Raw genomic sequence first — 72089 nt, forward strand, 5'->3', positions numbered from 1 at the left:
ATATTGAATTTAACTCACAGTAATTTTGACAAAGATTGGTCCTATCAGTATGATAGTACTTTTTGTAATCTAAAGAACAAATGGGTTTTTTTTCTTATAACCTTTTAATGACATTCTTTTATCACTAATTAAATATGACTCATTAAAAATCATGTTCTTCCACTCTTTCAGACTTTCTAGGGCAAGTTTTTTTTTTTTTGAGGTAAAATACATTGCCTGAATTTTAAAAAGTGAAGAACCATCCTATCTGGTTTATAAATACCAATCTTTGTTGCTAGTAAGGTGCTTTTGAATGCAAAGGCACTGAAAATCATTGATGTAAACAAAGCAACACAACAATATGGTAGCAGTGTAGATGAAACAAGAAAGAAGCACTATCTACTCAGCCTTATTATTTTTTCCTTCTATGGTCCTATACCACCTATATATTTTTTGAGTATACATCATTCTTATGTTTTATTTCTACCCCATAGTTTCATGTAGTACCTTGTGCAACAGAAGGTTCTGGCCCTTGCCCTTGTTCCCTGAAAGTTAAACTTCTAGTCTTTGGAATGTCCTGCCTCAGGAGTCTTTGCTTTGCCTGGAACCTTGGACCATATCAGGTAATATGTGCAAATACTGTGATTTACAATGGAAGCCTTGTGTCATGTTATAGGAGCCTGACCTCTGGAGCAGTGAGAGACTAAGGTCAGCCATGCTCTTGTGACCAATAATCAGTAAAATCCCTGTGCACTAAGACTCTGATGGACGTGCTCCATGTGTGCTGTCACACACTGTTACTTGGAGAAATAAGTGAGGAGTCCCTCTCTTTGTGAAAAACCTATGTGTGATTTTTAAAAGCCTGACCATAGACCATTCTGAACTATTTACCAACCTAAGGCACAGCCAGTGTGCAGCAGTCACAGAAGGGAGTTGCAGCCAGCTGCTCAGTTCCCCCTGGCTGGCTATGCTGTTTCATACCTACACTGCCCTAGCCATAGGGTCTCCACGACTATGTCTCTTTATCTGAAATTTTCTGCCAAGGTCCATTTCAGGTGCCTCTGCTAACACCTCCTTATGAAGAGGGAAGGGGAGAGACTGAACATATTTTACACCACTTTGGGTTCTTAAGTGCTTGTCCACTCAAAGTTTTCACTGTCACCTGACCTATGACCACAGAAATCTATAAAATCCTTGTCTGAGCTTTTTCTTTGAGGGATTCCTCAACATTAGATTGACAGAATCTACCTGACCCTGAACCTACACACCTTCCATAGGAAAATGGAATAAGAGGAGTTTGTCCTTTTGTGAGTTTCAGCCAATTACTCACAACATCTCAGCAAGCAGTTAAGGCTCTTTCCTTCTGGTTTGTTGCTTTAATTGGTCACTCTAACATGTTCCATTTCAATTCTCCTTCTCCCCCCATCAGCTGAGTTTCTTACAGCTCCATTCACATGATTCTTCTTGTGAACGACAACTGGAAGCGCTACATGTGTTTTTTTTTCTGGACCACGTAATACGTTCCTTTTCTTACAGCTGATTTTAATATATTTCTGCTCACTATAATAAATTGCCCTGGGAGTGCAAGAGCTTTGCTGAGTTCTGTGAGTCCTTGTCGTGAATTATTGAACCTGATGGTGGTATTGGGAACCTCCAGAGCCTGAATGTGTTTAAAATTATATCATTAAGAAAACAGTTCACTTAATACACGTCTATATTTTCTCAACTCTAATATAAGAAATTTGAAAAAAACTCAGAAATGTGTTTATATTTTATGTATTGCCATCATAACATGTACATGTATTTACTTCCATAAAAAGAACTGAGAAACTCTTGGCAAGTGACTTTCAGTTTTACAATCACAGGATTAAATAGGCTGGGTGTATTGAGGTACAACTATAGTGAAATGTAAAAATAAAATATTTGCTTTAAAATCTATTTTTAATAAGAAAATGATTTCTGCTACCATCAGATCTTTTGTAGCATTAAAAAAATCAAAGTTGCTATTTCAGAGTTGAAATTGATATGGTAAACCAGTAATTGAATTACAAATTTTATATGAAAAAAATAGCTCAGAGAATGTATAAGATATGAACAAGATCACAGATTAAATTGGTGGGTGAGAGAAAATTTCCATCTAGATCAGGCATCGCCTTAGGGATTCTTAATATTTCACTGGACTATATCTTCAAAAAATTATAAATAATTCCACAACATTTACCAAAATTTAATTTCCAACTTTTCCCATCACTTTTTATACATACTTTAGGGAGAAAGGAGATGAAGAGTCAACTGCAACCATTAACGTGAAATCATTCTCTTATGTACAAATGCTGAAGGATGAATAAAGCATTTGTATTTAGTGTTTTAAAGACTGCATATTTCACACAGAAATCATGAGAGGGGTGAATAAATAGTGAGGCTAAATTTATATCCTTGCAAATACATAATATAGTGTATAACTCCTGATAAGGAAGATTTTAGAAATGGTACTTTGGATTAGTATGTTTAATCTAGGCAGAAACTTATAAAATGACTCTGCTATTTTCCACCTTCATCATTTGAGAAGTATAGCTTTCAGTTCTGTTCCGAAGATAACATAAAAGAGCCAGATACAAGAATACACAAAGACCTGGGAAGCCATCTGTAATCCTGTGAGGATGGGAAAAAACAAGAATTAAGAAAATGAATTTGCCTTCACAGTGTGGCACTGACATGAGCAGTTGGAAAAGTAACATGCTTAAATTTAAGGAACATGGGTGAGGTTAGAGCTCAGTGATAAAGTGCTTGCCTTGCATGTGTTAGGCCCTGGGTTCAATCCTCAGCACCACACAAAAATAAATAAATAAAAATAAAGATATCATGTCCATCTACAGCTAAAAAATAATTTTTTTTAAAAAAAATTTAGGGAAAAAAATCGCTGAGGGGATTATACTATAGCAAAATGTGGTAGATTACAATGTCAGAATCCTCTTCTGCAGGGAGAATATGGATCAAAATAGGAGCTAAGTTCCATGAAAGGATAATGCAAAACTTCCTGGAAATAATAATTCATAGTACTGGAAAATATCAAGCAAGAACAAGAAACAAAAATTTAGGAAAGAAGAAAAAAAGAAAAGCTAGGGAGTGATAGTCTGCATGACTTTAAGGAGTATAGTAGTGATGGGAGGAAATGTAAAGTAGCTTAGCTCTATATGCATTTTTAAAATAGTCAAAGGTATCAAAGAAATCATTTAATGACTTCAATATCAACCTACTGACCCCACATCTTTGGCTCACACCATTTCAAAAATGGGTCTATCATCAATTGATATTAGGGACACTTAGGAGGAGAAAGTTTGAGAATTAGGAGTTTAGTTGTAGACTTGCTAAGGTAACTGTTCACTACCCATGTATAGATGAACAGAACTGAACAGTGTACATAAATAAAAGAATGAGAAAAGACTGGATTGGAAATACAGCCATAAGTTATTAGCATACAGTCAGATTTAAAGATACAAACTAGTGAATTCATCAATGGAGTGAATATAGATAGAGAGGAAAAAAAATTGTGAGGGCTATCCTCTAACATTAAGACATTCATGGTTCATGGAAGGAGGTACAGAATATGCAGAAAGACAGAGAAGGAATATAGAAAGAAAAACAAGAGATAATGGATCTCTTGAAAGTCATTTAGAGAAAATGTTAACCAAGAAAAAAAATTAAAAGAGGATAGGATCAATAATATCACATACTACTGACTAGTACACCAAACGAGAATTGAGAGCCAACTATTGGGTTTCATATCATGGAAGTCATGAATAACCTTGATAATAGTAAGCTGATAATGTGTTGAGAGCCAACCTTATTGACATGGGTTTAAGGAAGCCCAAGAGAAATTGAGGGTAGACAGTATCAACAAGACTTTTGTGTAATTTTGCTATAAATGGGAGAAAAAAATCTAGTGGGAGATGGAGAAGGAATTGGGATTAATAGCATGTATTTTTCAAAAATTAGAAATAATGGTGAGATTGCAAGCAGGTCCAGGAGAGAAGTGAAGTTTTATGATGCAGATGAGAATTGCTAGAGCAACTTCCTTGTGTCAAAGAGAGGGGACGTATTCCATTGCACACGTCTTAGTCAAGAGTGTGTAATTTATGCATTCTTATGTGAGAAAGACAATGTGGAGGGGAGCTTCTCTGACTAACTGGTGAGGTGATGGTAAGTGTTGTATCTAATTTTTCAGCAAAAGGGAGCATACTCATCATTGAGAGTAAAGATCAGGGAAAGTGGGCAGATGATTTAATAGAAGAAAACACATAAAATAAAATAGCCATGGGTTGGGATGGAGGACAGAATAGACTGTAGAAACATATTATAATACGTGGACTACAATTTTAAAACAAGAGCATGGTTGCTTTTATTTCTAGGAATGTTCAGCTGTACAGGTGCTTTGTCTAAAGATTCATCAAATATATGGAACAAATAGGATTTTATCAAAAGGAGTGGATTGTGGACAAAAGGCTACAATAAATGTGATGGTGAGGGGAAACATAATGATTTTAAGGACACACCATGGAATTTACACTTTGAGTGAGAACCCAAGGAGGGGGATGAAACCTAGATAATTGGTATGTTAGTGAGTCAAGGTTTCTGGTGGAATCAAATGATTTTGGACTCAAAGATACAAGAAAGAGTTACCTAGAAAGTTAGGGTTGATAACAGGCGAGTAATGTGTTTGTCATTACCATGAGCAGCAGAGGCTGATGCGATTTGGATGCCAAGATCTTTACTGGAGATGAGAAAGAGAAGGGGTCGTGGATTTGAGAGCGGGAAATGAGGGGTAACAGGAGAGCTGAATCTTGATCCTTTTACTGGGTAACAAATGTTTCCTTAAGTTCCCCTAAACAAAGATGAACCTTTGACATAGGTAAACCATATTTATCTGGCTTTCTCCATGCCTGCATTAGTTTCCTGAAACTACCACAAAGTCAGTGACTTAGGACGAAATTGTTTTCTCTTATGGTTCTGGAGGTTAGGAGTCCAAAATCAAACTTTTAGCAGTGCCATTCTCTCTGTGTAAGCCTTAGGGGAGACAAGAGGTGCTCCTTTTCTCTTCTAGTGTCTGGTGACTCAGCCATTCTTGCCTATAGCTGCCTTTCCCCCATCTGTCTCTGTGGTCACAATTCTTTCTCCTCTTCTGTCTGTGTTCTCTTCTGACTCTCTGAGGACACTTGCCATAGCATTTAGGGCCCACCCAGACAATACAGAATGATGGTATCTCAAGGTCCTTAACCCAATCACATCTGCTAAACCCCTCTTCTAAATAAGGTATCATTTTAAGAATTAGAATAGGGACATGTCTTTCTTTCTTTTTTTTTTTTTTTTTTTTTTTTTTGGTGGATAGAGGGCATCATTCAAGGCACTACAACATCCAATTTTAGAATTCCAGGCTTCCTTAATCTGTCAAAAACACCTCTAAGATTTCCTAGGGGTACCTGATAAGTATTCATGTGTTGGTGAACTCAGTCTTAACATTTTCTTTTTTTTTTTTTTTTTTTTTTTTTAAGAGAGAGAGAGAGGAGAGAGAGAGAGAGAGAGAGAGAGAGAGAGAGAGAGAGAGAATTTTTAATATTTATTTTTTAGTTCTCGGCGGACACAACATCTCTGTTTGTATGTGATGCTGAGGATCGAACCCGGGCCGCAAGCATGCCAGGCGAGCGCGCTACCGCTTGAGCCACATCCCCAGCCCACATTTTCTTGATTCTGGTCTCTTCTGGACACATTTAGTGAGCTCTTCTTTGTCTTTGGCCAACTTCTCTGTTGTCTATAAAACCTTTTGAAGCTCTTCATCAAGAAGGCCCAATAAGAACTGTACTATCCCTGCCAAAGTGCCATTTGAGAGAAACTTAACTAGCTTTAACTTCAGTGCTATTCTGCCTTCTCAGGTACCGCAACTCTCCCAATCCCTACTATTGCCTCTGAGCTCTGTCACTGTTCATGAATTGCCAGGAGGTTCTGATGTTCCAGAACAGTTGTTCATTCCTATGAGATCATTGCTGCCTGAATGTTAAAGAAGAGCAAGGCTGTGTCTGTGAGGCTCTCTAAGTATTTGGCAGTGTTGTATGGATGCTGATGGGCTATCATGAGAGGCAGAAGTTTGGTGGCCTTGAAGACCATATGCTGGTTGCTTCATAGAGTTGCCCATGAGTAAACCTAACTCCCAATTATCCGTTATTGGAAAATCAGCAAGGCTTAGGAAAGCATGAAGGTTGTAGAAAGGTCTCGATGGAGTCATAAATACTACAAAGGCAGAAAAGGGTAAAGAAAACAACTTCCACCTCAATAAAAATCTACAACAAAAATCAATACTGAAGTATGATCACAAGTAGGGTCACCAACATTCTAACAGCAGAAAATTCCAGCATGACAATGAAGATTGGAAGGATACAAAGGAAGAAGAGAAGATTAACCAGACAAGGAAGAGAAACTAAAAGCAATTGCCTGTAAGAAAAATTGCTTGTGGAAAGATCACTAGACTGGGGAAGGGTGAGGGCTAGTATTGTTGCCAGTATCAGAGCCTAGACCCTAGCCCTGTGATGCTGATCAGGTGACCTTGCCACTTGGGCAATTGAGCTCCCTTTTTAGAAAAATAAGGTTTGGACTGAGTGCCCCTCTTTTCTGGGTTCTACTGACTATAGAATTTGATGAAAAAGGAATTTGGAATGTCTTCTGAGGGGTGGCATAAGGCACACAAGAAGTTTATTTAAACTGGAAAGAAGAATGAGGGGTGACATACAAATCATCTTCCAGTATATAAAGATCAGAAAATACCTTTTAAAAAAGTGTGATTATGTCAAAATCAATTATACTTTTATTATAAAAGTATATGAATTATACTTTTATGTATAATACTAAACAAAAAAAATAAATTAATAGGAAGCTGACCAATAGATTAGAGAAAGGGCATTAGGGGGAGGGAAGAGAAGAGGGGAAAAAGTGATACTGGGGATTGAAATGGATCAAATTTGTTATATGCATTCACAGACATGTCAAAATGAACCCTCCAATTGTGTAAAATTGTAATTCATAAAAACATTTAAAAACAAAAATGCTAAAGTACACTCATAAAGAGAAATTTCCCCTCATCCATAGTTTATTTGCCCAAATACTAGTCATACAGAAAGGTAGGATACATACAAGATTCTTGCTGTTCATCAGGTTTCACTTCAGGATGCTCCAAAGGTGAAACAAGTGGACTTGTGGTGTAGTATCACTATGAAATCTTAAGTTAAAATATATTTTTATATAGTTCAGTCTATTGAACTATATAACAATATGTTACATATGCTATTGCATATGTAACAATACATTCTGAAAACCATACCGTAGTAGTCCCTAAAGGTATTCCTCATTCCTCTTTTGTGCCTGCATCATATTGTCTTTCATTTATATATACCATATTTTATTTATACAACCTCCTATTCATGAACCTTTGAATCATTTCTAGTCAAAAGCTATATCTGATAAATTCTCCTTAATACCTTTGAAAGTTAGATTATTCATTTCTTTCAGGATGATTTTTCTCCCAAGAGGACATTTGTTGTTTCATATGAATACATTTTTGTTTGAACTAGGTCTCCTATTATAATTACAATGCTTTCATAATTTTAATTTTTGTAATTTAAAAATATATTAAATGAATCATTGGACAAGGCATTTTGTAAAGAAAATGCTTTGTCTAACACTATTTGGAATATATCCAAAGTTGATTCATTTTGACAACAAACTATTGGATGATTAATATGCTGAGGATTTCAATTGAAAATAAATCAACTCACTTCTAAACGTAGGTTTAAATAATTTATATCTTTGTGGAAATCAGGATAGAAAAAAGTTGGTTTATATATTATTTGCAGCAAGAATAATATATGATTGTAAAGTTAAGAAGTCACCATTCCATGTCTCTTTACATTTTTTAAAGGTTTTATTTGAAAAATTATTTATAGTTGCAATCACAAACACATATTTAGGAATTAGTAGAAAAAAGGCTAAAATTATGGATAGTTGTTCATTCCTGAGATCATTGCTGCCTGAATGTTAAAGAAAAGATTTTAAATGATGAAGGTAATTTTTATCCCTGCCTGTCCATAATAGAGGTTTCCCTTCAGTATTAAACAAAATAACTATTTTCTTTCTTTTGATAAATACTTACTCTTAATATATTTTGAGTTTGGTATAACTTCTCTTTCTAAATTTTACTTTTGCAAAAATAAGAAACTAAATTGCATTTTGTTATAAAACCCTGAGACACTAATCTCATTAAAAAGTTAAAACTTTGATGAGCCTCCTTTTACGTTTTTGTATATTTTAATTTATTAATTTTTTCTAATTTGTTATACATGTCAGGAGAATGCATTTCAATTCATAGTATACTTACAGAGCACAATTGTTCATGGCTCTGGTTGTATACAAAGTAGAGTCACACCATTTGTGTTTTCACGCATGCACTTAAGGTAATGATGCCCATCTCATTCTACCATCTTTCCTACACCATGCACCCTCCCTTCCCCTCCCTCCCCTTTTCCCTATATAAAGTTTTTTCCATTCCTCCCATGCTTCCCCCCACCCCCATTATGGATCAACATTCACATATTAGAGAAAGAATTCAGCCTTTGGATTTTGGGGATTGGCTTACTTCACTTAGCATGATATTCTCCAACTCCATTCATTTACCTGCAAATGCTATGATTTTATTCTTTTTTAATTCCGAGTAATATTCCACTGTGTGTGTGTGTGTGTGTGTGTGTGTGTGTATATATATATATATATATATATATATATATATCAGTTTCTTTATCCATTTATCTATTGAAGGGTATCTAGGTTGGTTCCACAATTTAGATATTGTGAATTATGCTGCTATAAACATTGATGTTGTTGTGTCACCATAGTATGCTATTTTTAAGTCTTTGGGTTATAAATCGAGGATTGGGATAGCTGAGTTAAATGGTGGTTCCAGTCCCAGTTTTCCAAGGATTTAATTGCAGATACTGCTTTCCAGATTCTTTGCACCAATTTGCAGTCCTAGCAGCAATGTATGAGTGTGTCTTTGTATATAAGGTATGTTGACACCTAATTCAAGTCTTCATACATGTTTGTATTCTTAATAGCTGCTATTCTGACTGCAATGAGATGTAGTCTTAGAGCAGTTTTGATTAGCATTTCTTTAATTGCTAGAGATGTTGAACATTTTTTCATATATATATGTTGTGTGATTGTGTATCACCTTCTGAGAGGTGTCTGTTCAGATCCTTGGCCCGTTTATTGATTGGGTTATTTATTTATTTTTTGGTGCTAAATTTTTTAAGCTCTTTATATATCCTCGAGATTAGTGTTGTATCTGATGTGTATGTGGTAAAAATTTGCTCCCATTCTGTAGGCTCTCTCTTCACAACGCTGATTGTTTCTTTTGCTTCTCAATAGATGCAGAAAACCATTAAACAAAATATAGCACTCCTTCATATTCAAAACACTAGAAAAACTAGGGATAATAGGAACATATCTCAACATTGTAAAAACTATCTATTCTAAGCCACAGGGCAACGTTATTCTAAATGGAGAAAAATTGAAAGCATTCCCTCTAAAAATGGGAACAAGACAGTGATGTCCTCTTTTACCACTTCTATTTAACATAATTCTTGAAACTCTAGCCAGAGCAATGAGACAGATGGAAGAAATTAAAGGGATGTGGATAGGAAAAGAAGAACTTAAATTATCACTATTTGCTGATGACATGATTCTATTCTGAGAGGATCCAAAAAATTCCACCAGAAAACTTCTAGAAATAAAAACTGAATTCAGCAAAGTAGCAGGATATAAAATCAACACTCATAAATCAAAGGCATTTCTGTACATCAGTGACAAATCCTCTGAAAAAGAAACAAGGAAAACTACCCCATTTACAATAGCCTCAAAAAGAAATACTTGGGAATCAACAAAAGAGGTGAAAGATCTCTACAATGAAAACTACAGAACACTAAATAAAAGAAAGAAATTAAAGAAGACCTTAGAAGATGGGAAGATCTCCCTTGTTTTTGGATAGGCAGAAATAATATTGTAAAATGACCATACTACCAAAAGCCCTATACAGATTTAATGCAATTCCAATCAAAATCTTAATGATATTCCTCATAGAAATAAGAAAAGCAATTATGAAATTGATTTGGAAAAATAGGTATAGCCAAAGCAAACCTTAGCAAGAAGGGTGAAGCAGGGGGCATCACAATATCAAGACCTTAAACTATACTTCAGAGCAATAGTAACAAAAATGGCATGGTATTGGCACCAAAATAGACTTGTAGACCAAAGGTACAGAATAAAGAGACAGAGACAAACCCACATAAATACAGTTACCTAACATTAGACAAAGGCGCCAAAAACATATATTTGGAAAAAAGATAACCTCTTCAACAAATGGTGCTGGGAAAACTGGAAATCCATATGCAGCAAAATGAAATTAAGCCCCTATCTCTCAACATGCACAAAACTCAAAGTGGATCAAGGACCTAGAAATTAGTCCAGAGATCTGTGCCTAATAGAAGAAAAAGTAGGCCCAAATCTTCTACATGTCAGATTAGTCCCCAACTTCTAACAAGACTCCTATAGTGCAAGACATAAAATCAAGAATCAGTAAATGGGATGGATTCAAACTAAAAAGCTTCTTCTCAGCAAAGGAAACAATCAGTGATGAGCTTCCTTTTACAGGACATAAAATTCATTCACTAGTTGTCTCAAAATGCTACCAGCAGCTTTTAGTAGCCATTCTAAAACAACATTCAGATAGCAAGAATTTTATTTGAAGGCTTCCAAAATAATACCCAGCAATTAATTTCTATGAGATTCTCTATGAACCAATTTCTATTCAATGTGCTCATTTTCTTGAGTCTCAGAATGTCTCTAGATAATATGTTGTCAGAATCAGGGAGCAGTGGTTCCTAAAACAAAATATCTCCTATTTTTCACAAGAAGGTGGATGTTTGGAGGAACACAATCAATCAGTGTCTCAAGAGGTTCTAATAATTGCTGGTTCATTTTTAGAAACCTCTAGTAAGTAAAATCAACTTTTAAAAGTTTGCTAAGCTTGTATTTTCATTGCTTCGATGAGTTCTTAGTTGATGAAATCTGTACAAAATGCTGCATTTTGTGTATTGATTTCTTTATGAGATAAATAGGATTAAAAAGAGACTAAAATAAACACCGCTTCTGCCTCCCTCCCTCCTTTTTTTCCTTTTCCCCTCTTCTCCACTTCCTTTTAACTTTCCTTATTCTCATTTCGCTTCATTTTTTACTTTTCCTTTTCTCCTGCTCTTCCTCTCTTCCTTCATTCGCTTCTTTTTTAATCTGTCATGTCCTACTCAGTTCTCTCTCTTTCCTTGCCTTTTTCCTTAGCTGCTCTTCCCTCCCCCCACCTCATTCTTTACTTTGCTCAAATTCCTCAACCTCCATCACTAAAATTTTCTTTCTCATTTGTATAGTGAAAAATGGTGTAGCAAGCATGACTTAAAGAAGTTCTCAATGGATAAGTTTCTCCTGGTGTGAAGGAAAAGACTGATGGACAGAAAAGACCCCCAGCTGCTTTGGGTTTCATTCTATCAAGCACATCAATGATCCTTGTCACTCCTATGTCTTCAAATATCTTTAAGCCTTTTCCCTTCTCTGCAATGCAATGAAAGTTGTTCTTAACAAGAGCACTAACTGAGTTCAGTTGGTCAATTTAGTTTTAGTTTGATATTAACAAATCTCTGGCACGTTGTATTCTTTTATAACAACTTGAAACACATTCTTTCTAATTTTCAGGACCCTATGCTTCTTTCTAACCTAAATAAAAATTTCCCTTATGGAAAAACCATATCACAGTAACTGGCAGTGATATTCAATTGACATTTATGCACTTATATTTGTGTTGTCACTTTTCGTTTCATATTTAGCATCTCCTGAAAGAAAAGGATCTATGTTATAAATGCTTGGATCTCAGCAGTTGGCATAGATTTTTACATAAAATTTTTGTAAGTTTCTAATGGACTTACTAATCTCTTTCCACCACTATAATGAATTATTATAGATGATTAATTATAGGGGAAATGGGAACATATGTAAGGAAATTAATACTTACAGTATCAGGTTTATGGCAGCAAACAACAAAATAATTACTTTTTCATCAATTCCATGAAATGAGATCCAAAGTTTGATGATGATTTCACCAATCTGTATTCAGAACACATTTACCAAGCATCTATTCTATAGCATCTGAATCAAGCATGCAGTTAGGACTCTGGTTAGCAAGGGATGGGAGTACAGGATTTACAGTGAGGCAACTTGGGCTCATCTTCTTGACCTAACACTTTTCACTATGACTTTTAGAAAATTGCTTAAGCTCTCTTTGTATTGAATTTTCAAGGATTTAGGAGAGACTTAAGTGTAATAGAGTACATGCAACAAGTATTCTACCCTGAAGAACTTCCTGATGTTGATATCCATCCTGGTGAGTTGGTCGAGCATCTCTTACACCTTTCCACTGTGTAGGTTTGGCTGTGAAACAGGAGTGGGGAGTTACGTCACCATGATATACAGAGAGTAGAAAACCCCTAACTCACACCTTCTGTTACTTAGATAAATACAAAGAAATGTGCAAAAAAATGTGATTTCATAGGGTTATAGGAAAGAAGATAAAATGAACAGAAGGCAAGATATTGAGCCTGAATGAACCTAGAGATAAATTGAAGAATAGAGTGAAAATGGGATAGAAGTATTTCATCAACTCATGTTTGAAACCTAAGGACAAGTTTATCCATTTATCCTATACATCTGGTGTGTGTGTGTGTGTGTGTGTGTGTTTTGAGGGGTGTTACTTGACTTATATATGTGGCAATAAATATGTACATTTATTTATTTTTACAGAGACAAACTTACATGAACTTTCACCCTCCAAATTTACTGCCCAGTGGCATGAATTGGACAAGAAATTTGGGGCTACCCTTCATAAAAGTACTCAGTACTGAGCATGTACGGGAGGTCAGTTTTGAGGCTAGTGAAAATTTGGACCAGATAATTTTATTTGTTTGCTATAGATAGACAGTTTGGGGAGCCTTGGTAAGAACATGTAGATTTGTTACCAAAGTGAAAGCAGAAAGGAATTAGCACGAACAGGCAACTAAATCCTAATTCAGCTGAAACGTTTGATTCTAATCTTATAATACTTGCAGCTAAATTTTACAAGCCACCACAAGGACATGCAATGTACAGGTATTTCAACAACATAATCAAAGGAGCCAATAAACAATGACTATGTCTGAGAATCTCTTCTTCTGCATTGCCATGAAGATCCAGTAATGCCATTATTCACTGGAATGAAGATAAGAAAATTAGAGGGACTAATGTATTAGTTTGTGCTGCTATAACAAAATACCTGAGACTGGGAAATTTATAAAGAAGAGATATTTATTTCTCACAGTTCTGGAGGCTGAAAATCCAGGATCAAAGCACTGGCATGTTCAGTACCTACTTCCAGGATGGTACCTTGTTGCTCTGTCCTCTAGTGGAAGAGAATGAATATCTTCCCAAAGCAGATGGCAGAAGGGTTAAAGTTGTTAGCTAGTTCCCTGGAGTCCTTTCATAAGGTAACAACCCCATCCAGGAGAGTGCTTCCCCAGGACTTTATCACCTTCCAAGGGTCACATCTTTCAATAGCATTGATTGGAGATTAAGTTTCAGTTTGAACTTTTGGAGGAACACAATTATTCAACCCATATAACACCGAGTTACCCAAAGAGCAGTGTTTCAAAGCATCCCAAACAGTAGAGATTTGAAAAGACTGGATATTTTAACTGAGAGTTTACTGTAGTACAAACTGTCATTTTAATAAGTGACAAGACTCAAAATGAATTTTTTTGATAGTCAATGCAGTTTAATTTGGGAGGGGTTACTTTCAGGGGAATTATGGTGAAAAATAAAAGTCAAATAAGGAAGTCAAGTTAAGTATGCATAATCAATCAAGTTACTACTTTGTGCAAGTGGGACATAATCTTGCCAGGATTTTCTGAAGAGTTGTATATAGTGTGTATGTGAACTGACCCCAGAAGAGATGGAAGATGGGAATATCTATCCATCTTCAGCTCCCATTTTGCCTTAAACATGTATGAAGTTGCTCAGACTTTCAGGTTTGCATGGGCATGTTTGCCCATTGGGTTACTGTAGGCATTCCACAGTACAGCACCAAAGAAGCACAGAGAAAGCAAATGAAAAATTCCACACACAATTTAGACAAAGGGCTGCCAGGTTATACCTGTGTGGAGCAGGTAATTATAAAATAGCTGAAGTGAAAGGTGAGCAGATAGGCTATAAGTGAAGCACAAGAAATACCAAGGACCTAGCCTCCCTACACCCATAAATATCCTAACAGAATTTCTGAAGCAGAGTAAGTGCTTAATAAATGAGTTATTTTTAATAACTGACACAGTTCCTGTGAATTATATGCACCCTTACATCTCCTTAGATAAAACAGTGCCAGACATAATAGGAAATAGTGTCTTAAGAAATGACTTTAGATGAATGAATAAATACAAACAAATGAGATCTAAATCATGGCCTTCAAAAAGTTCATCGTGTTATAGAAAATGAAACTTAGAAAGTAATTATAATGGTGCCTTTTGAGTTACCATAAAAACTATTCTTTATTGGTTTATATCTTTATGCCATATCTTGTTCCAAAGATTTACACTAGATAATGAAAGTATATGCAATATACAGAAAAGAAAGTAAAGAGAGACATACACAAGAATTATTTTCCACACAAAAAAATACATAACTAGGACTTTTTTCTATGGAGCCAACAAATAAAAAATATGCTGTCTACAAAGGCAAAATATGAGATCCAGCTATACTCAAGTCATTAGTAGGCAGTTTAAAAAGTCATTACACATTCAAGTTCTGGAGTCAGACTGCTTAGAGTAGAACTCAAATCGCCACTTAATAACTTTGCACCTGTTAACAAATTACTTAATCTTACTGTACCATTGTTCTTCCTCCTCCTCCTCCTCCTCCTCCTCCTCCCCCTTCTCCTCCTCCTCCCCCTATATAAAAAAGATCTCATATGTTTTGTTTTAGATGTTTGTTATAGCTCTTATGTTTAGGTCAATAATATATTTATAAAATGTTAAAAATTTTGAAAGATTCTAAATAATTCCTTAAAAGATAGAAATATATTTACTAATAAGAAGAATCTATTTCATACAGCTATTTTTCCTAATGGCTCTCTATATAAAGTCTAATCCTATAAAAAATTATTAATGTTTTGATAATGAAACTGACAAGCTAAAGTTAAAATTTATGAGGAATAACAAAGTTCTTAAAAGTACTCAAAAGTGTGAGAAAGTTGGCTTTCAAAATACCAAACTTTATTTTACTACTATAATAATTAAGATGGTGTTCTCTTGGTTAGAAACAGAAAATTAGCCAGTGGGATAAAATAGAAAAATCCAGAACCAACCTCCCCTAAATTCATATAGAAACTTAATATCTGATAAAAATTGTATTGCAGGTCAGTAAGGGAGTGAGAGAGTCTCCAATAAATAGTGCAAAGCAACAGGTTATTCACATAAAAAAATGAAATAGGATTCCTACTCTTCATATAAAGTTACCCAAAGGATTCAAGTAGGTATGAAAAGACACTAACTGGGGCTGGGGATATAGCTCAAGCGGTAGTGTGCTTGTCTGGCATGCGCGGGGCACTGGGTTCCATCCTCAGCACCACATAAAATATAAAATAAAGATGTTGTATCGACCGAAAACTAAAAAATAAATATTAAAAAATTATCTCTCTCTTTCAAAAAAATAAAAATTAAAAAAAGGGAAAGACACTAACTTAAAAATTTTGGAAGAAAATTTAGAACACCATTATATCCTCAAGATTAAACATAATTTTCAAAACAGATTAAAAAATTCCCAAAAAACACAAAAAGTGATATATCAAAATATTCTAAGACTAAAGAACTTCTATCCTTCAAAAGGCAGCATGAAGAATGTGAAAATATCATGTACAAAAAGGCCTGAGATTTATGTACAACTACTAATGGATTAATATTGAGAATATAAAAATAAGTTCCATATTGTTTATAAAAATGTAAGCACCCATAATGAGAAAATAGGGAAAGAATAGTGTTTACATTTTCCAAAAAGTGAAACAGCATATGAGATGTTCAACAGTATTAATAATTGAAAAAATACAAATGAAACTATATGAAGAGTACTAGGCCTCCAATTTGCAAAACATTAAAAGTTCAACAATCTCATAAGTGATGTGAAACAGTGTGAACTTTCATACATTGATGGTCAGAATGCAAAAAGGTACATAAATTGATGCCATCCATAGGAAACAAAAACAATTTTACTTTGTAAAATGAAACATTCATATAACCTAAAATCCATCAATTAAGACCTGGAAATATAACCTAAAGAAATTATTGAATATGCCCCAACATATATAAAAATTTTCCCTGAAGACCATCCCTGCCTCTCTCAAGGTAACGAAAGTAAAAATCACATCACTTTACCACATTTTGATATGAGAACAAATCTCACAGTCCAGAGTTTAGTTAACAGGATAAGATTGCCAATTGATGTAAATAGTAGGAGGGAACCATCTTTGGGAGCCATTGTATTTTATTTTATTTTATTATATATATTTTTTGAGAAGCCATGCAGGAAATTTAATGCATTCTATTAAGTGAATGAACACAATCTAAAAAGGTTACGTAGTGTATGGTGCAACTATATGACGTTACAGAAGAGGGAAAATTGTGGAAGTAGTAAAAATATTAAAGTGAGTGCCAGAGGTTTTGGGGAGGAAAGGATAAACAGAACACAGATTTTAAAGCAGTAAAATTACTGTATATGATATTACAGTAGAGGATATATGACATTGTACAATTTGCAAACTTATAGATTCTACAAAAATAACAGTGACCCATAACATGAACTACAAACATTGGATGCTATTGAAATATGTTGATGTAGGTTCGTCAAATACCACTCTGGTGGAAGATGTTCACAATGGGGAGACTGTGAGTGCAGGAGGCATTTGGGAATTTTTTTCTTTTCTCTTTTTGCACAAAATAGACTAAATCATTTTTATAGGTGAAAATCACCTATCAACATTGTAATATATTAATTATATTTCACTTTTCATATTTCCTTTTAAGACTAAGAAAACTTAATAAATTAATCAAATGTAGAGTATATTATAATGTCATCTAATCTAAATTGCCATGCTTAATTCTGCTATAATCCAAACTTCACTTCTTTTTGGGAGCCATTTTAGAAGATACTTACCACAATAATTTTTAGAATCTCTACTGTTGAAATCTATAACCTATTAATTTTTATAGTACTTTGACATTTACTTCTTCTTTTCTTTTTTTCTTTTTTTGTACCGAGAATTGAACTCAGGGGTACTCAACCATCGAGCAACATCCCCAGCTATTTTTTTTTTTTGTATTTTTCACTTTTTGTAATTTTTATTTAGAGACAGGGTCTTCCTGAGTTGCTTAGTGCCTCGCCATTGCTGAGGCTGGCTTTGAACTCATGATCCTTTTGCCTCAGCCTCCAGAGCTGCTGGGATTACAGGCCTTTGCCACTGTGCTCAGCTGACATTTACTTCTACAATCATGGACTTTTGAGCATAATGATGGTGATAGGTCACATTTAATTATTTTCCCTCTGGATATTATTATTATTATATATATATTATCAATTATTCCAACCACCATTTGTTCAAAAGACCTTTACTTATCTGCAATGGCATTTTTACAATGAATTAAATGCCTATATATATTTGGGTCCACTTTTGGGATCCTTGTTTCATTTGTCTGTCTATGACATTGTTATAATCCTTATTAGTGCAGTTTTATAATTAGTCTTACAATTTGTCATTTACATTGTTGTTTCTCATAAAGAATGTCTTGGTCATTCTTCACACCTCTCTGTTCCTTTTAAATGTAAAAATCAGTTTTCGAATTTTATTAAATGAGATTATTATTTATCTTTAAGTAAGATGGATGAAATTGGTATCTACAGTAGTGAATCTTTCAATTCATAAATATGGCATATACTTGCATTTATTTAGGCTTCTTTAACTTTTGCTGTAACACTTTATGGTTTTCTGTGTAGAAACTGAATGTATATTTCATTAGATTTATACATAGAAATGGATGCCTTTTTGTTCTATTGTAAATTACTTCTGTGGTAGACAGAATTCTAAAGAAGATACCCCACACCACCTCACCCCACCCCACTGAATCCTGGCTGTGTTTATTCACTTAAACACTAATGTAGCTAATGATGGGAAGGGAACATGATATGGACTTAAAACAGGAAGATTATCCTAAACTGTCCAGGTGGGTACAATCTAATCATGTATTTCCTTTGAAACAAATTCATTTCTCTAGCAGAAATCACAAATATATGACAGAGAAGAAAGTAAAAATGAGTTGAAGTAGATGGGAAAGTCAAAGAGATGTGAAACTTGGGACGAACTTGAACAAACCACTTATTAACTTTGAATGTGGAGGACAAGACTTTGAACCAAAGAAGATACATGGTTTCTAGAATTCAACAGTTACTAATAGGGCATTGTGTAAAAATGTGGATGTGTAACCGATGTGATTCTGCAATCTGTATTTGGGGTAAAAATGGGAGTTCATAACCCACTTGAATCTAATGTATGAAATATGATATGTCAAGAGCTTTGTAATGTTTTGAACAACCAATAAAAAAAAGAAAAAAAAAGAATTCAACCCCCAGCAAGGAAACAGCAACTTGGTCCTACAATTCCATAAAAATGAATTGTGTTAACACTCAAAATGAGCTTAATAGTAGATTCAGACATAGGGACCAGACTGGAATGTAGGACAGGCAACACCTTGTATTTGAACTTGTGAAACCTAGAGCATAAGCATAATAAGCAATTTGGTGACGTGGTTTTTGATATAGAAAACACAGTAATTGAATTTGGTTTAAGGGCTAAATTTATGATAATATTTTTTATTATGGTAGCAATAGACAACTAATGGAGCATTTTTTATAATATTATTTTCTAGTTTTAAATGGTATAGATATTCAGATAACTTTTAAATAATGATTTAATATATAATGATTTTACTAAATTCATTTCTGAATTTCTTTGGATCTTTTGATATACAATTATTACTAGCATAAAAATGACAACAGTTTTTTCTTCTAACTCAGTTTTTTTGGGGGGCTTATTATACTCTATAGAACCTCTCCTTCAATATTTACTAGAGTTGTTGGAAGAAGACATTCCCTTTTAATTTCCCAAATACAAAAGTTCTCAATACTTCACTATTAAATGTATGGTATAAGTCTGTTATTATCATTATTATTACTATCAGACTAAAGATTTGCTATTTTTACATAAATTGAAAATGAATGTTAGCAAATATTTTTTTCTGCATCTTGAAATTTGCAGTTTGATTTTTCTTCTTTTTTTGTAGATATGTTCAATTACATTAATTGATTCTGAAGTATTAAATCAGACTTACACCCTCAAATAAATGAAAAGTTGTTTACTATCCTTTACTGATTAATCAGAAATCATTTCTATGAATGTCAGAGATAATGTTCTGCAATTTTCTTTTTGTAATGTCTTTAAGATTTTGGTGTGAATGATATGATAGCTTCATAAAATAAGTTGGAAAATATTCTCTTTTTTAGAGTTTCTTAAAAGAGTCTGTGCCAAACTGATATTATGATTTCCTTTGATAGAATTTTGTTTAGTTTGATTTGGTAATATCTTTGCCTATAGTTTTCTTTGTTGAGTTTATTTAAATAACATTTTAAAACTATTTAATTGTTAATATTGCCCTTTGTAAAGGGAAATATGAAGGAATGTTGACTTTTTAATTTTTGATATTGATAATTCATGTCATTTGTGTATATGTTTGATAATTTTTTCCTGGAGGTTATGAATTTCCTTTGTTATTTCTCCTTATTGTAAATGTTTCTCTATTTCATTAATTCTGGCTCATTATTATCTTGTTTTCTATATTTTTTAAGTTAACATGCTGTTCTTTCTCTGATTAATTGGAAGATTTTCAGATTATTGATATTCAGCCTATGTTCTTTTTCAATATAAACTTTTAAGATTCTAGTGATTCTTCTAAACATTTTAGCTGCCTCTCACACATTTTAACATGAATAATTAGCTATTATTCAATTCAAAATATTCTTCATATTTCCATAGTGCTTTTGGTTTTTTACCTTGGCACAATTTAAAAGTACAATGCTAGATTTCCAAATTTACTGAGTTTTTGTTTTCTAAATGCCATAAAAGTTAAATTACAATTTTTAGCTGATACATAGAAACACAAAACTATATATAGTCATAAGGAACCATGTGATGTTTTGATACATGTTCATTTTTTATAATGTTTAATTCAGGTTAAACATATCTCTTTTCTTTTTTTAATATTTATTTATTTATTTTTATGTGGTGCTGAGGCTCAAACCCAGCGCCTCACATGTGCTAAGCGAGCGCTCTTCCGCTAAGCCACAACCCCAGCTCCAATATATCTTTTCTGAGACATTTATCATTTGTGGTAAAATGCCTTTCTCCCATTTTTTTGAAATACACAGCACATTGTCATTATACACACCCATCCTACAGTGACTGTAGCACACCAGAACTTCCTTATCCTATCTAACTATAACTTAGTGCCCTTCAATATCCCATCCTCTTTATCTCCAGCATCTGGTAACTATCATTCTATTCCCAACCACTATAAAATCAACATATTTTGATTTCACATATTAGTGAGATCATGCAGTATCTGTGATTCTGTGCTGGCTAATTTCACTTAGCATAACTATGTTTACTTCTACATATGAAATTAAAAAATGACAGGATTTCATTCTTTTTATGGCCAAATAGTACTCTATTGTGTATACAGTACTGTTCTATTGTTAGTCACAGTTTTATTGTTGCTTTTGGAATTGGCAAATCACCATAATAGGAAAAGCAGTCCTAAATGCCAAGATCATCTTTTTTAGTCTCGATTTTATTTTTACATGATTTTGCAAATTCTCACTATAGGCATTGCAGATAATTCTTGAAATTTTCATAAATTCTCCGATTTTTCAATTTTTCAAAGTGTTTTATAATTGTCATTACTACTACCACTTTGTGCAAAACTAGTTAGTCCTTTCCAGAAATAGATTTCTTTTTAAACCTTTATTTAAGTCAAGGACAGAATGTCGGAAATTGGCTCAATTCTTACATTTTCTTGACTCTGTACTAATAAAGTCCTTCCTCCCCATCTATGTCTTCCTAGGTAGTTGAGTGATGTAGCTTTTGTCACCTCATAACATTGTTGTCTTTGAGTCTCACCTGAGAGCTGGACATGGACATGATGAGAATAGAAGGAGATACTACAGTGCCCTCCAGTCCTTCTTATCATAATTCTACTCAGTGTTTTACACCTGAGCCATGCTGTAATCTTGCTAGATGTCATGACTTTGATGAGCTCTGTTTTTGAGGACTCACACATGACCTTGTCTACTTGCTTTCTTAGAAACAGCCACAGTAAATAGTCAGAAATGCTGAAGTAAGTCTTTGATTCAGGTACTCTGATTCTTATCCTCTGGGAGTTATCAGATTATAATAACAACATAGCCCTTCCTTATAGGTTTTCAACTGATATAGTCAACTTAATTTTTTCTCCTTTGGCCTGTAATAATAATAATAATAATGATAATAATAATAATTATTATTATTATTATTATTATCATTATTATTATTATTATTTTTACAAAATGAATGCAGTAGCTTTTATGCTTGTGAGTAGCAGGACATGACATCTGTGCAATGTAAATCTGGGAAGCTGTATGTCACTTCAGTGGCCCTTTATGAGGTATATATGTGGGTGAGGAAAGTGTAAAGATAAGCAATAGAATGTGTAACATAAGTCTAAAGATTACTGTTGCATTTAGCTAAAAAGAAAGTAAATGTGATTGATAAGGGCCTCTTGGTAGTTTCAAAATCTACAATATTTTCTCTTGATGTGATTCTGGAATAACTAGTATTCAATTCATGGCTATTCTTTGCATGCTTTTTAAAAGACTTTTCTAAGTATCCAGTATATTTTATACACACACATAAGCATACATGTACACAATAATAGCAGTAATTGTTACCACTGATGAAATTTAGAGAAATCCATAGCTACTCCTTAAGTCCAAACCTATGTGCACTGGGCAAAACAATGAATTCAATGGACAGTAATGTATATCCCCATTGTTTGCATCTTCCTGGATTTGGTTGCTAATTTATGTTTTTCTCCTAGAGATGTGGTTTTGCATTTACTTTGCTATTTTGGAAGGAATTTAATCTGTTTCTTTCCCTTCTGACAAACTTCATTCTATAAGAGCAAGACCCATGTGGGGATTTTGTTAGCTTTTTCACATTCTAGCTATACATTCAGGAATTTGAGAAATTAACCCAGAATTTTTGCAAGGACTCATTTAACACTGTAAAAAAGACTTAGGGGAAAATTTCTCTTTACTCCTCATTGCCATGAACCTTCTCTTGAATGAGTTGTCCACATGAAAATTTAGGTCCCACTGATTCATGTGACTGAATAAACAGTGTCTAATAATTCTCCAAGTGTTCAAAGGTATTCTCATTTCCTCAATTCATAATTATCCTTGTAAGTGATTCAGGGTTTCTTTGGATAAGTTTACAAGGGATATTTACACTATGTAACCGTGATGGGTCATTTTTAGGAGTACCTATTTTTTCCCTTTATCCAACCGGTTCCAAGGTTCTGAACTGACTCAGGTTTCGGAACTGAATAAATCACTGTACTTCTTAATTTTGTGACTGAAGAGAAGTGATAATGTAGCATTACTCGATTAAATTTTGAAGTACATGTGAACTTACAACCCCTCAGGGGAAAAAGAAAACTTGAGAACTCTGACCTAGAGTTGTCATGACAGTGGGGGCTTGAAAGTCTGATGTCACCCTGCTGTCAGTTAAAAGTCAAGAGGTGGGTTGGATCCCCCTTCACTCAGTTGAGGATAATGTCAGTTCTGACTTGCTTCACTTCCTTTCTGTGGGAGAAATTTAGTGTTTTGGATGGAGGAAGACTTGAGACAACTGAAGGCGGCTGGCTGGGGACACTCCCCGGTGCTGCATGAAGGTCTCATGTCCAGACTCTAACTCCAAGGGAACCAAATATTGACCACTATCTTTCTTTCTTAGCCCTATGGAGGAGGGCATCATCACCCAATGACTCTTGGATCCTGAGATGAAAATCTTGGTGTAATCTGAGGTCTTTGGGAAAGAGGTGACCCATTAATCTTCATAGTATGAGACAAGCGATCTCTCCCTCTTCAGATATGCTTCCACCCCAATTCTGTCCACACAGTTTGCCCCTGAAGCAGGGACTCATTTTGAGAGATACTTAATATAGAGCTCTCCTACTATTATAATTAGACTACGTTCTCTAGTCTCTCATAAAACACATTTTCTTCTGTACTCCCCTCCTCTGGCAAAAACAACACAAAAACAAACAAACCAACCCCCCCCCAGAAAATGTATCTCACTTAATTAAAGTAAAAAAAATACCCCTCATCTGTTCAGGAATTAAAATTATTTATTTTCTTTAGTGGTAATATCACCCAGACCACTAAGAGTCTTGTCTCCCAATTCATATTGAAGGGCACAATATGAAAACATGGCCTGTGAGTATGAGGACCCATAAGGACAAAGGGAAAACGTAAAACATCTTAAGGGCATGACTAGCTGACAAATGTTTTCCCTTAAATTAAAATAGTTATCAAGAAGTTAGTATCCTCCATTCTGAGTGAGGCCCCAGTGGGAGGTCATGGAAGGAAAGGCAGAAACTTCGGACCCCTAGAGGTTCTGAGATCAGAGTGGTGTCCCTTGGCAAAAGAGACAGTTTTCTCAGCACAGGTACCCATGGTCTGTTCTCTTTTTAAAATTATTTTTGTTCAGAGAGGAGGCTCATCCTCAAAAGTAAGATTAAGTAATAGTAGGAGATGACCTAATTACAGTTGAGATAAAGGAGATGCCTAATTATTTTCTGCATCCAAACTTGCCTGATTAGCAACTGGGGAAATGAAAAAGTATCTCCAGATGAAACATAAACTATAGGACCACACCTTAAGAGGCTGATTTTACAAAAGTAAAAATGGCTAAAATGCTCTCTGCATGAGGTTTTGCCTCTCAAGCTCAGAATAGAAGCTTCCCCCACTTAGCTTCTGCCAGATCTCTATCTTGCCAAGGCTTGCATTGACATGTAAGTTGTGGAGGCCTGCAGGGCTTGCAGACAACTGATTTGGGACTGAAGAAAAAAAAGTGTCACTTTTAAATCCAAGCTGCTTGTGGATGGCTGTCTTACATCATTGCTTTCTTAATAAGCTCCTCCCTTAGGACACGGAGTGGAAAATGGAATGGTCAAGTCTTCTTTGTTTTGAGAATCTTTACTAAGGATTTTAGGGTTCTCTCGTTCCTTCACTCTAATTTGAGCCCCAAAGTAAACTCTGATATGATAAAAGATGTTCTTCTTACTTCCACACTATGTATGGCTATGTCATTTATTTCTAGAACTCTTGCCTTTTAAATTCTATATTTTTTAGCTCATGGTTTTATGGTGAATTCACGTTCGATCCTGTGCACCTAAATTAATGTATTTTTCTGATCTGTCTTATTTTATTCCACTGTAGAAGTTTTTACACTCTTTTTGTTCATAGACCAATTTCAAGGGTTAGCTCTCAAATAAATTGGGAAAATTTTCTCTTACAAAATGCTAAGTAGGGCATAGACATGGTGATTTGGGGGATAAATTTTATAGAGTCTGTAATAAAGATCTGTATCATTGCCTCCTACCTGTAGAGATCTACCTAAAAACAAGTAGATCCTGTATGTTTTGTGTATGTGTGTGCATCTGTGTATCATGCTGTTGTGTCTACATATGTGCTTGTGTCCATATATCATGCACTAGTATCAAAGTTGGCATATAAACAAATGAGCACTCATAAATTAAAAATTAAATGAGAAATGGATCAAAATATCTTTTAGTTCATGTGAATTAAAAAGTTTAATTTCAGTTAGGTAAATGAATGACAGTGTAAAATGTCAAAAATTACTAACTTACAAGTTTTTCTAGGTGGACAGTTAGCAGAGTCTGGGTATCTATAAAATGTCCACAATGTAATATCCATTTCTTTTAGGATTATTCTTCAACAAGGAAGTGATAACTACTACTGTTACTAGATATCTTGATTTTTAAAAAAGTGAATATATTCAATTTACCTTCAATCGGATTAATCATAAATGCATTTGTCAAGGAGACATTTGATTAATTTACGAGGTTAACATGCAAAAACTTCAACTGCTAAATATAAAATCAAGTACTCTTAACTTCTTAAATTCAATAGGTAATATATTCAAACATTAATTGTGGTTTTATAAATTGGTAAAATTGAAAAGGTTTAAGATTGTTTGTCTTTGTGTTTTTATTATAAACAGGATCCTAAAAGCAAAAATTCTATTAGGCGTAATTTATATGCAAAGAGTATAAAAGGTTTCAGTTGGATTTCAATTAAAGTGCTATAAAAATAAGAATTTTATCTTATTATTAAAGTGGAAAAATTTGTCTAAATTCATAAATTTCATAAGGATATTTCAGAATGTAAATTTAAAATTGGTCAAGAGCTAGGAAAGAAGGTTCTAGATGTGAAAAAAAATATTTTAACATGGAAAGTAGAAGGGGAAAAAAAGGTTTCTAGATGTGAAAGTCCTTTGTGTGGTAAAGAAAAAGTTGTAGAATGTCTAAGTAAGTAAGTAAGTTACAGAAGGTTTGTGAAAGGCAAATTTCAAAAAGTTTGTGTGTGGGCTGGGGATGTGGCTCAAGCAGTAGCGTGCTCGCCTGGCATGCATGGGGCGCTGGGTTTGATCCTCAGCACCACATAAAAATAAAATAAAGATGTTGTGTCCACTGAAAACTAAAAAATAAATATTAAAAAATTCTCTCTCTTTAAAAAAAAAGTTTGTGTGTAACTAGGTTGTACATAGGTAGCACAATCAGTTATTTAAGGCTTTTTCATGAGGTCAAATATTAATATACTGATATAAACCAAAGAATGATCCTCTCTGGGTTAAAGTAACATTTTTTTTGATGGTGAGGAGACCAGGGATTGAACTCAGGGGCACTCAACCACTGATCCACATCCCTAGCCCAATTTTGTATCTTTTTAGAGACAGGGTCTCACTGAGTTGCTTAGCACCTCACCATTGCTAAGGCTGGCTTTGAACTCATGATCCTCTGATCTCAGCCTCCCAAGCCACTGGAATTACAAGTGTGTGCCACTGTGCCTGACACAAAGGTTTCTTAAAACATTAATCTACTCTTACCTATCAAGAGTATTTCTTGTGTATGTTAAGTTTTATTCTTTAGAGGAACTAGTCTTAAAAGAATTAGGGTTTGTACAACTCTGGTTAAACAGCTGTTACTTCAGAATATTACAATACATTATAGATTCTGAATTTTTCTTTGAAAGCTAAATTCAGTTAATATAAAAACATCAGTATAATTATGGTGCTATTACTGCTTCATGATATAATAACTGTACTCATATCTTCCACATATGCAAGCCTGTAAAGTATAAGGTTTAGAAGAACATTTTACCAAGCTGGTGTCCTTTAGACTAAAGGTTTGGATTATAAAAATTATATTTTTGATTCATAGCTCTTATACAAACTAAATATGCATTTATTCTTGCTAATTACATTGTGTATTTTTCTTGTAAACCTTAACTGTTATCTGTTAGTGCATTACAGTAATATAACTTCTAATATAACAACCTAAGTTAATTTGAGATAATAAGCCATCACCTACAGGATGATGTAAGGCTAACTTCTAGTACTAATACTAGAAGTTAAATGAAATAGAAAAGGTAAATAACTATAAACTTATAGACATTAAATTTAAAACCTAGAACTCTTATTTTAAGACTGGTGAAACTGGCTTGCTGGATGTTTAAGGCCAAAGCTGAGAGACTAAAGCTAAGTAAATAAAGGGAAAGAAAGAAAATTAAGACATTACTTGGCTCTTGCCTTTTAAGGCCAGGGAATGATGGGATTCCCTAAGGGCTTTGCAACTTGAAGCCACATTACCCCCTGATCAGAGGGACCAATGAGACCCTGGAGAACATAAAGCTAACCAGTGCACATGCTGCAAATGGGAGAGTCATTGAAGAGGGAGATGTACATGATGCTTCCAAGGAAAGCCATGTGGTCAATGAGACCTGAACCCATCCTGGCAGATGGCACTAGAGGAGCTAAAAGGCTTTTCTCATGTTCCAAAGAGTGATACTCTGAGGGAATTCAGCTGATTTTTAACAACAGATAGGAACAAGCTCAGTTTGACCAACTTGGTCTTAAACATCTAAAAAAAAAACAGTTATAACCAAAGTATAACCACCTGGGCATTTAAAAGAAAAGACAATAGTTCTTTTAAGACATATACTTGTGTGAGCCCCACAGCCCTAATGCCTCCCAAATTCTGAGACATTTCTCCTTTGCAAGGCTCATATTTACCTCTGCCAACCAAAAAATTGGACTGGCCTCTGTGCCTTGGTCTTCCTTACTCCTCAAATTGATGTTTTTTCTAACAATCAAAGTTTTCCTACCCCAAAAATGGTGCACAAGAGAAAGAAGAGAATCCTTCAGTTTATTCCCTTACTTATAGGGCTAGAGATATCCATCAGAATTGGCACAGGAGCAGTGGGATTAGGAACCTCTATTAACCACTATAAAAAAAAATGTCAGTAAAGGCTACTGAAGATATCCAATAGGTCACGAATTTTTACAAAATCAGTTGAATTCCCTGGCATCTGTTATCCTGCAGAACTGTTGGGAACTAGACCACCTTATTGTAGAATAGTTGTCCTCCACCTCTTTCTCAGATAATAATGTTGCTTCCATGTTAATAAGTCAGGAATAGTAAAGGATAAGATGAGAAAGCCAAAGGAACAAGCCGCTAATCTAGCAACCATCTCCTCCTCCCCTAGATGGTGGAGAACTTCCAATCTGCATTTGGCCCATTATGACCCCAATTATCCTGATTATCTTATTTTACTCCCTTCTTCCATGTTGCATTAATCTTTTCCAGAGGTTTCTGGAAAACATTTTCCAGAATATGTCTCTGCCATTTCCAAGGCCACAACCCAAGAACATGTGAAAACTATATTCCTCCTTCAGACTCTAGAAGATGTCCCAGGGACACAACTGCTCAACAGAAATTAGACAGGTATGATGAGTCACCCCAACACATTATACCCCTTTTAGAGTCTGGAATGAAGGAAGTTGAAACTTATATTCCTGCTGGTGAAAAAGGAAATTGAGGACTCTGATCTTTTGCAATTTTCCTTATCTGCCAAAGTTCCTTTGTTGCCAAAAGGAAGCCTGCTCAAAGTATCTGACAAACTCCGCCCATGATGGGACCCTGGTATACTCCATAAAACTCAGGCTGTTGTTGTAGCCAGTTGCCATTTACCCTCAAAAATCTGCTCCTCCTTTGCTTAATAAAATATCACTGATCCATTGAAGTCTATGTCCCATTCTTTTTTTAAAATTTTTTAATTCTGATTTGTTATATATGACAGCAGAGTACATTGCAATTCATATTACACATATAGAGCATGATTTTTCATATTTCTGATTGTATGCAAAGTATATTCACACAATTCATGTCTTCATACAAGTACTTTGGATAATGATGTCCATCTCATTCCACCATCATTTTTAACCCCATACTGCCTACCTTTGGCTCCCACCCATTTGCCCTATCTAGAGTTCTTCTATACCTCCCCATCTCACATTCTTTTTCTTTTTGTATTCTCCTTCATTTGATTTCAAATTTAAATTTTCAAATTTGTACTAAATAAAATCTAAATATGCTATCTATCTTATAGTTTTAAAAACTAAGGACTGTTAGTCACCTTGAATTATATGATTGTTATTAACCATCAGATTCTCATTCCTATCTTGGTAACCATCCATACCCATATCATCTCAGGAATAAGTTCTACCACCTGGAATCTGCCATTCCTGGATCCTATTATCACTGTGAAATCTTGGAGCCCATTTCAATAATAGCACTAGTCATTCTGACCTTTATCCACTAACCTACAAAAGACAGAAACTATAGCAATTTTAAGAAAAATTGGAGCTCTTCTTAGCTATGTGTTTCTCAATTTTTCAGTGTCCTTTATGCTTTTAGGAACATAATTAGAGGGTAGATGAGTGAATTGCACATCATAAATCACTTTCAGCATTCCCATTTCAAATGTCTCTTATTTCTTCTTCTACATTATAATAAGGGACTTCCAACAGTTCAACCTCATCCCATGGAAGCCACCATTGTTTGCAGACCATTCAGCATTTAAACATATACAGTTAGAACCATTTTCAGGTACTCAATTTAATAATAAATCAAGAAACTCATATAAAATCAACCATGTCAAGAAATCCAAACCTTATCTAAAGTTAAGTTTATCTATACCTAACCTAGGAGTCTCAGAATGCACATAAAAATTTTTGCGGAAATAAATGATCAAATTCTTTTGGTATATAAGTTTTATTTTCCTGGGTTTAGCTTTTATTTGCCTATTAAAACTTAGAAACTGACTTCAGTTAAATTTCAAAGACAATAAGGAATGGTACATAGAGTGGGTAAGAGACTTTGCATATGCAGAAAAAAAGAACTACTTTTGGTTTTGTGACCACAGGTAATCAAAGCCAGAAATACCCTTCAGATAATAAAGGATAAAAAGTTATTTTTTCAGGTACATATATTTGCAACACTCTGAGTAGTATAAATTCTGTCATATGATTTTATTCCAATTCTCAAGCTTCTACTATTCCTGCATAGGAACAGCCCTAACTCTGAAGTTGCAAATTTAACCTATGTTCTAAGTTTTGGAGCTTATAGGATTAGATCCTGTTTTAGTCAGCTTTCTTACTGCTGCGACTGAAATACCCAACCAGAACAACTGTAGAACAACTTTTATACCTTATTTGAGGGCTCATGGTTTCAGAGGTCTTAGTCAACAGAAGGTCAGCTCCATTCTTCAAGGCTTGAGGTAGGACATCATGATGGAAGAGTGTGGCAGAGGGAACCACCTCACACTGAGAAGCCAGAGAGGTCTCTACTTGCCAGATACAAATATATACCACAAAGCAGCGCTCCAATTTCCACCTCCTCCAGCCACACTCTACCACTTCAGTTACCACTGAGTTAATCCTTATCAGGGGATTATTTCACTGATTTGGGTAAGACTTTCATAACCCAAGCATTTCATTTCTCTTCTGAACCTTCTTGCATCATCTCACATATGAGATTCTGGGGGACACCTCATATCCAAACCATAATAGATAGAAAGAAGTCATATAAAGTTATATCCTAAATATAAATTAAATGCAGCAATATTTTCATTAAGATGTATTTATCTACTTCTCGTGATTTAACAAGTTTATCAGTTCAGATAAGTTTATTTGAATAAAAATTCTAGTTAGTGGAAAAATTAGCTTTCCAATGGGTGACTTCAGCCCAGATCACCAAATAGGCTGAAAAAGAAAGAATTTCTCAAGCTATTCCTAAACCAGTGAAGATTGATGGCTTACCTAAAATTAGATTGGCGTTTTGAATATTTAGGTAAGAACAGTTTTGAGAAAAGCCTATCAGTCATAGTACTGATGACAGAAACAATATTGAAAGAAATGGCTGATGAGGCATACTTTATTGAAATAAACATTCATTGCATCTCAACATGCCTCATCAGCCATTTCTTTCAATACTATACATGCATGTGGTATAAATTATAGGCTTTATGAGTTATTATTAACTAAACTTATAAAAATGTAAATTTTATATGTATACATCATGGACATAAATAAGTGAATGTATGAGAATTAAGAATTTGTGATATGAAGACATACTTTAATTACGAACCCAGCAGCATGCTATCGCCCAGAAAGAAGTGAATATTTATAATAAAATCTAGTCAAGCCATTTATCTTTGGTGTAGGTTTTCCAGAGCACAGTTTATCTTTGCATCATATTCAGGTGTTAATTGGCATGGGTACAAAATAACCAGTCCAGTACCACAAGAGTTTTTTTTTTTCTCCTAATAAAAACAACAACAAAAATAAAATAACCAAAAATCCCTTTAAACCATGATCTTTTTGAAGTTCTAATTTCTTTTGTCACTCAAATATCTTTACACCTTTTGGACTTTGAGATATTAATATCAAAATGGAATAGAGTATGAATCCAGAGTTTCAGTCTTGAATCAAGTTATGGACAATTGGCTAACCTAAAGGGAAAGTCATTTAACTTTCTAGACCTCAATTTTCTATTATTCAAAATAGAAGGGGCCAATGAGAAACTTTTCATGTTTGTGTTCAATCTAATGAACTATAATTCTATGGATCTGTTGTAAAATTATACCCTCTCATACATTTACCTTAAATGTCATTATAGTGTTTAATAAAAAGTCTAAGCAAAATATCTATCTAATCAATCTATCTTTCTATCAAGTGACATTAGGATAAAAATTATCCACCCCTGAAAAAATATCTGAAAAATTAAAGTGTTAAATATATACAAATTTAAAAATATTTCACAGTTGAAAGCTCTCTAAGCAATAATTCCTGGATTACAAAATGAATTAATAAATTTGACTAGGAATTGAAGGATTAAACAACTAAAAGGGACACCATTTGTTATTTACATAAAAAAACCTTTCAGATTGCTCACTTTAACAGTCAAAAATGCATATTAGTGAGAACAGGTAACCAGGAATTACAATGTACAAGAATGAAAGTCCAGGAGGGAGATAAATTATAAAACAATTATATAAAAATTTAAATGTGCATATCTTTTTGTTCTTTACACTTATTTCTAGGATTTTACTCACTGGATAAGTTAGCATATATACACAATATTCTATAAAATTAGATGCTGTCTCTAGCATTGTTAAGGCAAAGTTATCAAAAATAAAAATAGAAAGAAAGAAAGAAAAAGATACAAAAGTATTTAAGAAAATGAAAATCCAGCAGTATATGTCTGGTTACCAAACTAAGCTGCTTATATAAATATACTATTATTCTACCCTCACAACAAGTAGAAACAGACTGTGTGGGCTGAAATGGGATGATCTGCGAGATCCACCATATTTCATACATTTTTAAAGTGCATTTTCTTTAGTGGCTTGTATATTAGAAAAGTAGATTATTAGGGAAGTTGTGATGAAATTTTATTGCCTCCAAAACAAAACATCAGACTCAAACTAGTAGGATGACTCAGTTTCCTGGAAAAATGTCTCCTGAGATATCTTTGGTTGTAGGGGTTAGAAGAGCATTCCCCTCACCACTTAGGGTCAGTCTATGGAATTGTCATGTGTAGGAATATAGAGAAAGTGGGCCAATGGCTTTTTATATTGTTTTAGGTCATCTTTTTAAAAATTGCTAAGACATCTAAGCACTTGATAAAACAAACAATAATATTGTGAGAGAAAACAGAGACTGTGGAAATTGAAGTTGAAAAGTGATTATAGGATTTTAGTTTTTGAATATGAAAATTTAGTTGAATTTATGTTTGCTTGAATTTTTCTTTTTAATGCACATACAGAATTGCCATCTTATAAAATTTCATGTCCAATTAAAACTAAAAGAACTCATTGCTTTTAAAATAAATCCTAAATGATAAAAATATTGTGTTATAACTTAACTGGTAACATCTTTCTTTCTTGGTGGATGGTAAAATATTAGTAGCACCTTTCAATTTAAGATGATGTCTTAGATTTGATGAAATACTATATTGTTACATGAAACAAAAAAGATAATATAAAACGGGGAAACACTATATTTTCATTTCTGTCGGAAAAATTAAAATAGTTAATTTATGCTGCTATAAGCATGAAAAGTATCTGGAAAAGTATGCAGAACAAAACCTGGTAACAACATGGACTAAAAGAATGAGCCAGAATAGGAAATTGGAGTATTTTCATAAAAATTGTTTTCATACCTTTTTATTGCCACACAATTGTTAACAATAAAATCGGATTATCTTCAGTGTCCTGAAGAAATTTATGAATGAGGGTCAATGTTAAATACAGTATTGATAAAATTGCTTAAATGATTCTTATTATAAAAATTACATAACAGTTCTTAATGTCTCTACATCTGTATTTCCTCATCTTGTATATTGGAGAAGTTAGAAAATGGGTATTACTTTTCTATAAAATTGCATAAATTGTAATATTCCTTTTCATTCCACATCCTTTTTATTTGGAATTTTCCTCTCCTTATTCTTGTCCCTTTCTCTTTGATAGTTGTGCTTTCTTATATATGCATGTTAAATAAAATGGCAACAATTACTCACTATTTATTCACTATTCAGTCAAAAGAAGGAAGAAAGTTGACTTTTTATTGCCACTCATTGACTCACAAGAAAGAATTCCTTTGTTTTAAAACAGATTATTTATGTCAGCTTATGAATATGCATATAAAATTATTTAAGCATAGTAATTCTCACCATTGTGTATGTCCATAATAAATTAATTAAAAATAAAACTAGATATAAAGACAGATAGATTAGTAGAGGGACAGGAGGGATGGGAGGGATGAGGGAAAGGGAAGGAGAGGTATTGGGGTCTGAATTAAGACAAGATATATTCCATGTTTCTATAATAATGCCAAAATGAATTCTACTGTCATGTATCACTCAAAAGAACCAATAAACAATATAAAGCTTTAAAATAAAGATGCTAATTTATTAGCAAGTGAAAAACAATTCTGATAAACCATATTTGTAGACTCTATCACTTGTATGAAAAACATAATGCAGCTTGTTTTCTTGACTTTGACAAGAGCAAAATGAATACATCCTTTTTTTTTACCTACTAACATGTATTTTTTAATGTGGACAATATTTTTAACATAAATTATCTTATAATATTTCAATATCCCATATAGGTGCTGTTATGTAGCAGAATTCTTGCATAGTTATGGAGATTCTTTCTTGGTATTTTTTCCAGACCCTAACATTACCATGACCCTAATATAAGTTCACATGAGCTGTAAGACATAGGAACAGAATTAAATTAGCTGAGGTATATAAGGATAGATCTTTTTTTTTTTATTTTTTATTTTTTTTATTTTTTTTTAATTTTTTATTGATTATTTAAAGCATTACATAGCTCATGATATATCATCTTTCATACATTAGACTCAAATTGTGTTTTGAACTCCCATTTTCACCCCAAATATAGATTGCAGAATCACATCTGTTACATATTCACATTTTTACATAATGCCATATTAGTGTCTGTTGTATTCTGCTACCTTTCCTATCCCCTACTATCCCCCCTCCCCTCCCCTCCCCTCCCATCTTCCCTCTCTATCTCCCCTGCTGTTGTTCAATTCTCTCCCTTTTTTTCCCTCCCCCTTGCCCCTCATAGCCTCTTATAATTTTATGTATCCTTGAATGTCTCCTACCATTTCCATATGCTTTCCCTTCTCTCTCCATTTCTCTCCCCCCATTCATCTTTGTTTACTGTAGTCTTTTCCACATGCTCTTCCTTCCTGTTCTGTTCTTAGTTGTTCTCTTTATATCAAAGCAGACATTTGGCATTTGTTTTTTAGGGCTTGGCTAGCTTCACTTAGCATAATCTGCTCTAATGCCATCCATTTCCCTGCAAATTCTATGATTTTGTCATTTCTTAGTGCTGCATAATATTCCATTGTGTATAGATGCCACATTTTTTTTATCCATTCATCTATTGAAGGGCATCTAGGTTGGTTCCACAGTCTAGCTATTGTGAATTGTGCCGCTATAATCATTGATGCAGCCGTATCCCTATAGTGCGCTCTTTTAAGGTCCTCAGGGAATAGTCCAAGAAGTGCAATAGCTGGGTCAAATGGTGGTTCCATTCCCAGCTTTCCCAGGAATCTCCATACTGCTTTCCAAATTGGCCGCACCAATTTGCAGTCCCACCAGCAGTGTACAAGTGTACCTTTTTCCCCACATCCCCACCAACACTTGTTGTTGTTTGACTTCATAATGGCTGCCAATCTTACTGGAGTGAGATGGTATCTTAGGGTGGTTTTGATTTGCATTTCTCTGATTGCTAGAGATGGTGAGCATTTTTTCATGAACTTGTTGATTGATTGTATGTCCTCCTCTGAGAAGTGTCTGTTCAGGTCCTTGGCCCATTTGTTAATTGGGTTATTTGTTATCTTATTGTTTAATTTTTTGAGTTCTTTGTACATTCTGGATATTAGGGCTCTATCGGAGGTGTGGGGGGTAAAGATTTGTTCCCAGGATGTAGGCTCTCTATTTACCTCTTTTATTGTTTCTCTTGCTGAGAAAAAACTTTTTAGTTTAAGTAAGTCCCATTTGTTTATTCTGGTTGTTAACTCTTGGGCTATGGGTGTCCTATTAAGGAATTTGGAGCCCGACCCCACAATATGTAGATCGTAGCCAACTTTTTCTTCTATCAGACGCAGTGTCTCTGATTTGATATCTAGCTCCCTGATCCATTTTGAGTTAATTTTTGTGGATGGCCAGAGAAAGGGATTCAATTTCATTTTGTTGCATATGGATTTCCAATTTTCCCAGCACCATTTGCTGAAGATGCTATCCTTCCTCCATTGCATGCTTTTAGCCCCTTTATCAAATATAAGATAGTTGTAACTTTGTGGATTAGTCTCCGTGTCTTCTATTCTGTACCATTGGTCCACCCGCCTGTTTTGGTACCAGTACCATGCTGCTTTTGTTACTATTGTTTGTAGTACAGTTTGACCTCTGGTATTGCTATACCTCCAGATTCACACTTCCTGCTTAGAATTGCTTTTGCTATTCTGGGTCTTTTATTTTTCCATATGAATTTCATGATTGCTTTGTCTATTTCTACAAGAAATGCCGTTGGTATTTTGATTGGCATCGCATTAAACCTATAGAGAACTTTGGGTAATATCGCCATTTTGATGATGTTAGTTCTGCCTATCCATGAACAGGGTACATTTTTCCATCTTCTGAGATCTTCTTCTATCTCTCTCTTTAGGGTTCTGTAGTTTTCATTGTATAAATCTTTCACCTCTTTTGTTAGGTTGATACCCAAGTATCTTATTTTCTTTGAGGATATTGTGAATGGAGTGGTTTTCCTTATTTCCATTTCAGAAGTTTTGTTGCTGATATATAGGAATGCCTTTGATTTATGCGTGTTGATTTTATAACCTGCCACTTTGCTGAATTCATTTATTAACTCTAGCAGCTTCTTTGTAGACTCTTTTGGGTCTGTTAAGTATATTATCATGTCATCCGCAAATAGCGATAGTTTAATTTCTTCTTTTCCTATTTTTATGCCTTTAATTTCTTTTGTCTGTCTAATTGCTCTGGCTAGTACTTCGAGAACTAAATTGAATAGAAGTGGTGATAGAGGGCATCCCTGTCTTGTTCCAGATTTTAGAGGGAATGCCTTCAATTTTTCTCCATTCAGAATGATGCTAGCCTGAGGCTTAGCATAGATAGCTTTTACAATGTTGAGGTAAGTTCCTGTTATCCCTAGTTTTTCTAGTGTTTTGAACATAAAGGGATGCTGTACTTTGTCAAATGCTTTTTCTGCATCCATCGAGATGATCATGTGGTTCTTGTCTTTAAGTCTATTGATGTGGTGGATAGCATTTATTGATTTCCGTATATTGAACCATCCTTGCATCCCAGGAATGAATCCTACTTGATCATGGTGCACAAGTTTTCTGATATGTTTTTGTATTCGATTCGCCAGAATTTTATTGAGAATTTTTGCATCCAAGTTCATTAGAGATATTGGTCTGTAGTTTTCTTTCTTTGAAGTATCTTTGTCTGGTTTTGGGATCAAAGTGATGTTGGCCTCATAGAATGAATTTGGAAGAGCTCCTTCTTTTTCTATTTCTTGAAATAGCTTGAAAAGTATTGGTATTAATTCTTCTTTGAAGGTTTTGTAGAACTCCGCTGTATACCCATCTGGTCCAGGGCTTTTCTTAGTTGGTAGTCTTTTGATGGCTTCTTCTATTTCTTCTTTTGTTATTGGTCTGTTTAAATTGTGTGTGTCTTCCTGTCTCAATCTGGGCAATTCATATGCCTTAAGAAATTTATCGATATCTTCGTTATCTTCTATTTTATTGGAATATAGGGTTTCAAAATACTTTCTAATTATCTTCTGTATTTCTGTAGTGTCTGTTGTGATATTGCCTTTTTCATCCCGTATGTTAGTAATTTGAGTTCTCTCTCTTCTTCTTTTCGTTAGCGTGGCTAAGGGCTTGTCTATCTTATTTATTTTTTCAAAGAACCAACTTTTAGTTTTATCTATTTTTTCAATGGTTTCTTTTGTTTCAATTTCATTGATTTCTGCTCTAATTTTAATTATTTCTTGTCTTCTACTACATTTGCTGTTGTTTTGCTCTTCCTTTTCTAGATTTTTGAGGTGTTGTGTGAGTTCATTTATTTGTTGGTTTTTTCTTTTTTTGAGGTAAGAACTCCAAGAAATGAATTTCCCTCTTAAAACTGCTTTCATTGTGTCCCATAAATTCCGGTATGTTGTGTCTGTGTTATCATTTGACTCTAAGAATTTTTTCATCTCCTCCTTTATGTCTTCTATAACCCATTGATCATTCAATAACATATTGTTCATTTTCCATGTGATGTAGGATTTTTCCTTCCTTCTTTTATCATTGATTTCCAATTTCATTCCATTATGGTCAGATATGGTGCATGGTATTATCTCCACGCCTTTATATTTACTAAGAGTTGTCTTATGGCATAATATATGGTCTATCTTTGAGTAGGATCCATGTGCTGCTGAGAAGAACGTGTATCCACTTGATGATGGTTGATATATTCTATATATGTCGGTTAAGTCTAGATTATTGATTGTGCTGTTGAGTTTTATAGTTTCTTTATTCAGTTTTTGTCTAGAGGATCTGTCTAATGGCGAGAGCGGTGTGTTGAAGTCACCCATAATTATTGTGTTGTGGTCTATTTGACTCTTGAACTTGAGGAGAGTTTGTTTTATGAACGTTGCAGCTCCATTGTTGGGTGCATACAAATTGATGATTGTTATGTCTTGTTGGTGGATGGTTCCTTTTAACAGTATATAGTGACCTTCTTTGTCCTTCTTGATTAACTTAGATTTGAAGTTGATTTTATTCGATATGAGTATGGCCACTCCTGCTTGCTTCCGAGGGCCATGTGAGTGGTATGATTTTTCCCAACCTTTTACCTTCAGCCTGTGTATGTCTTTTCCTATCATATGAGTCTCCTGAAGGCAGCATATTGTTGGATTTGTTTTTTTGATCCAGTTTACTAGCCTATGTCTCTTGATTGGTGAGTTTAGGCCATTAACATTTAAGGTTACAATTGAGATATGATTTGTATTTCCAGTCATGCTTCTTTATTTATTTATTTTAGTTTGGTTAGTTTTGCTTTTTGGTTATTTTCCTCCCCCTTTACTGAGATACTTCCTGCTGTTAGTTTTGGGCACTATTTTTCACATCCTCTTCTTGTAGTGTTTTGTTCAAAATGCTTTGCAGAGCTGGTTTTCTTGCTGCAAATTCTTTTAGCTTTTGTTTATCGTGAAAGATTTTAATTTCATTGTCAAATTTGAAGCTCAATTTTGCTGGATATAGTATTCTTGGTTGGAATCCATTATTTTTCAGCGTTTGAAATACGTTATTCCAGGATCTTCTTGCTTTCAAAGTTTGTGATGAGAAATCTGTCGTTAACCTAATTGGTTTACCCCTGAAAGCAATCTGCCTCTTTTCTCTCGTAGCTTTTAATATTCTCTCCTTGTTCTGTACGTTGGCTATCTTCATAATTATATGTCTTGGGGTTGGTCTATTATGGTTTTGAATGTTTGGGGTCCTGTAGGCTTCCAGGATTTGGCAATCCATTCCATCTTTCATCTCTGGGAAGTTTTCTAGAATTATTTCATTTAATATGCTGTCCATTCCTTTGGTTTGAATCTCTGTGCCTTCTTCTATCCCTATGACTCTCAGATTTGGTTTTTTTATGACATCCCATATCTCTTGAATAGATTGCTCGTGGGAATTAAGCATCTTTTCTGTGTTGACTATATTCTTTTCAAGTTGATAAACCTTGTCTTCATTATCTGATGTTCTGACTTCTACTTGATCAAGTCTATTTGTAATATTCTCGTTTGAGTTTTTAATTTGGTTTATAGTTTCCTGTAATTCTAGGATTATTGTTTGATTTTTTTTTTTAATATCTCTATCTCCTGGTAGAGCTCGTTCTTTGCCATTTGAATTTGTTTAATTCATTTTCAAAATATATTTTTATTTCTTGGACTTGCTGTCTCATGTCTTCTCTAATATTCCTTTCCATTCGAGTTAGGTATGCCTTGAGTTCTTTCCCTATACCTGTTTCTGAAGTTTCTATGTCCTCCTGTAGAATTGAGTAGTCTTGCATTGTTTGTAATCCTTTTTTCCCTTGTTTTCTCATGTTGTCCACGTTACTTTCCAGCTCTTTTTGATTGTCGTGTTTCTGCTCTCCTCTATAGATTTGTTTTGTTTCTGTATTACTCTGATGTCTCTCCTTTGTGTTGTTGAAGTATGACTGCTAACGTGGATTCCGCTGGGAAGGAAATCCGACGTTCGAGCTCCAGTGACGACACTACTCTGCTATGACGGGCCCCAGTCTCCTTGCCGGGGTGCCCTAATGGGGGGGTGTGACTGGACTGTCTCTGTGTGGTTTCAGCTCCCGGTCGTGGCAGGCGGGTAGACTCCAGCCGCCCAGTATCACAGGCCGCGGGCAGGTGATCCGTCACCAACGCGAGGGCGTTCTCCTTCCGCCCAGTTACGCGGGCAGTGGGTGAACTGTCGCCGGTGGGCCTGCAGTTTACAGCTGCCCAGTCGCGAGGGCCTTGCCTCTAGGCTCCTGGTTTCTCCTGCTAGCCTTGGTTTCTCCTGCTAGACCAGATTTCCCCTCAGTGATGATTCTCGGCAGTTCAAACTGTACTCTGTGCCTGTTTTGTTGTTGCAATCTGTCGGAGAGTGGGGGTGGATACTTCAGCTGTCCAAGATGGTGGCCGCTGGTTACCTTAGTGGAGTGTCCCTTGTGGGGGGTGGGGCTGTACCGCTTCCGTCCCTGTCAACAATCCCGAACTCAGCCCGGGGGTCAGTGCGGGCTTGGGCTTGGCTGGTGGGATACCACCATGTCGCAGCCACTTAATTCCCTGCTGACTAGTTAACCCCTTCTCTGGGGCGCCACGCCTTCTGTAGCCTCGGGGCAGGCCGCGCGAATCAGACAGCCTGGATCTCCGGGGTCACACCGTTGGCTTTTGGGATCCCCAGCACTCTATGGTTTTGATTTTTTCTGCTTGCCCCTCCCCCAGCGCTGGCTAGACAGGTTTTGTTTTGGCCGCTGATGGGAGGGGGGGTTGGGGGTCAGGTGCCTCTAGCTCTCCTTTAGTCTTTATGCAGGCTCACTCTGATAGTCCCTCCCCCTGAAAGTCTAGGAGAGATTTTAAGCGAAATCCCCCTATGTATGGGGGCTGAGCTGGGTGACACACACCTGTTTGTTGTTGCAATCTGTCGGAGAGTGGGGGTGGATACTTCAGCTGTCCAAGATGGTGGCCGCTGGTTACCTTAGTCAAGGATAGATCTTGTTAGCCATTGAGAACTTGTGCACCTAGACATTTTCATCTTTCATCTATCTGTTCTCATGTGTTATTATATAACATAGACACACACACACACACAAAGACAAACAAATACTTCTGATCAGCTGGTGATAAAAATCATATTCATATTTTGTCTTAAGTATTTAAGAAAAATCTCCAGAATTATGCACTATATGATTTAAATTAAGAAATAATATTTGGTCAATGACCACTATAATGAAACACTTCACCACTACATGCTAAATAGACTTTTTTTTTTGAAAATTTTAATAGTTATTTTTAAACTTTATTGCATTTTATAATTAAGTTGACGTATTGGCTTTTAGACATTCTTTATAGAATATTCAAATTAAAAAATATTTATTGGATACCCTAATAAATGAAAAATGCTGTGTGGTATAGTAGGGAAAATAAAGATAAAAGGTTTAAAATTAAAAACAAATTAAGAAATATATTCTTGAGCACCATCTGTTGTACTGTTTTCATAGTTCTAAAATGTGTAGTAAGTCATTAAAATGTTACTTACCATGTTATCAATAATCCATGAAATTATGATAAAGGTAACAGAAAATGGTATAATTGCAAAACTAAGTTTTTCTCTTCTGTATGTAGTGCTTTTTTCCGTAGGATGATAAAAATCACAGCATTGTTTTAATGTAAGGTACAAATATTTACACTATATTAACAGTAGATTTATAATAAAATATTTTATAATTAATGTATTTGTTGATTTTGAGATGATTTAAGAGTAAATTCAAATGAGACATGATAAACTGAAACATGTAAATTATACATTTAGATCCCTGAACAACAAATTAAAATAAATGATCAGCAAAGATAATGCCCTTTCTCCTTTAACAAGTAGGGCGATTTCTGTGAATTCTAACATCTGGCTATCAGCATTTTAAAGGAAATGTCCATCTGCCTGAGGTCTATAATGAAATTAGGCACATTAGCACTCTCTCTTTTATTTGGGGGTATTTTTCATGAGAAAATATAACTTCTGGAAGCTGTATTAAGCTAGTAACTTTGAGTCAATTGATTAGCATAAATACATTTTTGAATTTTAATTCCTTTGTGAAAATTGTGATTAAATGACTTATTTAGGTAGTATTTGTGACATGTTTTCTCACATTTCCATATGTTATAAAACTTTGTTTTTCACTAAAAGAAGCATTATTTGCAATTGTTAAGTCACAACTTTATTTATCCAAAAGAACATTTCAAATACAAGATTAAAAAATAGCTTTGTGATTAATGCCATTGAGGGTATTGGACAACATATTCTTGCTTCTGATTTATTTAAAATTAAAATAAACACAAAATTTTAAAGAAAATACTAAAACAATAAATATATCTATGATTGTTCCATAGTTGGTTATTAAAGCAAATAGAATTTAAAATTGTTTTGTTTTAGACCGATTGATTAATGTTAAGCACAAAGCATGCCATCTTGAAGGGCATTTTATTATTGAAGATTAGGGTTTATATAGTAATGCTTAATGTTTATTCAGATTGTTGCAATGTATATGTTTTAAATCAAATCATTGTTAAATCCTTATAAAATGGTCAAATATTTTGTTTTATGTTCTTAAAATGGTGTTTAGATCCATATTATAAAGGTTTATGTTTGGTGAAAAATAAGGAAACATTAAATCTGTGTAATTTTTTGACACTAGGGATAATTAAACACATGCCATGTCGTAGGCACTAGTTTATTTTATGTTTAGTGTTATCTGAATGGGAAACGTATACTGATGTTGAGAAATCATGGCCTTCCTCAATAAGGTTTTTAATACAGTAATCATTATTTTTTCCTGGGTAAGTGAAGTCATTTTATAAATGTTCAGTAAATTACATTCAGTTGTTTGTGTTAATCATTAGGCATATGAAATTGTAAATACTGAGGAAAGACCAACCTACCCTCAATGAAAGTTCACTGACTGTAGGTAGAATTCTGCTCTTCTCAGTTGCTCTTCATGGCACCTTAAGATCAGCTGAATTGTGCAAAACAGCTACATGGAAAATTTTATTTCAAACATTTTCATCAGCACGGTTCTCTAAGGTATTAGTATTGTCCCTAATTGAAGCACTAAACTTCCGGCACTTTTTTTTTTCTCTTTTTAGCCATTATGCTAAGGACATATAATTTCTGCTGATTTAGGTATCTTATGTCAGGGCAGTAAGTATGCAATTAGGTTTAGTTTAAGTGATAGCAGCATGCTATAAATAAGATTCTTAATTGTGTTTGCAAGATTAAAATTCAGCCTCATTGTTTGTTCCCTTTATTTCTTTGGTGGCATTGTGGTATATTCACATTGCTACCTCTAAATGAATGTCAACTTGTTTTACCTCGACTGCAGCCGATCGATACTTCATTAGGCTGAATTGTCTTGTGCCCATGCAACCTTGAAGCTGTGGCTTAATTACCACCCGTATTATGCAGTGGCTCAGAAAGCTGTGCTCAGCTGTGACAGTTCTGAAAAAAAAATTTAAAAGCCATGGCATTACCTATGTCTAGGAAAAATGGCCACTTGGTGTTAAAAAAAAAAGTGATATTTGGTAAATTAAGTATTAATGATTTTTTTTAAAAAAATTCATTGAAATTGTACAAATATAAATTTTGGAACTCCCCTTATTTTATAAAACACTTTGAATGGAAATATAATTTCCATGATCAAGCCATTGTGCAGAAAAGATAATTTAAAACTAATGGCAAAATTGCATTCATATGAAAGAGAAGAGAGGGGAAAGTGCAGTCAAATGGCAATCATGACAAATGACATCTCTTGTCCAAGAGTCATTTTTCCTCACTAGACTGATTTGTCATCCTCACTTTTGACATTTTTCATCCTTCTATGAAATCACACTGACAGAATAAGATATTTCAAGACTTAACAGCAGGCCACAGAAGATGGTTTTGTGCCTCCATTTATTTTTTTGGTTGGTTGTTTCAATTTTGATTTTTAAGCTGCTAAAATATGGACAAACAAAACTTAGTTCTAACAAAATAGTATCAGTTAAATAACTCTGTGGAAGTAGATGATTTCAAAATAAAATGTGAAATGATACAAAAATATTCCCTAATTGACAATAAATCTCTCTACTGCTCATATTTAAAATGTTCCAAAATACTAAAAGTTTTGTTTGGCGTATCATTTAATGACTCATTTAACAGATTCAGCAGTTTATGGAAAAGCCCTGAAACTGAAACAGTCCCTTGGAAAAATAATCAAAACAAGGAGATTGTTCTTCACCTCTTAGAGGCATGCAATTGAGAAGGGAATTTGGCCTTATACTTTGCATCAGTTTTCTAGGGCCGTCATAACAAAATACCACACACTGAGGGCTTAAACCAACAGAAATGCACTGTCACGGTTCTGGAGGCTAGAATTCTGAGTCCAGTTATCAACAGGGCTTTGCTCCCTCTGAAACTTGCAGAGGAATGCTTTCTTGTCTCTTCCTGGAGTTTGGTGGGTTGCCAGCAATCATTGGCATTCCTTAGTTGGCAGCTGCGTAACTCTCCACAGACTACACATAATCTCTCTACAGAACTTGAGTATGAGACATGAGACAGAATCCCTTTCTTTCTCTCTCCTTTGCTTCTTGCTTCTCCTGCCTCCCTGCTTTTTCATTCTCCCAGAAGTATTTATGGAAGGACTATCAAATGCAGGAAATTAAGCTAATATTTAGGGATATTTGAATCAATAATAGCTTTCTAAAACATACTTTTCAGTGTTCAGTATACATATAAATCACTTCAAATATTTCTAAAATGAAAATTCTGAGATAGTAGAATTGTATTGGGGTCCAAGATTCTGCACTTGAATCAAACATCCTAGTGTTTCCAATGCTACTGTTTCATGGCACATACTCTAAAAGGCATGAATAGAGATAAAGGAATGAACTCCAGCTTAAGAGCCAGAAAATTCCTGGAGAATATGGTTCCTTATGGCCCATACACTAAAGAGCTAGGTGTAGGTGGCGAATAAAGAAAGGTTTCAAGGGTGTGGCAAAAAAAAGAAATTTGCAAAAAGAATGACCTGGATTGCAGTGTGGTGGAATTGAGGAGTCCAGAGCCAGTGTAAAGGGGCATTTTTACTGATAGATGATTGCAGCTTTGCAGACCAGGTTAAGGAGGGTAAACTTAACCCTAGAATACTAGAGTGACCTTGTGTCAAAGAAATCCAGTGTCAAGACACTTAGAATCTGTTCAGCAAATCTTTGAGTGCCTGCTATATGCTAAGTACTATTCTATCACTCATGAAACACTAGTGAAAAAGACAAAGTCTCTACTCTGCTGGGCCTTGCATTCCAGTGGAAAGAGTCTTCAGGAAGGAATCCCTGGGAGGAGAAACATCAAGGAAGAGCATGAATTCAAAAGCCAATGAGATCTGAAGATTTTGTCTCATGAGGAATTATCATTGTATATTTTTAAATGTAAGGAGCAGGCTTTGAAATCCAGGTTAAATACAGAAATATTAAACATATATTTGCCTCTATTCCTTCCCTTACCTTTCTAAAGTGAGAATAGCACCATTTTTAAAAGGGGGTCAGGTGGATAATCACATCCTAGAAAACACACACACACACACACACACACACACACACACAAGGAGTGGGGTGGAGAGAAAGAAAAAGTAATAGCAAAAAAAAAAAAAAAAAAACAAACAAAAAACTGCTAAGCAGATAGGTGAATGGTAACCATCTCAGCTCACCAGAATGCAGGAGTCTAGGAATATAATTCCTTGACATGGTAAAAAGGTGCCAAAAAGCAGGCAGAATTGTTCTGCACAACCCCAGGGAAATATGGGATTGGAGGCATTGTCTGTCTGTTTTTGTGTCAGGGATTGAACCCACAGCTGCTTAACCTCTATGCCACATCCCCAGCCGTTCTTATATTTCATTTTGAGCCAGGGTCTCACTAAGTTACTTAGGGCCCCGATAAATTGCTGAGGCTGGCTTGAACTCACAATCCTCCTGACTCAGTCTCCCAAGTTACTGGGATTACAGGCATGAGCCACCATGTCCAGCTGCATTGGATATCTTTTGAAGTTCAGATGTTCAAATACAAGGCTTTGTAAACTGTCTGAAGAAAGAACAAATTAGACAAGTAAGATCCCTTTCTATCCCATCTAGCCAGGTGATCTTTCGTTCCCACCATGGTAGAAGACAGAGGATGAAGAAGCAGATATCTGGAAAAGATGAATAGGACTGAAATATAAAATCCCAGGATGGAAAAAACACTTCACATTCTGAATGTCGAGAGGCCCTTTTCCTTATCCTCCACTGGTCTTTTCTTGCACTTAACCAAGAGAGCAGTGGCAGTCCAACAAGAAAGAACAGGTCATTCTTCCTTATGAAAATGATGAAATCAAAGAAAAAGAAGGAATCAAGGAATACCTACACAGGCTACTTGATAAAGAAGGCCTCCAAAGAAGTTCTCCAAAGAAGCCTCACACCGAAATGGAAAATTTCCCCAAATCTCTAGTTTCTCTTAAATGCAAATAGTTAATGGAGGAGTGAAGAAATCTTATAAAATTAAAGTCAGCAACTGAAATGCAAACAGAAACAGAGGAAATTAGAGCAAAGAGAAACAAGGTAAGGTGGAAAATAAAATAAAGCAATAAAAACAACCGCAACAAAATAGAAGAAAAAAATTCCATAAAATCTCAATAAGAAGCTGTAAAATGAGATGATATTGAAGAAAAAGCTCTTTGAAACTGAATTTTTTTAATGGAATGATATTTTTCATAGTCAGTAGAAAGTTTGGAAGTTAAAATTTAGCTACTTAGCTATCTCTGTAGAGAGTATGAAGAAAGAGCAAGAAGACACAAAATATCGCAGGAAAGAGAGGAAATTAAAGAAAAACTGAGCAAATCAACAAATTAGAAGAAAAATTACTGAATATAACTTAACAAAGAATTTCTAGAATAGATAGGCCTAAGTTTATAGATTTAAAAGGCCCACAATATGTTCCAACAGTGGGAGAAAAATAACCCACAAGAAAGCACAATGTTTTTTAAAAAAGTAGGGGTAAATCAAGAGCCTGAAAACTTCTAAAGGAAAAATTTTAAAAACACGTATAAAATGAGCCATGAAGTACCATTCGAATAGCCTACAGAAAATGAGGTATGTTTCTAAATTTTAATAGAAATTTTCTCTAACTAGAAATTTGGTTTCTAGACCAACTCTCATCCAAATATTAAAAAAAAGAACTTTTAGGAAAACAATGTATTCATACTCCTTGCCAAATTTGCCATATTTTCTAGGCCAGTCTGGAAACAAATGCGCTATCAAACTGGGAAGTGATGAAAAGCTAAGAAATTCATGGAGTTTTAGAACTAGGGAATTCAACACTGCAGAGAGGCAGAGATATCCCCGAGATAAAGCTGAGACCTATGTACAAATAGTTCAGGGATAACAGGAAAGTAGGACATAGGAGTGAGGCCTCCATGAAAACCAAAACCAAGAACTCATCTGCACATCAAGAAGAAATAAATGTTTCTGAAGGTTGTAGATGAGGCAGCCATAGATTTATAGAATGCTCAGAAAAAAATAAAATGAAGCAAGCACCACTAAGGTCAACAAAAAGTATCAAAAAAATTAAGACAATCAATGTGTACTTTTTTTTATTTATCTATATATATTAGATATGTAATTACAATAATACAAACATGATGATTGTTTTCAAATGAAAATGTGAGGATAAGAATTAAGAGTTTAAGAAAGATAAGAGCTAACCATTTTAAGAGGTCAAATGATAACCTCTAAGGCAAAGAAAAAATTAATTATTGTATTAACAAACTATTTAGAAACATGAAGATGTACACTGAAAACAATAGGTAAGAATTGGAAGTAGTTGCCATTGGAGAATACTGAGGAAACAGGGGACTATTGCTTTTCACCAAGATCATTCAAAATGTGAAATTATGTGCATTTACTACATTGAAAATAATAATGGGGAAATTGTTTTAAAATCTTACATCTGAACTATACTATAAGACACAAGGAGATGTGCAAGAGTCTGTCCAATGGGACCGGGTGGGGGGGAGGGGATCATGTGTGCAGGCAAGGCTTTTCTTTCTAAAGGAAGGGGTATTTGATCTCCCTTGAAGGATGAGAGAGACCCAGATCTCTAAAAAAAAAAAAAAAAAAGAAAAGAAAAAAAAATATAGGTAAGAAAGAAAGAAAAAAGAAAAAAAGACAGAAAGAAAGAAAGAGTGTTAAGTAAGTTGTGCCACAAATACAGAGACAGTGACCAGAGACATTGGCTATAGGGAAGGGAAAAAGGATGTTCAAGAGACAGAAGGCCTAGTGACAGGGAAGGGAGAGAGGTCTCTTGTGGATTTACAAAGGTAGATGGGGGCAATTAGGGAATTGGTCAAATTGGGAAATTTTGTTAAAAAATCAAGAACATCCAAGTCCTCATCCTCTGGACATCTGAGTGATAAATCATATTATTATTAAAGAGGAAGCTTCTAGAAGCAGGAGGAGGAAAGAAGAGGGGGAAGCTGCTGCTATGTTTTGGGTAGAGATGATAGAGGGTGTTAATAGACTACAGTGGTTGGATTACAGCTCTATCTTGGAGGTTGGAATTTCTGATGGAAAGAAATGTAGATGAAAAAAGCAACGAGGGTAGAAACTGAGGGAACAGTAGGAATAGGAAAGATATCCAGACGTGGAGGACAGTTTGGAAACAGAAGGTTCAAGACCTAGTGACTATTCTGGTAGTGAGAATGGAGGGAAAAGTCATGGATGGTGCAGATACTTCTAGCTTTAGATACTGATGGGGATATTGCCCCTTTTGGAAATATTAGGAACTCAGAAGGCCTGAATAAAAATCAGTTTATCCACTAGGCATATTTTGATATCAGCAAGTGCTGAAGCCACACAGTACATTTTGGAATCATTCTATAGCTTTCAAATGAGATCTGTCAGCAAAGATTTTCCTTATATTCGGTATCCTTAAATCAGAATAAAGTATCCAGGTTGGCTAAAACATTATTTAGTAATAAGACTGTTACTCTCTTTGTTCCACCAGTTTTATGAAATTGAAATCTGCTCTGTTAATTGTTTTTTTTCTTTGCTCACATAACTCAACTGTGTACACTTTTCTGGTAATTATTCTCTATATTCCCAACTTTTGTAGAAAGTTCATCTCTGTTTTAATTAGTTACCCTGCTTGTCTCAAAATACTGAAGAATCTTCCCCAATGATTCTTCCATTTGTTTTCTGCTTTTTCCTCTTCAGTTTCAACTATCTGCAGTAGATAACTGACATTACTATTCAATCATTGCTGGCCATAGTATGTTCATACATAATTGTTCATGGAACTCTTGATGATGAGATCCACATGTAAGTTTTTTTTTTTTTTTTTTTTATTGGTTGTTCACAACATTACAAAGCTCTTGACATAACCCACTTCATACATTGGACTGAAGTGGGTTATGAACCCCCAATTTTACCCCAAATGCAGCTTGCAGAGTCACATCGGTTACACCTCCACATTTTTACATAATGTCCTATTGGTAATTGTTGTATTCTGCTACCTTTCCTATCCCCTACTATCCCCCCTCCCCTCCCCTCCCAGCTTCTCTCTCTACCCCATCTACTGTAATTCATTTCTCTCCTTGTTTATTTTCCCATTCCCTCACAACCTCTTGTATGTAATTTTGTATAGCAATGAGGGTCTCCCTTCATTTCCATGCAATTTCCCTTTTCTCACCCTTTCCCTCCCATCTCATGTCTCTGTTTAATGTTAATCTTTTCTTCCTACTCTTCCTCCCTGCTCTGTTCATAGTTGCTCTCATTATATCAAAGACGACATTTGGTATTTGTTTCTTAGGGATTGGCTAGCTTCACTAAGCATAATCTGCTCTAGTGCCATCCATTTCCCTGAAAATTCTATGATTTTGTCATTTTTTATTGCTGCATAGTACTCCATTGTGTATAGATGCCACATTTTTTTTATCCATTCGTCTACTGAGGGGCATCTGGGTTGGTTCCACAGTCTAGCAATTGTGAATTGTGCTGCTATGAACATCGATGTGGCAGTATCCCTGTAGCATGCTCTTTTAAGGTCTTCAGGGAATAGTCCAAGAAGGGCAATAGCAGGGTCAAATGGTGGTTCCATTCCCATCTTTCCCAGGAATCTCCAAACTGCTTTCCAAATTGGCCGCACCAATTTGCAGTCCCACCAGCAATGTACAAGTGTACCCTTTTCTCCACAACCTCTCCAGCAGTTATTGTTGTTTGACTTCATAGTGGCTGCCAATCTTACTGGAGTGAAATGGTATCTTAGGGTGGTTTTGATTTGCATTTCTCTGACTGTTAGAGATGGTGAGCATTTTTTCATGTGCTTATTGATTGATTGTATATCCTCCTCTGAGAAGTGTCTGTTCAGGTCCTTGGCCCATTTGTTGATTGGGTTATCTGTTGTCTTATTGTCTAATTTTTTGAGTTCTTTGTATACTCTGGATATTAGGGCTCTATCTGAAGTGTGAGGAGTAAAGATTTGTTCCCAGGATGTAGGCTCCCTGTTTACCTCTCTTATTGTTTCTCTTGCTGAGAAAAAACTTTTAAGTTTAATTAAGTCCCATTTGTTGATTCTTGTTGTTAACTCTTGTGCTATGGGTGTCCTATTAAGGAATTTGGAGCCCGACCCCACAATTTGTAGATCGGACCCAACTTTGTCTTCTATCAGATGCAGAGTCTCTGGTTTGATATCAAGTTCCTTGATCCATTTTGAGTTAACTTTTGTGCATGGCGAGAGAAAGGGGTTCAGTTTCATTTTGTTGCATATGGATTTCCAGTTTTCCCAACACCATTTGTTGAAGATGCTATCCTTCCTCCATTGCATGCTTTTAGCCCCTTTATCAAATATAAGATAGTTGTAACTTTGTGGATCAGTCTCTGTGTCCTCTATTCTAAACCATTGGTCCACCCGCCTGTTTTGGTACCAGTACCATGCTGTTTTTGTCACTATTGCTTTGTAATATAGTTTGAAATCTGGTATCGCTATACCGCCTGATTCACACTTCCTGTTTAGAATTGCTTTTGCTATTCTGGGTCTTTTATTTTTCCATATGAATTTCATGATTGCTTTGTCAATTTCTACAAGATATGCCGTTGGGATTTTGATTGGCATTGCATTAAACCTATAGAGAACTTTTGGTAATATCGCCATTTTGATGATGTTAGTTCTGCCTATCCATGAACAGGGTATGTTTTTCCATCTTCTAAGATCTTCATCAACTTCTCTCTTTAGGGTTCTGTAGTTTTCATTATATAAATCTTTCACCTCTTTTGTTAGGTTAATTCCCAAGTATTTTATTTTTTTTGAGGATATCTTGAATGGAGTGTTTTTCCTCATTTCCGTTTCCGAAGATTTGTCGCTGATATACAGAAATGCCTTTGATTTATGCGTGTTGATTTTATATCCTGCCACTTTGCTGAATTCATTTATTAGTTCTAGTAGTTTCTTTGTAGACTCTTTTGGGTCTTCTAGGTATAGAATCATGTCATCTGCAAATAGTGATAACTTAAGTTCTTCTTTTCTAATTTTTATGCCTTTAATTTCTTTCGTCTGTCTAATTGCTCTGGCCAGTATTTCGAGAACTATATTGAATAGAAGTGGAGATAGAGGGCATCCCTGTCTTGTTCCGGATTTTAGAGGGAATGCCTTCAACTTTTGTCCATTCAGAATGATGCTGGCCTGAGGCTTAGCATAGATAGCTTTTACAATGTCAAGGTAGGTTCCTGTTATCCCTAATTTTTCTAATGTTTTGAACATAAAGGGATGCTGTACTTTGTCAAATGCTTTCTCTGCATCTATCGAGATGATCATATGGTTCTTATCTTTAAGTCTATTGATGTGGTGAATAACATTTATTGATTTCCGTATGTTGAACCATCCTTGCATCCCAGGGATGAATCCTACTTGGTCATGGTGCACAATTTTTTTGATGTGTTTTTGTATTTGATTCGCCAGAATTTTATTGAGGATTTTTGCATCTAGGTTCATTAGAGATATTGGTCTGTAGTTTTCTTTCTTTGAGGTGTCTTTGTCTGGTTTCGGAATCAGGGTGATGTTGGCCTCATAGAATGAGTTTGGAAGAGCTCCCTCTTTTTCTATTTCCTGAAATAACTTGAAAAGTATTGGTTTTAATTCTTCTTTAAAGGTTTTGTAAAACTCAGCTGTATATCCATCCGGTCCTGGGCTTTTCTTGGTTGGTAGTCTTTTGATGGCTTCTTCAATTTCATCCATTGATATTGGTCTGTTCAAATTGTGTGTATCCTCCTGACTCAGTCTGGGCAAATCATATGACTTAAGAAATTTATCGATGTCTTCACTATCTTCTATTTTGTTGGAATATAGGTTTTCAAAATAATTTCTAATTGTCTTCTGTATTTCTGTAGGATCTGTTGTAATATTGCCTTTTTCATCCCGTATGTTAGTAATTTGAGTTCTCTCTCTTCTTCTCTTTGTTAGCATGGCTAAAGGTCTGTCGATCTTATTTATTTTTTCGAAGAACCAACTTTTAGTTTTGTTAATTTTTTCAATAGTTTCTTTTGTTTCAATTTCATTGATTTCCGCTCTAATTTTAATTATTTCTAGCCTTCTGCTACATTTGCTGTTGTTTTGCTCTTCCTTTTCTAGGGCTTTGAGGTGGAGTGTGAGCTCATTTATTTGTTGGTTTTTTCTTTTTTTGAGGAATGACCACCCGGCGATGAATATTCCTCTTAAAACTGCTTTCATTGTGTCCCATAGATTCCGATATGTTGTGTCTGTATTTTCATTTATCTCTAAGAATTTTTTAATTTCCTCCTTTATGTCTTCTGTAACCCATTGATCATTCAGTAACATATTGTTCATTTTCCATGTGATGTACGATTTTTCCTTCCTTCTTTTATTATTGATTTCCAGTTTCATTCCATTATGATCAGATAAAATGCATGGTATTATCTCCACCCCTTTATATTTACTGAGGGTTGCCCTATGGCATAATATATGGTCTATTTTTGAGAAGGATCCATGTGCTGCTGAGAAAAAAGTATATCCATTTGATGATGGTTGATATATTCTATATATGTCAGTTAAGTCTAGGTTGTTGATTGTGATATTGAGTTCTATAGTTTCTTTATTCAATTTTTGTTTGGAGGATCTGTCCAACGGTGAAAGAGGTGTGTTGAAGTCACCCATAATTATTGTGTTGTGGTCTATTTGATTCTTGAACTTGAGGAGAGTTTGTTTTATGAATGTCGCAGCACCATTGTTTGGTGCATAAATATTGATAATTGTTATGTCTTGTTGGTGAATGGTTCCTTTTAACAGTATATAATGACCTTCTTTATCCCTTTTGATTAACTTAGTCTTGAAGTCGATTTTATTCGATATGAGGATGGCCACTCCTGCTTGCTTACGAGAACTGTGTGCGTGGTATATTTTTTCCCATCCTTTCACCTTCAGCCTGTGTATGTCTCTTCCAATCAGATGTGTCTCCTGGAGGCAGCATATTGTTGGATTTGTTTTTTTAATCCATGATACCAGCCTATGTCGCTTTATTGGAGAGTTTAGGCCGTTAACATTCAGAGTTACTATTGATATATGGTTTGAACTTCCATCCATGTTTGAATGTTTATCCTTTTTTTTTTTTTAAATATTTAGTTTGTTTCTCCGTGATTATCTTTCCCCTCGCCCTCTGTCTTTACTGAGGCACTTCCCACTGATGGTTTTGGTTATTGTTTTTCATCTCTTCCTCGTGTAGTGTTTTGCTCAAAATGCTTTGCAATGCAGGTTTTCTGGCTGCAAATTCTTTTAGCTTTTGTTTATCATGAAAGATTTTTATTTCGTTGTCGTATCTGAAGCTTAATTTTGCTGGATACAGAATTCTTGGTTGGCATCCATTGTCTTTCAGTGTTTGAAATACGTTGTTCCAGGATCTTCTCGCTTTCAGCGTCTGTGATGAAAAATCCGTTGTCAACCTTATTGGTTTACCCCTAAATGTAATCTGTCTCTTTTCTCTTGTAGCTTTTAATATTTTCTCCTTGTTCTGTATATTGGATAGCTTCATAACAATGTGTCTTGGCGTTGGTCTACTATGATTTTGTGTGCTCGGTGTCCTGTATGCATCTACAATTTGTATATCTGTTTCCTTTTTTATTTCTGGAAAGTTTTCTGTAATTAATTATCTCATTCAGCAGGTTATTCATTCCCTTGGCATGAATCTCTGTGCCTTCCTCTATCCCGATGACTCGTAAGTTTGGTTTTTTTAAGTTATCCAAAATCTCTTGGATGTTTTTCTCGTGATTTTTAACCAGCCTATCTGAGTTGGCTAGACTCTTTTCAAGTTGATATATTTTGTCTTCATTATCTGACGTTCTGGCTTCTACTTGCTCCACTCTGTTAGTGATACTCTCGATTGAGTTTTTAATTTGGTTTATCGTTTCCTTCATTTCTAGAATTACTGTTTGATTATTTTTTATAATCTCTATCTCCTTATAAAGATGCTTAACTTCTTCTTTTAGCTGTTTATGTAACTCATTCTCAATGTGTTCTTTCGCTGCTTGAATTTGCTGTCTCGTATCCTCTTTGAGGTTCCATTCCATCTGTCTAAGGTGTTCCTTGAGGTCTTTATATGACCATTTTTCTGATGACTCTAGGTCCTCCTGAATATTTAGGCTGTCCTGCATTGCTTGTACTCCTCTTCTTCCTTGCTTCTTGAAGCTGCTCATGTTGCTTCTTGTTCTGGTTGACTGCTGGGTTACTGTTATTTTCCTATATATTTATTTGATGCTAGGGAGGAAAGGTATTAGAAGGGAAGGGAAGAAGTCACTAAGGAGAATGAGAGTAGGCAGGTAGAATTCAAGGAAGGGGGGATAAGAAAAATGAACAGACAAAAGAAGAAAGAAATAGGAACTAAAAAAGAACAAAAATTTAAAAAAATATTAATAATAATTAAAAAAAATAAAATTGAGATTAGAAGAGTAAGAAGGAGAAAAAGAAAAGAGAAAAGAAAGAAAAAACAAGATTGAAAAATGAAGATGAAAGAAAAACCCCACTCAATCAAAAAAAAAAAAACAATAAAAAAGACTAATAAATGCCGTCTTAGAGTTTGATTAACTTCTCTTCCACTAGGTGGCGCTGTGCCCCCCAGGTCAAGTCTTTCCCGTCAGTACGCGGGAACCAATCACTGTGCAGCAGCTCCTCCCAGACTGGGCGAGTCTCCAATCCTGAGTGCCTAGGGCCTCCTCTTGTGTCCAAACACTTCCACTTTTCCTCTAGCCAGGCCCCTCTCACCACAATACTGGCTACAGGCCAGGTCTGCTGCTCCCGGGAGCCCTGTTTTCATGAACAACTGGGCTCACTCCTCCAGATTGCCATTCCCTCAGACCCTAAGCTTGTAGAGCTTGGTGCTGAGAATCCTCAGCGAATTTTGCTTGCCCTCCTGTAGCCACACCCCCGTAGCTGGTGCAAGAGACCTCAACAGCCAGCCCTGGAGGGAGCGGCAGTCCCGCAGCACCTCTGACTCCCTTGGGTTGGCTGTAGCACTCTCGGGAGAGCTGGGAGGGGCTCTTAAGGTTTCCCTGATGCGTGGAGAGGGAGAACCAGGAGACCACACACCTGCTGCAGCAGGCTTCAATGAATTTATCTCCTCCGCCGCAGTCCTGCCACGCCAGCCCTCTGCCACAGTGGTGTCCTCAGCAAACGGCTGCAGTTCGCCTCCCCCTGCCGGGCGACCAACGCCTCGGGCGGGTCCCCACTGTCTCCCAAGCCCCGCCTGGACCCTGTGGCCACTACCCACGAAGGCCCGGCAGGCATCCACCTCCGGGGAATGAGAAGCGCTGACCAGCCGCCTCAGCCGGATAGCTTAATGCTGAGTCGCAGCTGTCTGTCTTAGCTTTTCAGACGCGGTGGTGCGGGGCACGGAACAGGAGGGGCTTACTCACTTCCCACCGCCATCTTTCTCCTCTCGCTATTTCGGGATGATGGCGGGGTGCTGGCTCACTCTCTCCGGTGTGTCTCTGCCTCGAACTCCCGCGCCTCTCTCCGCCGCGGTTTCTACAGCCGGCGCTGCCCTATTCGCTCTTTCCCCCCCGGCGTTCCCGGCTTCTAGCCGCACCGCGGCCCGGTCCGTGTCTTTATGGCTCGCGGCGCCCGGGGCCGGGGAGGCGACGGCCTGACTCCGGCAAGTATCACAGTCCCCAGGCCCCGAGTCCCGGCGGCCACACACCGACACTTCTAATAGACCTACCAGATCCCTGCAGGACCCCTCTTCATGGAATTCTGCTAGAAGTTCCTCAGTGTGAAGACTGCCGCTGTTCCAAAGGGTCTTTTTGATCCCGTTAGTGCAGAGACATCAGAGTCGCTGCTTCCTCCTCGGCGGCCATGTTCCCTATTGGAATCCCCAAATACCTGTTCTGTAGTTGAATGAGCTGAGATCGTAGAAAACAGGGATGATTGCGTCAGCTCTCCATGATGGCGGCTGCAGTTCTCCTGCGTGTTCCGACCGGTGTCGGGAAACGAACTGGACCGATTCTCTCCTGTATTTCAAAGCTGGAATTCAGCACTCAGCGTGGCCAGTGTGCCACTGGCAGGAGCCTGCAGAATCCGCTTCGCTGTCCACATGTAAGTTTTTTTTCATGAAAAATATTGTTGTAAAATTGCCTCTGCAGCATGTGTGGGTTTTAGTTTATCTTTTTAAAAAAAAATTTTCTGTTACATTATTTAGAAACTGTTCAAGGGGTGAGCAAAGTCCTATTATTTGTTTGCCTTTGTTACTTGTTAGGGTATCATTATTCTTATGCAGTATGTCCTAAGGTAAAAAAATAATAATAATACTAGAAACTTTCAGCTATAAAATTCTGTTTCTTTCAGGTAAACAATTTCCTTTTCTGAAACATTTCCATTTCTTTTCCACTAAGTTGTAACACTGTCAGGGATAAGTGGATATTAAAAGTAAAATTTAGTTCTCCTGAAAATCAAATACTTAAGCTGACTGAAGCACCAAACTGCTTCTTCTGCTATTTATTTAATGAATAATTTCTTTACACATGGGTGTATTGTATTCTTACTTTGTGCCAGACATTGAGTAGTCACCTTACCATAGGACAGAGATGATATGACTTCGGTTTTGGCATGCTATCTTTATTCTTAAATACCTTTTCACTTTTGAGTATTGAGGACCTACGGTATAAAGTGATTTGTTGATTTTTCTTTTAAATTATTTTCCAAGGTTCTGCTTATGTTTCTGTGATATTGTAGGATCTAGCAATTAAATGACTCTATTGTTATGTTAACTGGTTTCATTAATATAAACACTGGTTATATCTATCTGGTGACTGTTAGATTATAATTATCAAAGGAAAGTCCATGCTTGCTAACCCTCCATAGTTTGTAGGATGGTCTGTGATGGTGTATTTATTATTTGTATTGCTGATTTTGTTTTTTTCATCCTCCATACTTGATATTTTTAGCTTTCAGTTGTAGCATGAATATGATGTATAATACAAGATATTCAATGTATAAAATGTAAAACTTTTTCAAAAATAAATAAATGAAAACATTCTGTTGTCACTTTAAGCAGCATAAAATAACTGAGCATACATTTTGTACTGGTTTTAGAATGAAACAACTGGCTTTTTATAATTTACATGGGGTTCAATTATAGAAAAAAATAGCAGAAAATAGAACAGAAGAAACTAGGTAATAATTTCTTATAAGTATGGTTTGCAACTTTAAGGAATAATTGACTATGTATTGGTACTAATTAATTTAAACAGCTTCTGTGTTTGTTTTTCCATTTAATATAAAAACTGTGGTTGAAATTTTCTTATATTTTATTGGTTTGCATATTGTGTTTTTGTATAATGTTGATTATTAGGTAAAACTATCACTGATTCTATAAGTATAAAACTAATTCATATATTCATTAATACTGTTTTGATTAATGCCCACTGAAGTTATTTGCTTACTTTTCCTTAAATACTAAACAATTTATATTTACATTCATTTGGGAATAAAATCGTAAAATATTTTTATTTTATTTTCCATTTTATTTATTTATTTATTTATTTTTGTTTGTTTGTTTGCAGTACTAGAGATTGAACCTGGGGTTTCACACACACTAGTCAAGTGCTCTACAACTGAGCTACACTATTTGCCCTTCTTTTTAAAAAGTTCTTGTCCAGGAAAGAGTATGTAGTGATTTGGAGACGTGCTGAAACATCTCACATCTCACAGTAAGTGGGGAATCATAATGATTGTTGATTCTACATGGTTAAGAGATGAGTCTTTGAGTTTGAGTTTTGAGTTCACAGTTTGCTACAACAATCTGGTCAGAAATATTTTGGATTATGGAAGCTTAGAAGAATGATGAATGGCCCCTTTGGAATTTTATCAGGTCACAAAGGTCCAGTCTTACTTCTTCCATAGCAATATATGTCTTCCTTAAGTTTCAAAGTCACCAGAGCTAGACACAGGTAAGGAACTGGGTTCCTTACTTGAAACTCAGCAATTTCAAGCTTCAATAAAAATTTTGGGGAGGTTGCCAGGAATGATACCCAAGTGAAGGAAAGCCTCTCTATTTATTGCTGTGGCGTAGTATCTTAGACATAGTAGATGCTCAGTGAATACTATGTAAGAGAGTATGAAAGGAACTTTCAAAGGTTTCATTTATCATCAACTCCTTTTCCTATCTTCCAGGGCTAGATTAAGACTTTTGGGGGACTAAACTACATAAATACTACTATAGATCACACTAATTATAAATTTTAAATGATTGCTAACACTTAAATGTAAAATTTAAGATTTATTTATACTTAAATTTTAAGAAGACCTTCTCTTTTTTGCGTCTCTCACTGCAAAATTCTAGATAAAATATTCAAGCTTCTATTTTAGGGACACTGATGTGCATATAACTGGTGAACTTTTCTGTCTTGCTATCTGGATTTTGCTTGATTTTCAAGTCGTATTTTTATCCAAAATTGTGCCTTGCAATTTAAAATTAAGGAATCTGTTTTTCTTTATTATAAATACTCTTAGTTTTGACGAAAATCAGTTTCAATTCAGCTTTAAAAATTTCTTGAGATATTAAAAGTGTAGCTGCATGATTTTTGTTTTGAAGTACTTTTATGTGTTTTTAATTTTTCTTCTAAATTTTTAGAATGATCTCTTCAAATCCCCAGAAAACAAGTATAGCACACAAATAGGTACGACTTTCTAGTTAGGGAAAAATGAACAAAAGACAATGAGGAAAAATAATGAAATTATTATATGAGAAAGGCTTGTACATTCATTTTGACTCTCAAATGTTGTCCTTCAAGAAACTTCATTTCAAAGAATTGAAAAGGTAGATGCTGGGAGCCAGGCAGCATCTCCAAGAACTCATAGGGCTTAGCTATAGTGTGTTTTGGCCTTGGTGTATTGGGCAAATAAAGAAACTATATCAGAGGGAATGAGGGGTTAAGAGAAGAGGAACAAAGCAATGGACTCTCTGACACGATATCTTTTCTTAATTTCAGTCATAAATTTATGAGTATAAAATTAAAGTTTCAGAAAAAAATAAGAATCTCTCCATCTAGATTTGAAATTAGAAATGTTCATGCTAGCCAGATCCCCAGAAACTTTTCTAAAATGAAAAAAAATCTCTGATAAAATTCTCAGTTTTGCAATAGAGAGTGGCACAAGGATGGATTTATGCCTATATCACATGGTACATATCTGACATTCCCCACATACAACAAGAACACAAAATATAAATCAATGCAAGAGGGTGGGTGAGTAGCTAGTGTGGGCTGGGATCTTGACTGAGAATTGACTAAAGGTGTTAATGGAACTTTTATTAATTCTTCCTATGTTTAACTATTCATCTTGTGCATTACTCACATGTCCACTACTGTGAAAATCCCTGAAATAAATCAATTGGAAGGGAGAAAACATTTGTTTTGGCTGGTAGGTTGGGAAGTCTCTGTCCATGACTGTTCGACCTCCTGGTTTTGGGACCTGTGGCAGCAGCACGTGGTGGAACACAGCTGTTTGCTAGTAGCCAGGAATGAGAAAGAAAGAGAGAGGGGGAGTGAGAGAAGAGTGTGAGATCCCACAGCGACTAGAAAACTTCCCACTCGGTCCCATATCCAGAAGGTAGAAGGTTCTATCATCTCCTCATAATGCCATCGGCTGGGCAGGGGAGGGAGAAAGCAAAAGCAAACCTTTGACATATGAGCCTTTGAGGCACATTCCATATACAAACTATAGCACCCCATTTTGTCTTTGGGCAAAGTAATGCAAAGCAGTAGAATTAACTATTGAGATTACAAAATTTTATACTGTGTGTCATGATTGGTCTCAGGGATGTGATGCAGGGTTATTGAAATATAACTTGAATTTACCAGCCAGTCTCTCCTTGAATGTTACATAATGTGAAGTTTGAGAAAGCCTAAGAGTGCCAGAGTAGTTTATATAATTGTTCACAGATATCCAATTATGTGAGGATTAAAACAGGAGAATATTATGGATTCTTTGTAAAAGAATAAAGGTAGCAATGTGTAGACAATCAAAATTCTGACAATGAAGGACAACATATTGAAGAAAATAAACAGTTTATAAAATGTAACATCTGTCTCCAAGGTTGAAAATCATCACTGAGCTGATTTGTGAAAAAGCACAGAGTTAAATTCATAATTTCCAGTGTTAAGCGTGCTGAGGAAAAGTGCTCAATCTTGAAAAATATAGAAAGCTTTTTTAGCATTTTAATAATTTGGGGTATTGGATATAAAGAATTCTTATGGCAAAAGCAACTGATAACTTTGTACTTGATTTAAGACAATTGTTTAGAAATAAGTGAATGTTCACTTCTCACTAGCAATTTCTGAGCTGCATTGAAATGCCAAAACCACATGGGTATTCAATGAATATTTAGCATGTACCCCACATATTATTCTTCTACATGTAGGACTAATAGTTATTTCAGGTAGTGTTTTTTTGTTTATAAATAAGCTTTAATTCAGTAATTAGCATCTATAAATCATACTTCTAAATAAAAGTGTTGAAAATTTAGTTTTCCAATTGTATGGATTCAATGTGACCTCTTCTCCATACTCATTTATGTTTTATACTTTACAATTTATATTCATAGTAAATTTCAATTCTTCATATACACAAATATTTTAATTTTCCATTTTAACTAGCTTTAGTAATCCAGTCTTGACAAATCCATTAGATAAACAGCTGCTGAGCTATTTTTGTCAGAAGTATATGCAAAAATTTTATTAACTAGAAATTTAATAATGCTTTAACATTATTTTAGCCTATGTAAAAACTTTGGAGTTTTGCAATTCAGTTAGAATGATGAAACCCTATCAATGGCATACATGAGTATATCAATTATTTTACCAGCAACACATTTATGGATATAATAAATTACATGAAGACCGTGAAATCTATTAGTAAATTTTCTCAAAGCAAAGCAGTTTTGCTGTATGTGAATAGTTTTATGATTCCATGTATCAGAAGAATATTACATACACAGGACACCTGAGCCCAACCTGTCTAGACCCATCCCTGTCAACAAAAAGGCAATCAGGATAAGAAAAAAGTGGCTTTTTGTTTATTTCTTGGCATGAAATCATGATCTTGCTAACCTCATCTTTTAAAATAATGGTTTCCACATTTTGTTTTTTTTTTAATTATTTCAGCATTCAGTGCATATTTTGTGCACTTATTTTTGACAAAAAAAAAATAGAAATCCATTATTGGATTTACTCATACACAAACAGCACTTACGATTCATACTTGAAAATACTTCAAATTAGTCACAAAGCCCAAATGTCATCATCTTTTAAAAACTAATGAAGACTAAATGCAAGAGATGTTCCAATCCACAATTACAATAAAATTAGACTTTGTTTATGGATAGGAACAGAAAATAATATCAACATAAAAATAGATGGAAGTTTGGTAGGGATTTAGGTAAGGTTTGTGTTTTATTTAAATTCGAATACTTAGTTAATGAAATATCTCATCAACATCAAAACAAACCAAATTTTAGTTTTATTATCATACAGCATGCTAAAGTTTAAGGAAAAACTAGTATGGCTTATCATTTTTTTAAATGTTTTTTTTTTTTAGTTGTAGATGGACCCAATACCTTTTATTTATTTATTTATTTTTATGTGATGCTGAGGATCGAACCCAGAACTTCATACATGCCAGGCAAGTGCTTAGCCACTGAGCCACAATTCCAGCCCCTGGCTTGTCATTTTTTAAACAATTGGATTGAGGTACATTTCATATACCATAAAGTAGATCCATCTAAGTGCACAGTTAAGTGGCATTTAGTATTTTCACAGAGTTGTGTAACCATCCTCATAATCTAATTTTAGAAGATTTTCATCAACCCAGACGGAAATTCCATATACGTTAGGAGTCAATCTCTACTCCTACTCTTCTCTACCTTCCATAATTTTGTCTTCCCTGTCACAACGTCTTAGTTACTTTTGCATGTTCCTATTTTGGATATTTCATATAAATATAATCAAGCGTGTTTTTGTGACCATCTTCTATTTAACATAATGCTTTCAATGTTCATGGTAGCATGGATATGTACTTCATCCTTCTTGTTACAGAATAACAGTAAATTATATCAATATACCATGTATTGTTTATCCATGCACAAGTTTAGGGATATGCTTTTGGATCATTGTCAACAATGATGTTATAAATATTCATGAACAATTTCTTTGCATATAAATATGTTTTTATTTCTCTCAGATAAATGTTTAGGAGTGGAAATACAGAGTCATATAGTAAATCTATATTTACCTATTTAAAGGATAGCAAAATCATTTTCCAAACTTGCACTATCACTTTAAATTTCTGCCATTAATGTATGTTACAATTTCTCTATAACCTTATCAACACATGTAATTGTCTGTGGGTTTTTTATATTTTAAAATCAGAGTATATGTTGAGTGATATTTCATTGTGTATTTTTTTTTGCATTTCATAATGACTAGTGAATTTAAGTGCACTTCCATCTCTCTATTGGTCACGTATACATTTGAGAGGAAAAATAAGAATTTAAATCCTGTTCATTCTTAATTGAGTAGTCTTTTTATTGTTGATTTCAGAGAGTTTTCTATACATTCTGGATAGAAGTTCTTTGTCAGATATATAAGTGGCAAATAGTTTCTCCTCTTATGCGCACTGAGTTTCACTTTCTTGGTGATTTCATTTGCCACTCAAATGTTTTTAATTTTGATAAAGATTAACTTGACTGAGCTCAAAAGTTAGGGCCCTTTTAATTTACCTTGGAAAAATATTTTCTGACAAGTGAATTAAGTTGTTAAGATTTTTCCTGAAGTACTCTTTTATAGAAAATTAATTTCAATTTTTAAGTCTTGGAAGATACTTCTCAAATTCTACATCATTTATAATGTTACTATGTAATCATAAAAATTGTATTCAGAATGCAACAAAAGAAACAAAAAATGCCTAGGAATAAGTGCACATATAATCATTCATATAAAATTGTACATATGGTATAAGAACCCTGTTAAGACTCTAAAGATTAGAAGATGAGATTCAGGCTGCATGTAAGAGCTTCTTGCCAGAACTCATCTTTTTTTTTTTTTTTCCCAAAGACAATGAAAGAATTGACTTCTGAAAAATGTTGGAAATATTGAATAGAATGTTATTCTCTAAATTGTAAAGAAAGTGCTTTATGCAGTGAAAATTTAGTGGAAAAAAATTTATTATTTTTTAGTTTAAATTTTTCTTTTAGGTCTCTGGAACTTCTCTACCATATCATTGATGTTTTTATTTTATTGAGAAATAAAGGACTTACCATATGAATGGTACAAATTTGATATTCATCATCTACAGAAACTTTGGAGAAATGAGTCTGAATTCAGGAAATACAAGAAAGAACAATATACAACTATATCATTAGGGATCAATTAAGAAGAGTGACAAAAACAAAGACGTTGGGAATCACAGTCTACCTTTGCAATAATGAAGAGGTATTGATAGAATGAGTATGATGAAATTTAACTATCACTTACATTAAATAAAAACTTCCAATCAAATGGAAATGAGTTAGCAAGTTATTTATTGAATTTCTACTATGATTTCAGTGTTCTCATAGGTGATTTTCCTTGATGAGAGTCACCTGGGATCTTATAGCCCTCTGAAATGTGCAGACAATTCCAAAGTCACAAACAAAATAATAATATAATTGTCTTATCATTAGGTCTTTTTATCGTAAAGATTAAGATTTGTTAGGTGGAATTTTTAATATTTAATTGATTTGATCTTACTCTGAAGGTATACTTTAATAGTTTTAAGCAGCACACAAGCAGAAGATTATAGAATAAATAAGAATGCAAACCTCTTTCTCTCCCCTCATGTGCATGTAATCATGCATCACTTAATGACAAGGATATGCTCTGAGAAATGTATATAGCGGTGACTTGTCATTATGTAAATGTCACAGAGTGTAGTTAAACAAATCTAGATGGCACAGGCTACAACCTTCCTAAGGTGTATGATATATTACTCCTAGGCCACAAACCCATACAACCTGTTACTTTGCTGAATATTATAAGTAACTGTAATACTATGGTATTTGTGTGTCTAAGAATATCTAAACAGAGAAAAGGTATAGTAAAAAACATACATTATAAATGCAAAAAATGGTACATCTTTATAAGGCTCTTACTATAAATGGAGCTTGCAGGATAGGAAGTTGTTTCTGAGGAGTGGTGAGTGAGCAATGAATGAATGTAAAGTACTTGGATGCTACCATCGTTACTGTAGACTTTAGAAACACCTGACAATAAAATTTACTTTAAAAATATTTTCTAAATGTTTGATATCTCTAGCAATTAGAGAAATGCAGATTGAAACTACACTGAGATTACATCTCACTCCAGTCAGAATGGTAATTATCAAGAATACAAGTAAAAATAAATGTTAGCATGGGTGTGGGGGAAAAGGTACACTCATACATTGCTCGTAGGACTGCAAATTGGTACAATCACTATGGAAAGCAGTGTGTAGATTCCTTAGTAAACTTGAAATGAAACCACCATTTGACCCAGTTATTCCACTCCTGGGTTTATACCCAAAGGACTTAAAATCAGCATTCTACAGCTGACCCAGCCACCTCAATGTTTATAGGAACTCAATTAAGAATATCCAAGTTATGGAAACAAACTAGGTTTCCTTCAACAGACGAATGGATAAAAAAAATATGGTATACACAGTGGAATATTATTCAGGTATAAAGAATGAAATTATGGCATTTGCCAGTAAATGGAATGAACTGGAGAATATCATGTTAATTGAAATAAGCCAGTCCCCCCAAATAAACAAAAGCCAAATTTTCTCTCTGATATGTGGATACTAACCCATAACAAGGGAGGGTGGGGAGGGGAATAGAAGTCCATTGGATTAGACAAAGGGGAATGAAGGGAAGGGAGGTGGGATGGTAATAGGAAAGACCATAGAATTAATCAGGCTTACATTTCCTATGTTCACATATGAATATATGACAAGTATAATTCTACATCATGTACAGCCACAAGAATAGGATCCTAACTAGAATAAGTTATACTCCATATATACATAATATTCCAAAATACTCTCTATTGTCATATACATACAAAAAGAACAAACAAAGAAGGAATAGAAAGAAAGGAAAGAATATATGTGCAAAGTTTCTGGCAGTAGTAAGTGTTCCATAAATGTTAAGTTTGGAGGTGAAATAAATTAATGGATCTGCTTTTGTTAAAAAATAAATAGTATACATTGCATGTGTATTCCTAAATCACAATATTGTTTTAATATTTCAATATAATTCATGCAATGTAAAAAAAGTATTTTATTTCTTCAAAAAAATTAACTTTAGGGATTGGCTAGCTTCACTAGAGCAGATTATGCTTAGTGAAGCTAGCCAATCCCTAAAAAATAAATACCAAATGTCTTCTTTGATATAATGAGAGCAACTATGAACAGAGCAGGGAGGAAGAGCAGGAAGAAAAGATTAACATTAAACAGAGACATGAGATGGGAGGGAAAGGGAGAGAAAAGGGAAATTGCATGGAAATGAAGGGAGACCCTCATTGCTATACAAAATTACATATAAGAGGTTGTGAGGGGAATGGGAAAATAAACAAGGAGAGAAATGAATTACAGTAAATGGGGTAGAGAGAGAAGATGGGAGGGGAGGGGAGGGGGGATAGTGGGGGATAGGAAAGGTAGCAGAATACAACAATTACTAATAGGGCATTATGTAAAATTGTGGATGTGTAACCGACGTGATTCTGCAATCTGCATTTGGGGTAAAATTGGGGGTTCATAACCCACTTCAATCTAATGTATGAAATATAATATGTCAAGAGCTTTGTAATGTTGTGAACAACCAATAAAAAAAAAAAAAACAAATTGCAAAGCACTGTGCAACAGAAGTGGTAATGAGGGAGAGATGTTTTCTGACACAGCAGAAAGCTGTGATACCCCCCTCACCCCCACACACAAATATTTAATGACAGTCTAGAGAAGAAATTTTAACTTCATTGTTGTTGGTTCCATATTTCTTTATTAAAGAAAATATAGCTAAGAAAGAAATACTAATCCAAGAATGCAATTTCCAAATATCTAAAATAAAGTAAAGGGCTATAAAGGAATCTATTTGGTATTAAGCTCTATGGGAAACAAAATAGATTGAACATTGAGTTAGATGACATAATAATACACAAAAATAATTTAACTTTTGAAAAAAAATTAAGAATAAAGATGATAACTAAACTATTATTCTGGGCTGAACACTTATCTTCCTCATATATCTGTGTCAAAATCTTAATCCTCAGGACTGAGAGTGACTGTATTTGGAGACAGGGTCAGTCATCAAAGAATTAACTAAGTTAAAATGTGTGGGTCTTAACTCAAAATTACTTGTGTCCTTACAAAACTAGAACACAAACATACATGAGTAGACGATTGTCTGAAGACCAGCAAGAAGCCATCTATAAACCAAGGAGAGAGGCTGCAGGTGGAACTACTGTAGCCAACAACACCCCAACCTTGGACTTTTGAGAACAAGCTTCAAGCTTCTCAGACTGTACTTCATTATGGTAGCTCTAGCAAGCTAACACACTTCGTTTTTCTAGAATCCAGAAGGAAAATTTTTGGAAAAGCATGCCATAAGAATGGGATAAGCAAATGAAAATAATCCTTATAAATGTTTTATATTACTTTCATCACTTATATTAAATGTTAACTTTAGTTAAGAATTTTATAAGTAGAAATTTAAGGTGTCAAGTTCCTAAATAAATCCAATCTCCCCACTATATCTCATATTCTTGCTGAGAGACACCAACTTTTCAGAAAGCACTTGGAAAAGGTTTTATTTACTACAGAGCACAGAAGCTAAGAATTTACATTTCTTTTCTGAATTCAGGAACATCATGGATTCTAATTTTCAAAACAATCAATAGGAGCCCAGTTTAACAGGCACTTACTTGTATTGGAGCGAGTGCTATGGTTTAGATCTCAGATGTCCCCCAAAGACTTTCATGCTAAAAACTTGGTTGCCAGTCTATGGCACTAATGGGAAGTGGTGGAACCTCTAGCAAGTCGGAGGAAGGAAGTAAGAAAGTTAGGTCACCGTGGGGCAGGCTTGCCCTTGAAGAGAATATTGAGATACTAGCCCCTTCCTATTTATTTCTTTGCTTTCTGGCTGCCATGAGGTAAATAGCTTTGCTCCACCACATATTTCTTGCCGTGATGCTCTGCTTTGCCACAGGCCCCCCAAAAATCAAGCCAACCAATTGTGGACTGAAACCTCTGAAATTATAAGCCAAAATAATTTTTTCTGGTAAGTTGATTATCTCAGATTTTTCATTATAGCCACAGAAAGCTGACTAACACAGGGACTAAGGCAGTCCATTGAAACTTTCAGGAAATATTCATTAAATATCCATGAAATAAACATACAAAAAAGTACAAATCACCCTACTTCCAGACTCATAGAGAAATTCCATTAGAACAAGTACTTAATCTTGCCATTGGCATTGTAGTGGAAAGATTTATTGCACTTTAGAGGGAAAGATCCTTATAAATTCTTGACTTTCCTTATGAATTTGTACCCCAGATCAAATCAGATTCACTAATTTATGTATCAACACATAACTTTTGTCACTCACTGGTGAGGCTCAGATATTTTCTCACCTGCATTTTTTTAACATGACTGATATGAAATTTGTTAACTGAAATTCTAATTTCCTTTGTCAGCCTATAAAAGAACATTTAGTTATCATTCACAGTGTTTTACAAATATTTTTATGTGTGTCTTTAAAAATTATTTTTAATTGTGGTAAAATATGTAATATAAAATTTACCATCTTCTCCATTTTCAAGGGTACAGTTCAAGAGTGTTAAACACATCCAACTGTTGTAGTTGCTCAACTGAACGTTTCATCTTGCAAAACTGAAACTCTATACCATAAAACAACTTGTGTCCCTAGTGACCACCATTCTACTTTCTCTTTCTATGAACTTGGCTACTTTAGATACCTCAACAAATGGATGTTTGCAGTATTTGTCTTTTTTGTGACTGGCTTACTTCACTTAGCATAATAAAAAAAATAGCTTATTGTGATCTTTTACTTTATTAATTTTTTAATCTTTTCAGTTCTTTTGTAACACATCTTAGCACATACATTATAGAGCTGTACAAAATATTTTTGTTTTTTGTATTTTTATATGAACTTTGTCCAAAACTTTTTTTCTTTACTTTAAAAAAATTTTGTTAAAAATAAGATACAAACACGCACATTAAGCCAAGACTACACAGGGTTCAGATCATCAATATCTCTATCTTCCTCATCCATATATTGTCCCATTAGAAGGTCTTTAGGGGGCAGTAACAGACATGGGACTGTTATATTGTAAAAATGGGTTCTTCTGGAATCCTCTTGAAAGGATTGCCTGAGGCTTCTCTTGTGGAAGTGTCACTTTTCAGAAATAAGTTTCACTGGTTTGCTTAGTGTGTGTGAGTTTCTTTTTTTTTTTTTAATGATGAATTTGCTTGTAAACAAGTAATACATCATCAACATTGCTCTTTACTGAATAAAGCCTTTGAGTGAAGAGGTCCTTTGGTCTGTAAAAGCTACTACTAACCTCTCCACTGTGAATTTTCTGTGCTTCTTCGGTTTACTTTACTATTAATTTTCTTCAAGTATATCACTAGGTGATAGGAATTTTTCAACTCTATTATAATCACATAGGACTATCAATCTATTATTAACTGTAACATTACTTTGCAGCACATAATTGTATATAAATTTAAACTCTTTTGAGAAGAATTTATTCTATATTCTACATTGATTTTTTGGGAGGTGGCATATAAAGCAGGGCTTATTTGAAAAGGGGTAACATAGACTTCTCCCAGCCATAGCTGGTATCCCAGTATCCCAAGAAGTGAGGGTGCTTTGCTTTTTTATATGTCCTAGGCTTCCTTTGTTCTCCTGCTCTCTTTCCCTTATCTCTTTCCTTCCTGCTCAGATAACTAGGTCCATGAAATGCTCAGTGGGATGGCCAAAGGTGGGAAACAGGTGGGCTTAAGGGGGAAGGGCAGGATGGAGCAGCCCAGGACACATTAATCAGCAACTTTATATTGCCCCTCTAGAGAGGGGCAATTCCTGGGACAGGTTACCTTAGCAACAGGTTGGATCAGGGGCAGGTTGTCTTGATTGGGTGGAGAAAGGGCCCTGAAGGCATTAACATTTCAATTCCTCCATTCTCTGAATCTAACCCTTGCCTATGTGGCTTCATTCCCCCCTCTAATTTTAGGAACTCCTTACTGCTGTAAAGAGAAGGGGCAACAACTATTCTGGCTGCTTTGAGCTGAGAGGGGACAAGAAGTTTTGAAGTTCCTTTTTAGAAGTTGGGTCAGATAGGTAAATGTCTGCCTGGGAAAGAACTGGTTGTAAAGTCATCTGAGGATGGGCGTTTCTATGAGAGATAAACAAAAAGACATGAGTACAAAATAAATGTTGCAGCATCTGGAACATGTCAATGAATATCATGGTGACAGAAGGCAATAATCTCTCACCAGGAGGTGTGCAGGCTGAGAAGTTGTCCCCATAACAAGGCTGAAGAAAACAAGGCTTTTATTTGGGAATGTAAAACTTTAACATTGTCAGAGTTATCAGGGATATGTAAATACAACATTTATTTTTTAATGTCACAGATGTCCATCCTTATAAGATGTAGTTAAACTACTTAATGTCATCTGATTTTGTAAAATATTGTTTTTTATTGGTATAACCTCTATGTTTACTACTAGAGATCCCTTTATGCTGGTACTTAGAGCTAGATGATTATATTAGCAAACATTAATCCTATCTGTGTAGGTGGTTAGGAAGATCTGTAGGCCTTTAATTAAAAAATTTCTGACTTAGCATGCTGTTTCACTTGATAGTTATTAGGCATTCCTTCCTAAAAATCTCTCTTTTGTAGCCTCCAGTCTTACTTATTCTTCAGAGCTAACACAAGTGTATATCTTAAGTTACATTTAACTATTATTATTATATATATTTTTTTAATGCCCAGAAATAGCTGTGCTGGTTTTAACTGTTTTTGCTAGGTGTTTAAGATGAAGCAGGTCAAACTGACTTTTGTTTCTATCTATTGTTGAGAGTCAGCTGAGTTCCCATGGGAGTCAGTCTTGGGGGAACTTGAAAGCAGCTTCTTAATTCTGCTAGTGCCATTTGCAGTAGGATGGGTCAAGATCTTGCTGACCATGTGACTTCCCTTGGAAGCATCAATGATGTTTCCCTTCTCCAATGACTCTCCTCTTCATAACAAGTGCACCGATTGGTTTTCTGGTTCTCCAGTGGTCACATTAATCTCCCTGAGCAGGAAGTTATGTGGCCCAAAGTTTCAAAGCTCTTTAGAGAAGTTCCCTGTTTCCTGGATTCAGACTGACTCAGAACACAAGAGCCAAATATTACTTTCCTTGGCCTTTTTAATTTAACTTTAATTTTTAAGTCTTGATTTTAAACAGTCTCACTAGTCTTAAATCAAGAGTACCAGGATTTACTGTTAATGCCTATAACCTTACAGTCTTTTACCCCTTTTATTATTTGGGATCTGTACTATTCTGTACTGTAGGTAACAGTTCTTTATCTTAAAGTAACTCAGGTTGTGTCTACATAATTTTTTTTTGCATTTAAATTAGACAGTTTTATGTAATCAATTTTATGACCAAAACTGTTTTTAATGTTAATAAACTGAAAACATATCTATATAAAACTGAAAAGAAAAAAATGGAAGTCTTATTATTGTTGCTAGATTAGTCCTCTGTTTATGTTAAAGAACACCATGCTTAGCTATCTTGGCATATCTACTTTAAGAACCAGATTATAATTATTACTCACCTATGGCTACTTACAAAAATGAGCATTGGATAAGAGCATTTAAATGCCTAGTAGATAATTGATAATGTCACTGCATAGTAAATATTATAACATGTATTTATAGTAAACATACATCAGTAATTTGATATATATATACACAAATATGCATTGCATATTATAGAATATCAAAAATAATAATGATAATTTTGTGTTTACTTTTTATTACCAAGACTCATTCAAGTTAATAATATTTTACACAAAATAGATGATACTATCTCCATTTTTGTAGATAAAAAATCTAAAGGTCAGGTAGATTATCATATTTAGTGTTATTAAGCTCATAAAGGTAAGTATGATATAAAAACTCAGGTCAACAGGCTAGGGTTGTGGCTTAATGGTAGGGCTCTTACCTAGCATATGCAGAGCCCTGGGTTCCATCCTCAGGACCACATGTAAATAAATAAAGGTATTGTGTCCAACTACAACTAAAAATAAATAAATGAATGAATGAATGAATGAATGAATAAATAAATAAACAAACCTCAGGTCAAACTGAATCCAAGGGCAATCTCCATTTTCTTATGCCATATGTTCCACCTATAAGTATATACAATGTCACTTCATTGGAAAATAAGTATTGAAGAAAAGGTACTAAGTAATTATTACAGCTAGAAGAAAAATTACTACATAAAACTATTTGAACCCCAAAATAAACATTTGACATTTATTTAAAAATTTTAATCATATATCTCTGATATGGCAAAGGTGTCCCTAGAAGAATAGAACTTTGTTCATTAATATTCTAAACTAAAGTGCCATGAAAATTAGTTTAAAAAAATAACAAAAGGATAACAAAATTTTATTTTCTC

Source organism: Spermophilus citellus (genome assembly GCF_964194105.1).
Source record: "Spermophilus citellus genome assembly, chromosome: 14".
In the NCBI taxonomy this organism is placed as follows: Eukaryota; Metazoa; Chordata; class Mammalia; order Rodentia; family Sciuridae; genus Spermophilus; species Spermophilus citellus.